We start from the raw sequence: 72,089 nt of genomic DNA, 5'->3' as shown, positions 1-72,089 counted from the left end.
ATTTTACTGACCTGAGTAAGAAAGATGCTGCGTCAAACTAAATGCCGAAGCTACACCTTGTCCCAAAAGCCAACAATACTAGCAAACTATTTCTACCGTCTGATGAGAGTAAGTATACAGCGGATTTGTTACACACTATAGCTTTTTCTGAACTGTGGAAAAAAAAACCCAAAAAAACAAACAAACGTGAATCCCTAAACCAGTGGTACGCATTTCCAGAACTGTTCCACTTAATTTCATATGGGTTACTTTGTGACGTCAGTCAGCCATGGCACGACCACTTGCATGTTCAACTGAATGGACTATACTGCAACAGCTATTTTTGGACAAGCTGTCTGCTTGGAGTTGCTTAGCATATTTTTGTACTAGGCCTCTGAATGATATGACAGTATATTAAAGATTATGTTAGTGTAAAGAAAAACTGAATACATCTTTCAAATCTAGTTATTGCATGTTTTATAGACTTCTACGCTTGGACTACTATAAAACTTAATACGTCTTTCAAATCTAGTTATTGCATGTTTTACAGACTTCAACGCGTGGACTACTATAAATAGACGCACAGTAGGCAAAGGTCAGAGTTGTCTTCCTTCGTGCATGCAGAACGCGACGTGATGAAACTGAGATTGTGCTTGGAAAATCGACATTGTTTGTTTGTATGCTTGTTGGGGACATTTATGCAGTAATTTTTTTGAATGTGCAAATCTCTCTTTGAATAAAACTTAGCTGGCTTCTTCGTCTCGTGTATAGACCTTGTTCGTTAGAAAAAAAATTAGAGTAATTTGCCCTTGATTAAGCCGGAAAGAGAATTCGTGGGACGTCTCTAAAAGGGAAAGTTGCGAGTTCGTCGATTGTACTTGTGTAAATGTTTCACAATCGGTCTGGGGGAACACGGGAGGAACGAAGTACCGTGTGTGCTGTTCGAACTTAAAAGGAAAAAAGATATCGCAACGAAAACCAGCCACAAACCGATTGCAAAGAGCGTGGCGATCTCAGAATCACTTCGTGAACTAGCTGAAGCCAAGGACCGAACCCTCAGTGGCGATGATATTCCTTTACTTTTTACGAACAAGGTCTTCAAAACAAGCATGGTATGTGACATTTTGAATCGAATATTCATTTTTATGTTTCAAAATATATTTGTTTCAATTCAACAGCCAAGCTTAAGAATGTTTCAGGTCTGATTTCTCAAAGAGGGATGATTATACTGTCTTCATTTCTCACACACACACACACACACACACACACACACACACACACACACTTATCTGCCTAATGTTTGAATCCAAAAGCACAATTTCACCTTTAAAACGGAGAATTACAGTACACCAGCTGGCCAGTCTTTTTCAACTTCCAGTCACCAATATTGTATCATTCAACTGGATTTGTGTGTGTGTGTGTGTGTGTGTGTGCGCGTGAGTGTGTGTGTGTGTGTGTGTGGTCACATTCTTAGCTGTGATTTTTATTCAGCACAGATATATGCATCTCTGACACATAGTACAAAACTGACTAGTGTACTCCTGAAACAAACACTACAAAGCATTTGCACTATACAACATTTGTCAGCGCATACTTCTTTCAAGTGGAGATGCTTGCACATTTTCAGAAAGTGTTGTAACAGTGATACTGAGACAGTGAGATCCTTGCTACTTCCACAGGCAATGTGAATGTTTACACACACACACACACACACACACACACACACACACACACAGAGAGATAGATAGATAAGGCATAGTTATTTTTGCAAATTTAAACAACTCACTGGCTTGAGATTCTGCACACGCATAACGCATAACGCAGTGAATAGATCTGACACATTTTGTGGGTTGTATGCAGTTTGACTGAAAGTGTGTAACTAAAACAAATGTCATAACATTCAAGCTATAATTATATATTCTTTTCCTTTTTTTTGTCACAGCTGTCAGATGTGCAAGTCCAAGAAGACATCACTGCTACTTCTGCATCAGCAGTGGAAACCAATGCTGCAGACAGTAAATTGAGTAATTTTACTAAATTTAACAAATTTAGAAGTGAAAGTATGTAATGATCTGACAGCTTTGTTTCCCCCTTTTCACCAATTTGACACTGATGACACAGTGAAAGATGACTTATTAGGGTCTTGAAGACTTTTGTCATAAAATTTAGACTGAAGGGGGCTTACAGTAGTGGGTGTCAATTTGTAGTGGGTGTGTGTGTGTGTTAGTTGAGAGCACATTGATTCAGAAGGATCATTGGTATTGACAAATTGTGTAACACAGTCAGATTATCATCTGTGTATGAAGAGTTGTTTTTTTTATAGCTTTCTTATTGGGAATTGTGGAGTTTGAATGGTCCTGATATTTTTTTTTCATACTGATGTGAATTGTAGCTGTGATTTTTCTTCTCTTTTTTTCTTCTTCTCTTTGAGGGAGAAAGGTGGGGAGGTGCAGTATGCTTTAAACCAGCTGAGATAACACTGATCATGGATAAAAAAAAAAATCAAAACTTTGTAAATATAGACACTGCACTTCAATACAGATGTAGCTCACACACACACACACACACACACACACACACACACACACACACACAAAACATCCAAAACTAAATGGTGCTCACATTATAAATAAATCAGATTGTTTAAACAATTGTTTATTATTTAGCATTTAGGTATGAATGAATGAAACCAAAAAAAAATAAAAGAAAATATCTTACTGAAGTGATTTTCTTCAAGTCTGTGTTTGACTCAGACCTGTTTACACTGCATTTTGTAAACAGTCCAAATTTGATTAGCAATAAACAAATGAAATATATATTTATGATTTAAGGAAAATGACAAATTTACAGGAAATGAAAAATGGGAGGTGGGGTATGCATATGTAAATAAATGCAAATATTTACTCAAAGAATTTACAGCACTACCAGTTTCTAAAAAATGGCAGGAAAGAGAAATCTGGTATGTATGTGTTAATCTTTTGGCCAGTTGTTAGATATAATGAACTTACAGGTTTCCATAAAAGAAATACATATTTTAACCTGGTGAAAGTACAGACATATCCATTTTGGGTAAACAGGTCAGCTGATTGTACCAGACTGGTGTGTCTGAATGTCTGGGAGTCTTAAGAAGACTTATCAATGCATGTCACTTGCAATGATGTATGAGTGAGTACTGTATGCACACATGCATGTGTGCTGCACCATAAGATGAAATCATTCTTTACTTACAGTTAATCATCAGTGCAACTGTGATGAAACACACATGAATCAGTCTTGATGATTATCATCTTTAATCAAATTCCATGCACAGCTCCACCACCCTTCTCCCCACAATTTCCATGCTAAACTGCACCACTCATTTCCCCACAGATTTCCATGTTCAACTCCAACACTCTCATCCCCACAATACACACACACACACACACACACACACACCACTGAACACTCACACAAACACTACTGAACACACACACACACACTACTGAGTACTTAAACAAATACTACTGAACACACACACACACACACACACACACACACACACACACACAGTCATTCCTTCATTTACTCCTTCATCCACATGCTCACTGTGTAGACACTGAGAGCACATAAATAACAATAGACATAAAAATACATGGATATGTAAAATCAAATATTTGAGTTCTGCAATTTTGACATTTCACTGATCCTGAAGTAATGTGCTGGGATAACCAACAAATCAACTGAAACAAATATTGATTGCAACCATAACTTTTTTTTCTTTTCTTTTTACTGGAGTGCTATTTTACCAATATTGATTACAAATGTTGGTTGCAACTTAAATTGAATGTTTGTAAACAGTCAGAATACAAACATCATGCTGGCAGCAGCTAAGTGTGACTATTTCCCCATGAAATCACAAATATAAGCATGAAATTATGATCAAATATTGGTGAACTACTGATTTTAGACAGCATGTTAACTTTCTTATCAATCATAATTATGATTTATTTTTATATCATTCTAACATAGCTGTTTATATCTATATTAGTTAATGTGCATGGCTGACCAGATATTACAATATTACAATATATCCCCTACAGCAATCAGTTGTTTGTAAGCAGGCATACAGTATATGTTAAGCTGAGTAAAACAGAGTGTGAGATATATACATGTGGTAAACTGACTGCAGGTTAGTGTGATTTTCAGTTTATATTCCCCCAAGTGAAACAAATACTGAATGCAGCATTATTTATTATGTGGAGCTATTTTCTCAATACTATTTACAAATGTTGGCAGAAACCTAAATAAAATGTTTGTAAGCGAACAGAATACAAATATGGGATTTATGCCGACTGTAGCTAAGTGTGACTATTTTCTCATACAAATAACAAATATTAACAGTATGATTAGTGTTTGGTAAGCAACAGATTTCAGATAGCATTTTAACTTCACTTCCTGTCATAGTTCTAATTTGATTGTCTTTTGACATAGCTTATCATCCATCATAGGTCTGAGTGCAATCAAAGACTTATCTGCCTGATTTCACCTTCGGCCGCCTACCTTCACCTGAAATAAACATTTCCCAGCAGTTTGTTCTTACAGTGTTTGCCAAATGACTTGTTCAGGACAACAATATGTCACCCGCAACAGCAGTTTCTTCAAAAAATCTCCCAGACACCGCACTGTTGTAGAGACAGAACCTGATCCGCCAGTGGAACTGAATGAAGATGAACCTGCACATTCCCAATCATCACATGCATATGCTACACCTAACAGTTACTCACACCACAATCAGACCCCTGTGACCGTGTCTGTGAAGAGTAGGCCAACACGCAACGTGAAATTGCCAAAACGCTTTGATGACTTTGTCATGACTTAAAAAGTCACCAACACAAAATTCAAGACTAGCTCACAAACTGTACACCTAAGTTTATACTCCTTTCTGAGTATAATTCGTTACAATTCACATGTTTGCTAGCTATACTGAAAGGAAGAAAATCAAATTTCATATCTAACACACCAACATGACTTTAAAAGTTTGAAACAAACAAAAAAAACAACAAAAACAGCAGCAAAATAATAATATTAATTTGATTCATTTTTAGTATTTTAAATTATCTTGTTTTAATGTTGATCTTAAAGTTTACTTAAAACTTGCATGTTATAGTAGTAAGAGAGAAGGACAGAACATTTTATTAGAATGTGTTCCATTCAAGTTAATATTTTAATTTTATCACACTGGAGCAGATGGAGAATGAGACTTTTGTGTGGAAAACACTTGACTGTTCAGTGGGTGAACTACTTTTTACATTGTTATAGAGACACATTGAGTATTTGACCTTCTGTGGATAGTTTTGAATATTTAAAAAAAAATTTTAAAATATAAAAAATCCAAGCGTTTGAAGTTTTTTGGTTTTTTTATCCGAGGGAAGGGGTGATGTAATGTATCTAAAGTATTAGTCCAAGAAAAGTGACTTCTACTAATACTACCTAATTTATTATCATTAAGAATAACTGCCCTTGCATGAGGGCTTGATCTCTGTAGCCTTGAACGCCAACGGTGGTTTCTAAGTAAAGTTAAGAAGTTTTCATCTGTCTTCGCTCATGTCTTCAATTGTGTGTGAATCCACAGCATCATCAAACATTTGCAGAACATCTTTAAGCTTTTCCACTTTTCCATCTTACAAACATTACAGTGTCAACTAAGTATTTCCAGAGAAAATGACGTTAAAGTTTACCACACACACGCACACACAGACACACTCACAGAACCGATCACCAGGTTATTACATAGACTCACATTGTTTACACAAGGGAGTCAAAAAAGACACATCTTTCTATATTGTTTATCACTTGCCGTATTTAACAGTATAACAGGGAAAAGACATGCAGCGACTCCATTCTGAGCTACTGCCATTTTAATGTACAATTTCTGTCTTTTTTCCCCTCTAGATCTAGACTTCGAAGATCGTACGAAATATGGTTTTCCTGCTGTAGCCTAGAGTTCGTGAGAAGATCGACTTGAAAAGCACCGCGTGTGAGATCTCTGAAGACAGATGAGAGCTGCTGTGCTCCTCGCATCCTTGGTTCGCAAGGGACGACGACGTTGATCTACTTGGTCTTGTCAACATTCAGTAAGTATAGTTATCAATTTTATCGACGTAATCTCCGACGTCTAGGTAGCCGAAAGGACATTTTCTTGGTTGACTTCCTGTTTGGAGTCAGTGACGGAATGTCAGACATTACAAAGGATATTGCTCATTTTGTTTTGATTTAAACCCCGCAATGAATAAGAAACATGATGGACTGCGTCTTTTCGTTCGCTGACGTTTTATGTTAGAGCTAGAAATTGATATTCAGATAATGCACCATAGGGCCCAATGCAGTTATCCAGATCAGGGGCACAGTGTTCACTGGCTGATTTCCCGAAGTTATGAAACAGGGAGCTAAATGTTAGGATAATTTGTCATGAACTTCTTTTTTTTTTCTTTTTTTTTACAGTCCTGATATGGCTGGACTGTAAGCAACAATAATAAATCACTGCCCACAAATCAAAACTGTTTCATAACTTTTTTACATTTATTTTGTCTGTGTTTAAGAATTAGTCTGCATATTCTTCTCACCATTCTGCGAAAACTGCTTTCTTTCTTTCTTTCCTTTTTTTCTTTTTCTTTAAGAGGAGTTGGAGGGACGGTGATGAAGACAAATCTTCTACCAGTCAGAAAACGTGGTTGTTTTCCGTCTGTGACTCTGGTTCTTTCTGGTTTAACAGACGATCAAAGTTAGCCGTTTTGGACAAGAGAGTGCTCGGTCTCTGTGTCCGCCACAGATATTGGCACATCGTCAATCCCAACTTTGGTGGTCGGCTTTTCCTGGCACAAATCACATCGCGTAAAATGAAGGAATTTGTGTTGGCCACCATCATGTCCGGATTTCTTACTGTCATATCTTCTATCAGGAGGGAAGACCTTGCCTCTTTGGTTGCAGGGTAGATACTCCACAAGCCGTGAATGAGCTGGGCACACACAGTTGATCCCCCCCTGAACACCCGTGGGAATGCCTTTTGACTTAATGAATGAAGACTGGACCTAAGTTTCACCTATCGACATATTTCCAGATTAGATTACTTCAATTCGTTACGGATAGGTTTGCCTGCTTTTGTCATAGAACCTTTACAGAAAGTCCAAAACCCAGCTGCTCGTCTGATCTTGAAAGCATCATGTAGACAACCATGCACCCCTCTTCAGTATAAGTTACAGTGGCTTCTAATACCTGAAATAATCAAATTCAAAATAGCTTGTATATGTTTCGATTCATTGAACCTTTCTGACCTAGTCAAGATTTACAGTCCACCCCGCCCTGGCTTGCGTTCTTCGTCCGACACATGCATGTTCGAAACCCCGCGTTACAGATTCAAATCCCATCGTTTCATAACATTTACACACTATGAAAACAGCTCAGCAGATTCGGCCTGTGTGGGAGCGCTGGAAAAAAACAACAAACCACGTGACTGATCGGTACGCCAGTCGCTCAGTGAATCCTTCCGATCGCTCCAAGTCCGTTTCCTCACTCTGCTAGACCTTGGAGCCGCATTTGATACCATTGATAATGGCAAACATATGCGTTGTCTCAGAAACGTGTTCAGCATTCACGGTCTTGCCTTTACATTCTTACAATCGTCTCTCTCTCTTTCAGAACACAGACCCTGCATATCTCTGGCTTCCAATCTGAGCTTGCATTCTTGCAGCTTCAGGTCCCAAAAGGTTCCTTTTTAGGTCCTTTGCGTGTTATACTGTTTTACTTTGAAAACACACACACACGCGCGCGCGCGCGCGCGCACACACACACACACACACAGAGTGTGTCTGTGCGCGCCGGTTTCTATAATACACCTCGTATAGTAGCAACCACTCAGCTTGTTTGTTCCTTAATCCCAGGTCGCATTGACTACTGCAGTTCACTGCTTGTTGGTATGCCTTCAGATTTGATATCACGCCATCAGATGATTTTGAACAGTGCTTCAAGAATCATTTTTAGAAATTTAAAAAAAAAAAAAAAAAAAAAAAGGATCCCGTTACCTCATTCTTACGTCAGTTTTATTTGTTATCCATCCTGTACAGAATTTGGTACACAATTGCCATATTGGCGTATCACACTTTGAAGGACCTCTCCCATCTAACTTATCTTCTGTCCTTTATACTTGCACCCCTTCCCGTTCTCTCAGGTCTTCTGTTGAAAAGTTCCTTAAAGTCCCCCAAACCTCTTCAAACACATTTGGCCAAAGAGACTTTCAGTATCAAGCATACCCTTGTATTCTCTTTCTCTAGATTTCCGTCAGTTACCAACACTGTCCTCTTTCAAAACAAATTTGAATACCCACCTGTTCAAACAGGCCTTTGGGTGTGATGAAGCATCGCTAATTGTCTGCATTCTTCCTCTTCCTGCCCACCACAGTTTACCCTCTACTGAAATCATGCAGTGCATGGGTGGGTGTTTCTGTTTGCGCGAGCGTGTGTGTGCGTGCGTAGGCCGCATTTTGTGTGTGTGTGTGTGTGTGTGCCTGCATTTTGTAATATTGTCTTGTGTATAGATACACAAGGATGTGTTGTTTTTCCATGTGTAGAGGTATGTTATTTTGCACAGTTGTATTACGGAGAGGAAGGCGATTACAGCAACGCACTGTGGAGTGCAGAGAGCAAGATGAGACACCGAAAGGATATCTTGGTCATCCACTGCATCCGTGCTCATCCTCCAGTCGTCTCGACTTAGTCTTGCCACTGGAAATTGGTGGACCCGGACGAGAGAGTGAGGTCGACGTTGCGCAACTCCTCTTCACTTTAAACAAACTCATCGCGCAAGTCATCAGTCATCCATCATCCATCCATGTACTGTTGCATGTGAGGCGCATAGGACCCATTATATGGGGAGTTTGTGAGTTTGCGCTATAGTACTATCTAGTAGTTGTAGTAGTAGTCTATGTGACCATAAAGTGGGCACCTTCCAGAGAGAGAGTTCTGTTCAGTTGCTCAAGGATGCGTCACTGCGTTCGGACAAATCTATATACGCTACACTACATCTGCAAAGCAGAAGCTTGACCCAGTAGCGTAACCCAACGCGCTTAGGCCTTGGGGGAAAAATAAAGTGAAATTAATAAGTAGATAGATAGACAGATAAATAGACAGACAGATAAATAGATATATAAAATGAAAATAGAAATAAAGATAGACAAATAAATTAGAACTTAGAGAATGAACGAACGAATTTCATTGCTACTATAGTGTTCAGCCCATTCGCGATGCGACACGTCACGGCGAACAACAGCAAGCGTGACGCGATGTCACAGACATGAAAACCACGGCAATATTTTGTTGTTGTTGTTTTTATGTTTTGTGTTTCCTTCAGTGCACAGTCAACATGGAACAGTCCATACAACTGACCACTGAGAATCGATTCGGTCGGCATGGCGAGACACAGCAGCAAACGCTGTTGCGGTATGAATTGTCGCCCCTACATGGATTGTCGCAGGCGACAATACGTGTAGACTCTTGCTGCATACATTGTCGCCAGTTGTTAGAGTAAAAAAAAAAAAAATTCAATGTAGAAATCATGATTATGATAGTATCATGATGATCACTGTGATAAATATTATAGTGGGTGCGTATGAGAGAGAGAGAGAGACTGAGAGAGAGAGAAGATGATTTTTATTTCTGAGGGATATAGGGTAAGCAGACAATTACAGCCCTCAAAAAAGAAAATGTCGAAAAGAAACGCTGTTGAGAAAGACCACAAGAAATGAGCGTTTGGTAACACACAAAATCATGAAAAGATGTGATGTGGTTATTTTATTGCGCAGTCCACCCCCATTCTTCCCAGTCTCTCTGTTGTTTCTGATTCTCTGTCTCTCGCTCCAGTTTCCTTCTCTTTCTTTCTTATATATATGAAGGTTATTTTTTAAGTTTTATTCATAAAAAAGGCAGTTTTTTCATGGAATCCGTCTGTCTGTCTGTCTGTTCTCTCTCTCATGCACAGTTTGAGTGGGCGAGCACGTGTGTGTGTGTGGGTGTGTGTGCTATCTTATCTACAAGGACACAGTGACGGTAGCCAAACCTGACCAGTTCACACCCCACCCACTCTTAACTTTTACAATCGACTCCAGCTCCCCAACAAACTGGGTGAGGAGTTGTGACGCAACTTTTACGACCCAGCGAAGCGTCGTTGATCTGAAGGGCTTTGCCCTCGCAGATAAGATCACACACACACACACACACACACACACACACACACACACACACACACATTCGCACGCACAGATACGCAAACATGCACGGCACGCACACACACACATACACACACACACGACACACACATGATTTTACTAGGGACAACCCTTTTGTTGCCGTGGGTTCTTTTACGTGCGCTAACTGCATGCTGCGCAAGGTACCTCAGTTTATCGTCTCATCCGAATGACTAGCATCCAAATCACCACTCGAGGTCTAGTGGAGAATGAGAAAATACTGGCGACTGTGTGGGGATTCGAACCAATGCGCTCAGATTCTCTCTATTCTTCCAAGGCGGACGCGTTACCACTCGGCCAACACTCCACATCACCAGGCCAAGTGCACTCCGACGGTGCAGTTCATTTTTGATGGTGACCCTCCTTGCATAAATATATTGCAAAGGGGTGACAGTATGTGCAGCAAGGGTCCGTGCACGTATTGTTGCGCCGGCGACAGTATGTGCAGAAGGACGGTAATGATAATGTGCAGTGAGGGTCTGCAGACACATAGCTGAATTGAATTCGCGCGCGCACACACACACACATACACACACACACTCTTTGAAAAAAAATCACATGAAAGCACTCACTACACATACTCTGTTTGTTTTTTGGTTTTGTTTTTATCTTATCCCTCTCTCCTTCACACTCAGTTGCACATGTGCACACATATGAGCGCTCACACAATCACACAGAGCTTTAATAATACCCACATGCGCGCGTACACTCACACACGTCACACACACTCTCTCTTTCTCGAACACACACACACACACGCACACACACACACACACATACACACATGGAGATTAAAAACACACCCACACACGTGACAGATAATTGTATTAAAAGCAATGCACTTATTTGTCCGAACGCAGTGACGCCTCCTCAAGTTGAGCTACTGAAACTGAAACTGCACACATGCAAACTTGCACTTTTTCCTCCCACCTTCCCCCCTCTCTCTCTGTCTCTTTATCTGTCCCTATCTCCCTCTTTGTCTCTCCCTCTCTCTCAGTCTCTCTTTCTTGCATATACACACAGAGTTAGAGTGAAAACACACACACACGGCACGCGCGCGCACGCGCGCGGAGAGAGAGATCTGTTGAATCTGAAAGCAGTGCATACACATGCGCAAATACAACTCAGTTGTGTTCTTTCCACCCACCATGTTCCCTCTTTTTCTCTCTGTCTGCCACCCCCCCTCTCTCTTGTTTACACCCAGTTGAATTGAAATCACACATGCAAGTGTGTGCGCACTCATGATCGCTTATTCTTTCTCTCTCTCTCTTTCTTCCTCGCACACAGTTTAGTTGAACATACACACAGTGAGGAGGGGGGTGGGGGGATAAAACTACTGTCAATGACTGTGGCAACTTAGACATTGAGCCAAGACACTGACCACAATGCCAGCTGAGAATCCTTGACTGCTGAAAGTGATATAACCAGTCACAGACCCACCCCCTCCTCCCTCCAGTCATTCCACTCCCTCCTTTCTTTCCTCAACCAACACACATGCCTGTCAGTGGAACAGAGACTACAGCTGAAGAGACCTAGATGGTCAGTTATATTGGTACAGTGCAAACTTGTGTGCTGAAAACATTTTCCTTGAAAACACCACACACACACACACACACACACACACACACACACAAGAAAGGCCCCCAAAAATCACTAGTTTCGTTTTTGGCCATTGGGCATTGCCACCCTGGACCCTGGACTCTCCTGGACAATTCTCCAGCCTCACACACACACACACACACACGCACACGCACACACACACACATACTCACTCACTCACTCGCACAAAGAGTTTAATACACACAGAGTTGTATTCCAAGCAGTGCACATACATGCACACACAAGAACTAACTCTTTCCTCCCATATCAGTCCCGCCCGACCCCCGTTCTCAATCTCTTTGCCTGCCTGTCAGTCTCTCTTTCTCACATACACACAGAGAGTTGCATTGAAAACGCGCGCGCGCGCGCGCACACACACACACACACACACACATGAGACAAAATTTTGAAAATCATGTCCCCAAGGCTGACTTTTACAGTTTATGAAGAACTGGACTGATTTTTTGTCTTCTGTGGGTTGGAATACCTCAGCAGTATTGGTGGCCTGCAAGTGCAGATTTTATGGTTTGAAATTGAGAAAAACCTTCAGCTTCAGGGGTTTCGCCCCACTGGGGGCCTTCTGCAGCCCCCAGACCCCCACCTTTCAGACTCAATCACAATTTCCCCGGCAGTCTCATGCCTGATCATTGAGTCACAGGCTGTCATTGTGTCACCTTGCTGAGAGGTGTCGCAGTCAGGTGAACAAGAAAGTTCCAAGTTGGAGAGAGAGAGAGAGATGGGGAGGGGGGGGGGTTAATGAAAAAAGCATTATCGCCGCTCTTTCATTTCCGGCCCTCTGGGCGAAACCAATAAACACAATGAAAAATACACAGAGGCCTGCCGTCTGTCAGCAAGCATACTGCGCGAGAAACAAATCTAACCTCAGTGCACTGATTGGTGTACATCCGTCCCGTGCAGTGCGGTAAGTTGAGCTCGTGACGGATGTGCACGTGTTCACATAACTCAAGGCCCGGGAAAAACAAACAAACAACGCCTCGAACGACCGTAGTGAATAACACACACACGGTTGTCGCACGAAACCAGTGGTATCACACTGAGAGTGTGTATGTGTGTCAGTCCACGGCGGTTAGTGTGTGTGTGTGTGTGTGTGTGTGTGTGTGTGTTTGCAGCTGTAACTGCGGATATTTATAGCTGAGTCATCACGGCCAGGTCCGTGTATGCGGTGTCAGTCAGTTATTACACTGTTATATAAACAGCCAAAACACACACACACACACACACACACACTGACACACGCACACAGAGTGTCTGTATGTGTGTGTTTGTGTAAATGTTTGCGAAGTCAGTACAAGTTCACCCCCCAGTGAAATTTACTCCAGAGTGTCAGACTATACGTGTGTGCTTGTGTAACTTGAAATGCTGTGTTTGCGAATCAATACGGACAAGTTCGCCCCCCAGTGAAATTTACTTTCGTCAAGGCAAAGAGACACGTGACCGAGCAAGCTGATGTACTGACGAACGCTGTAATCGTGTCTTCACTGCCGGCAGACTTAGATCCGCCGTGATGGGTCAGCTTAGAGATAAATGTTCACTTTGAGATAACAAACAGCCCGCCGCTGTCTGTTTGTCTGTATGCTGTGTTTGAACGACCTGAATCGTGCCCCAGAATTTTCGCTAACCATAAGTCCTTCCCTTTCGAGTTCAGTCGGTCCAACCAACGACTGTGACCTGATTCCTGACAGTGCACAACAACATGACAGACAAGTTTCCCATCCACACAATTCGCAGTCACACCGAGTCGAACTGATTCAAGGCAACGGCTTGCCGCGCTGCCGACAGACGGACCCCGTGACAGTTCCAGCCGAACACTGAGCTCTCGGTGTCATTATATATTATATATTACATATGGCAGCAATAACACACGGATGCAGCAGTGTGTAACCGGTGTGTCAGGTGTGGCGTGTCAAATAACCAACCAATTAAACGCCCCAGACAGCGAAACATTGGAAGGAAAGACGGACAGGGCCCATATAACAGACTTTCCTAGACAGCAAACGTCAGTGCCGGCGTCAGTGCAAAGCCCCGAGATCAGCTTCTGAACTAACAATACCAAAGCCTTGACTCGACCACAACACCCTTCGCGGAGAAAGACCAAGGCTAAACCGCTTGACCCTAAGGGCAGATTGCCAAATAGGTCGTTAAACTCACTACTTCGACTACTGAAGTACTTGCAGGATAACTAATCCTGAATCCAAGTCCTGATAACTTGAACAAAGGGCGGTAAGCGAATGGGTCAACTCCACCACAGTTTACGATGCTTTCTGTTCCTCTCTCGGCAGAGCCACAATGTGTGCGTGTGATACACGGACGGAGGTGATACGGTTCGCAGTCGGTTGATTTAGCGGGAGAGAGTCCACCGGTGTCGGCTCGTTATTTTGGGGGAGTGACATGATATCAGCTCTGTGGTACTTTTCTCAGTCGTTAACCTGTGGTTCGATATCGGAGTCAATAATAAAGTGTAAGACATTCTGTGTTGAAGCTATTGACTGATTTTACACTATATATTTTAAGCACTGCAAATTCGAAAAAAAAATTCTCAGCTGAAACGCTTTCACTCAGTTGAGAAGTTTACACTTCGGCTTCTAAGGGAGAAAGCATGAACCGCAAAGCTTCACGTGCTCCAAAATACCCCAGCCTCGTTCAGCTGATGACGCGGGGTACGTTCTATGACGTAGGGTATAACGTGGGCCTGCAGTTCAGTGACCGCATCAAACTGTTCTTCGCGGAATCTGACAACATCCAGGACAAACTACTTCCGTTCTACGACTCGCACATGGGCAGGGACTACTACGAGAAGAGCCTGAAGATCTGCCAGGGTTGTTTCCCGCAGTATGTTCGTGAGGTGCGCGGTATCGCGGACGGCGCAGGGCTTTCTTTCGAGCACGTCTTCATGGCCAATGTTTCCAAAGAAGTGTACAACGTTCTCTTCGACAGATGGAAGGGCGCCTCAGACGATGAACAGAAAAAGGAGTTTCGCCCTACCAATCCGGAAAAGGCCAAGGACCATGCCTCGTCCACGCGGCCATTCCAGGAGAACTATGGATGCAGTGATGTTTTCATCAACCGCCCAGGTTACCAGTACGTGGTCCACAACGAAGACTGTGACCCAATGATCAAGCCGTACGGGTATCTCCTGAGTGCTCAGATCGAGGAGGACGACTTGAAGGAGCAGTTCACCTCGTTCTGCTACCCGGGTTTCCTGCCAGGCTGTGCCTTTGGCTTCAACGTGCACGGCTTGACGCTCGCCATGAACGGCCTCTACCCTGACCACGTCATAGAAGTAAGTATTCCAATAGAGCCATTATAACTATCTTGAATATATATCTCGCAGGTGAAGGGTATATTCCCACTATATACAGTGTTCATCAGATTTTTATCATGATGGGTTTACATATGCATACATGTTCATTTTATGTAAGCAGTAATGTGCATGTGTACAAATTTGGACATCTCTCTCTCTCTCTCTTCTATGAGCTTATATATATATATATATACATATATACATATATATGAAAGATGTTGACACATGAGTCCCCACACCTTCCCACTCCTATTGTCCCAGGCAGAAAACACCTAATCAATACCCCATTGAGTTCTCTCTCTCTCTCTCTCTCTCTCTCTCTCTCTCTCTCTTGATACACGAAACCAAAACAGAAAAATTAAAACTTCAAAATTATTTTACAGTCACTCATGTTGTGTTTGCTCCAGTTGTCTGGTGAGTATCACCATAAAAATACAGGATGAATGGCTTACTGCTGCAGCACAGCTTTTGGCAAACCATGTTCACTGTTTTATGTGAACTGTGAGCATAAAACAACTGAACGACAGCTTTGCTTTGTCCTTAATCTCCTTTATCTATTGTGTGATGCCCATATCAATGCGGTATATGGTTGCAGAGTGATGAAACCCTCTTTTGTTTCAGAGTGTATACACACACACACACACACACAAACACACACACAGAAAGAGAGAGAGAGAGAGCTTATATGTAAAAAAAAAAAAAAAAAAAAAATTATATGTATTGGTACATGAATATATATCATTTATATAAGAATGTGTGTGTGTGTGTGTGTGTGTGTGTGTGTGTGTTATATGTATGTGTGTGTGTGTGTGTGTGTGTGTGTGTGTGTGTGTATACATAATCTCTTGTAGGAGCAAAAAGAAAATTGTATTCCGTATGTCACAGTAACAAGATCACAACACAAGAACAGCTACCACAAAAAGAGTACTGCACACAACAACAACCAAGCAAACAAACACTCTTAATGACATCATTCAGGTCTAGAGACTGGTCCAGAAACCCTAACTACTCCTCCTTGATCATCTCTTAATGACATCATTCAGGTCTAGAGACTGGTCCAGAAACCCTAACTACTCCTCCTTGATCATCTCTTAATGACATCATTCAGGTCTAGAGACTGGTCCGGAAACCCTAACTAGTCCTCCTTGATCATCTCTTAATGACATCATTCAGGTCTAGAGACTGGTCCAGAAACCCTAACTACTCCTCCTTGATCATCTCTTAATGACATCATTCAGGTCTAGAGACTGGTCCAGAAACCCTAACTACTCCTCCTTGATCATCTCTTAATGACATCATTCAGGTCTAGAGACTGGTCCGGAAACCCTAACTACTCCTCCTTGATCATCTCTTAATGACATCATTCAGGTCTAGAGACTGGTCCGGAAACCCTAACTACTCCTCCTTGATCATCTCTTAATGACATCATTCAGGTCTAGAGACTGGTCCGGAAACCCTAACTACTCCTCCTTGATCATCTCTTAATGACATCATTCAGGTCTAGAGACTGGTCCGGAAACCCTAACTAGTCCTCCTTGATCATCTCTTAATGACATCATTCAGGTCTAGAGACTGGTCCGGAAACCCTAACTACTCCTCCTTGATCATCTCTTAATGACATCATTCAGGTCTAGAGACTGGTCCAGAAACCCTAACTACTCCTCCTTGATCATCTCTTAATGACATCATTCAGGTCTAGAGACTGGTCCAGAAACCCTAACTACTCCTCCTTGATCATCTCTTAATGACATCATTCAGGTCTAGAGACTGGTCCAGAAACCCTAACTACTCCTCCTTGATCATCTCTTAATGACATCATTCAGGTCTAGAGACTGGTCCAGAAACCCTAACTACTCCTCCTTGATCATCTCTTAATGACATCATTCAGGTCTAGAGACTGGTCCGGAAACCCTAACTAGTCCTCCTTGATCATCTCTTAATGACATCATTCAGGTCTAGAGACTGGTCCGGAAACCCTAACTAGTCCTCCTTGATCATCTCTTAATGACATCATTCAGGTCTAGAGACTGGTCCGGAAACCCTAACTACTCCTCCTTGATCATCTCTTAATGACATCATTCAGGTCTGGAGACTGGTCCAGAATCCCTAACTACTCCTCCTTGATCATCTCTTAATGACATCATTCAGGTCTGGAGACTGGTCCAGAAACCCTAACTAGTCCTCCTTGATCATCTCTTAATGACATCATTCAGGTCTAGAGACTGGTCCAGAAACCCTAACTACTCCTCCATGATCATCTCACAACCCGTGTCCCAGGGGGCCCCCAGCAGACACTTTGTCAACCGGTCGCTGCTGGCAGCTCGGGACGTGGAGGAAGTCGTCAGACTGGCCAGGAACGAACCGCATGGCGTGGCCTATGGGTTCTGCGTGAACGTCAGCACCAAGGAGGGGTTGATGACCTCGGTGGAGGTGGGGCCAGGCAAGCCAGGGGGCCTGGTGCATGTCCAGGGTGTGGGGCAGGAGGGGGAGCCCGGGGCCCAGTGTCACTACTACCACTTCAACTCTTACAGGCATCTGACAGAGGTGTGTGTGGGGGGCGGGGGTGGGGGGGGGCGGATGTTGGACTTACTGTGTGTGTGCTTCGCTGAAATTGTGTTGCCGTGCATGCACTACACGCATGCATGCACGCACGCACGCACGCACGCACGCACACACACACACACGCACGCACGCACGCACGCACACACTAACATACATATGTGTATGCAGACACTCACACACACACTTATAAATGTACTCGCACACATGCCCCACCCCCTCCACACATGCACACACATACGCACACATGCCAGCATACATGTGTGCATACAAACACTCATTTATAAATGCATTTGCATACATGCACACACACACACACACACACACTGTCTACACTGTTTCATCACTCATGGTAAAAAGTCAAAATCCAAATTCTTAGGACAACATGCACTCACACACACACACACACACACACACACATGTATACAAAGTAGTATGACCAATGCTCAGTTTATGTCACAGATTGACGTAAGCTTACAGTTGGGCCAACAGCAAAGTGAGAGCTGTATGATCAGTGGTTTCTCCATTGCAGTGGAAAGTTACTCACAGCTCTCCCTTAAAGGGAGCTCAAAGCGCTTTACAATATACATTGAATATGTACACGCACACGCAATAACTTACAAAAGGAAGGGAAAAAATGTTTGAACGCATAAAACAGATTCAAAGACTACGCCTTTTGCATTACCTAATTACACACACACACACACACACACACACCAGGGTCTGCATAGCTCACGACTGAATGTCATTGGAATTGGATAAACTATAGGAACTATCCCAATGCCAACTGTCCTAAAACCCTCTTGTCCGAGAGAGTGGAGATGTAACTTGATCAAGACACTCTCCACTCTGCTGCTGTTCAGATGATCATAGGTGGACATACTGACCATCATACATGACCATTGTGCCAACTGATTTTAAAGGTAGTGTACTCTAGCATGCATTTGTGTGTGTATGAGAGAGAGAGAGAGAGAATGAACGAACGTTTTCTTCAGATAAAGCCAGAGCCCCTTACTGAAGGGGGATTCATTGATAAATGATAATGATAAAATGACATGACACAGTAAATCGACAATTCAGATTAACCTTTTATTCAGCTTATGGTTGACATATTTTTGTTGTTTTTTCATGGTGTTTGGATTACTACATGGAGCATTGCCATCTCTTTACATCCACCCAGTCTATATATATTTATATATCCAAGTTTATTTGGAAAAACATTCCAGTTGTGGTCTTTTTTTTTGTTGTTGTTTTTTGTTGTTGATTTTTTACTGCACACATACCAGTTATCTTATATCTTCTCAGGAGACTACAGAGGTGAAAGTTACTTTGTGATCACCTCATGCTGTCTCTTTTCTTCCCTTCTTCTTGAGTCTCATTTCCCTCTTTTCTTTTGTCTTCCTTTTTCTTTTCTTTTTTTTCTTTTTTTTTTTAATCTCCCATTTTCATATTATCTTCTTCACCTTTTTTTTTCATTTGCTGCTGGTATATATATATATATATATATATATATATATATATATATATATATATATGTGTATAATGTATGTTCCTCTTTGATTTATTGTATATATCTGCACTGACTTTTATTATATCTTTCTTGACTTCACATTCATTTACATCTTTTCTTAGAGTTTTTCATTCACTGCTGATATATATGTATCTTCCTGACATTTGTCTGCCCTGGCGTCTATATCTTCTCTACATTTTTACACTCACTGCTAATGCAGTTTTGTATTACTTTTTGTCACAAAGATTTCCTTGTGTGTGAAATTTGGGATGTTCTTCCCCGGCAGGGAGAGCATGTCTCAACAGTGCAGCACCACTCCTTTGTTTTTTCTGTTTGTGAGTGTATTTCTTTTACTGCCCGAGTGGATTGTTCTGCAGAATTTTACCACACACAACCCTTTTGTTGCCTTACGTTATATTTCATGCACGTTAAATGAATGCTGCACATGGGACCTTGGTTTGTTGTCTCATCCGAATGACTAGAAGATGTCTCTTTTTTTGCTAGTCAGTGTACCAGGGTCCAGTACCCCCCCTGAAAGGTCTTGTGGGAGTAAAACCCTGATCCGTTTATGGGCCTCGAACACTTGCTTCCTGGTCAGGCACTTTACCACAAGGCCACTGCTTCTCCTGCATATGTAATGCATGTACCTCCCTGGTGTGTGTGTGTGTGTGTGTGTGTGTACCTGACTTATATTTGTATTTGTATTTCTTTTTATCACAGCAGATTTCTCTGTGTGAAATTCGGGCTTCTCTCCCCAGGGAGAGCACATCGCTATACTACAGCGTCACCCTTTTTTTTTCTTTTTTTTTTTTTCCTGTGTGCAGTTTTATTTGCTTTGGATTTTTCTTCAGAATTTTGCCAGGAACGACACTTTTATTGCCGTGGGTTCTTTTACGTGCGCTAAGTGCATGCTACAAACGGGACCTCGGTTTATTGTCTCATCCGAATAACAAGTGCCCAGATCACCACTCAAGGTCTAGTAAAGGGGGAGAAAATATCGGCAACTGAGCTGTGATTCGAACCAGTGCACTCAGATTCCCTCGCTTCCTAGGCCATCATATGACACATTCTTCACATCCATTTCATTCACTGCTACCAACATATCTGCCCATCACCAGGTGTCTGAAATCAAGGGCCTGCAGAGTTCTACCTTGCGGGGGAAACGAGCCAAGGAACTCCCTCCACCCTGCACCCTCCAACAAGCACTGGAGGTCATGGCGGACACCCATGACCCGCTGGGCCCCATCTTCCGCACTCCCCGGCCCACTGACCTGGGTGAGACGGTGTGCACCGCTGCCTTTGATGTCACCGCCAGACAGGTGCACCTGTACCAAGGGAGGGAGGACCTGCTGACTAATACGCCGTTTGCTAAACTGCCCATGTATCAGTGAGGACATCTCTGGAGGAGGTGTTTTTCTTACATACATATGTGTGTGTGTGTGTGTGTGTGTGTGTTGTTTTTTTTAGCCCTTGGTGCTTAAATCATTGAAGGGATGGGGTGAAAAGAGTCAGAGAAGAATGGACCAAGACCATTATTAGTCATTTTTTTTTTATAAAAAGACAATCCTTGACCATGTTGTTGTTCGTATGTTGCTGCTGCTGTTTTGCTGCTTTTCTTTTCTTTCGTTTTTGTTTTCCCCCATCTTCTACTGTTTCAGGAGCCAGTTGCATTGCTTGGACAGAAGAGCCTAGTATGGTCGTAACCCGCTACTAATTGTGTGTAGTATGGAACTGACCAATGGTGTAGTTCGGTCAACGTAGGCATAAGATAAGATAAGATAAGATAAGACTAACTTTATTATCTCCAACTGAAGAAGTTTGGTCAGGTGCATTATCACAACATAGACAAGTAAATACCATGGGGACCATAACTGTAAAAGCCAACAACAGCCCCTACAAATATTACGAAGATACAAATGTAAAAAATATCACATACATCGTTTCATACATATATCCACACACTGCAGGTAATAACTAGTATTCTTAATGTAAAAACAGAAAGAATTAAGAAACATTATTTGAATATAATTATAAACATAGCCTACTATACTGCACATTGATTATGATAGATAGATAAGAATAAAGATGAATTGCGGAAAACCACAACCAGATAATCAGCACACACCCACACCCCACCCCACCCCCACCCCCACCCCACACACGCGGATAACTTGATTAAACAAGAGTAATAAACATATGTTCTCAAATAAAAGTATTTCACATATTCGCTTTTAAAAACATTGCAATTAGTCACGAGTAGCTGTCAAAAAGTCAGAACCAAGCAATGCAACTGGCTCCTGGAGTATTCCAGTTCACTGCCAGACTCTCAGGTTCCTTCAGGGTTGGAGAAGTAATGGCAAAAATTCAGTGCATTAAAAAAATATATATATTAATTTTTTTTTTTTTTTTTTTTAATCTAGTGATAAATGATTACTATATGATATACAAAGACTATGGGAAGAAAATACAAATCCTTATGCACGGTATGATGCCAACATTTTTAATTATCCTACAATGTTATATTTTAAAAGTATGAACTTGAAATGTAAAATTTTGTTTTTTTTCTCAGATAAGTTTTAAGCATCTGATTTGAACGTGTATATCGTTAATACTTTTTCATTGATTGTATAAGATATTGCCCATATGAATGTCTCTCTGCCTCTGTCACTGACTCTGTCTCTGTCTCTCTCTCTCTCTCTCTCTCTGTGTTGTTTTTGCTATAATTGTCTCACTGTCTTTCCAGTACATTAGAAATTGACACAAAACATTTTTGTGATGTGTAATGAACATTATTGACATTTTATGTAAGTAAAAATGATGAACATTTTGTCATGCAGTGAACTCAAGAGTCTAAAATCAGCACTGCACCCAACTGCCACATCTATCTTTTTTTTCTTTTTCTTTTCTTTTTTTTTTAATTCCAGGAGCATTTACAGAAGTATTCTTCCAGCTCTTCAAGACATGCATGTATGTCCATATAATGTGAAGCTTTTAAAGTGTAGCAATACATGTTTGCTTTATAGGAACCTTTGAACTGATTTCATAGATGAACATGTTTTGCCTAAATTTTTCATTTTACTCATTGACTGAATTTCCATTTAGCACAAGTGGTTGTGTTTCTTTTTCTTTCTTCCTCCATTCCAGGTATTAAAAAGTAATGTGATTTCCATTATATTTAATTTTTTTTAAATTTATGGCCTCAGTGCTGCAACCACGATACAGGATTAAAACTACTTTTGCACTTTATGTGCGCTCATGTGTGTGCATGCATTTGTGAAATAGCATTGCACTCTCTCATACAAGCAAATGATAAACGTTTTCATTGTTATGAAACTCTCTCTCTCTCTCTCTTTGTTTTCTTTTTTTCCCTGTGGATTAATCTTCTGCAACTTTTGACACAATAACAATTACAGCACTAACTGCCACACATTTTATACATTATCATAGCATATCTACTTACATGTTTGTATTCAGGATCTCAATCAGTAAAATTCAGTAAGTAGAATTACAGCTATCACCATGAACAATAGTATTTGCACAAATAGGAACTTGTAGCAGTTGGTTTTGTCACTGCTGTTCTAAATTAGTATTGACAAAAACATATTGGTAGTCTATTAGAATTAAAAGATATGACTGTAATTGTTTATTCACTGATAGTATTCAAAACTCAGGTCCCCCTAAAGTAACAGATATTCAGATGGTACAGTTCGACTGGCTTTAACTTCTTAATAGGTTTTGAATAGTGTGTGTCAGCATTTCCCCCCCTTTTTTAGTTGTTGTTGAGTTTATTTCAGTACAAGATAGTCCCTAGATCACACACATCTTATTTTGCATGTGCTGCTTTTGCAGTAGGTAGTTTCATTTTGTGTGTCTGTGCATGTACTTGGAGTTTTAGTTTTGATTGAGATTCGTTGAGTCATTATGAGATTGTGAATGAATTGTAAGGTAAATCACTCATGTGCTACTTGTTTATCACGGTCAAGTCTGTATTAAAGAGTAATAATTATGCTACTAGTAACTTCTTTTTATGAAAAAAAAAAATCCCCCGATTTTCATTTCTTAATTCATTCGCGCTTCTTCCTGCCTGCCTCTAAGATTTCACTGGAAGTTTCATTTACCAAGAGTTAGACATGCTACCACAAACCCTACACTGTTATTTACACCGTCTCATCAATTGAAAAGTTTTGCTGTAATCACCGAAGTCGATTCCCTTCACGGGAATCGCCGAAGTTGTGTCCCTTTATTTCGACTGCAGCGCGCGAACAAGCGCGAGAGAAAAACAAGCTCGGTATCATGTTATAGCATGTCCTTTCAATAATCAAGAGATATTTCGTTTTCACTGATAAAGATGTTAGTCAATCAGCAACCGAAATGCTCTCATATCCAGTCTAAACTGAATCCCAAACGGTGGCTGCAGCTGGTACTCCGTACAGTAAAAAATTTTAGACATTCCTTTTCGACTAGGGCCGGCAAAACAAGTCATTATTCCCCCACTAATCCGTCAGTAGATTAGAGTACAATAAAGAAGTCACAGTCACAAGATTATGCGGACAGGTAATGCACCACCAACAATAAACAAATTTTCAGCAAATTCATCAAGAAACCCCCAACCCCAAAAAGTCCATATCCCAATCCCAAGAATTGTCTTCTTCAACCACTCGGTCTAGTTTACTCAGGCGCCACCCAATGGAATGTGTTTCTTTCCGATGCATTTTACTAACACCATGCTTGTGCCTTTGTGTGTGTGTGTGTGTGTGTGTGTGTGTGTGTGTGTGTGTGTGTGTGTTCAAGTGTTGTTGTTGTTAGTTGTTTTTCAATGTGTGTGGGTTGTTTTTTTTTAATTGTTTACATGTTTTCCCCTCTGTTATCACTGTATTTCTACTGACTGTCATGTATTTCTACTGATTTACACTATCTTAATTTTTACTATTCAGTATTGTGTAATGTAGACCAGGCCCAGCCTTATCAGGACGCCGGGGGACTGGATGTAAAAAAACGCATGGCACCAGTGCTTATCTATTATCAGCCGAAATAAAGAATTTTGTCTTGTCTTGTCTTGTCTTGTCAGTCTCATCTCAAAACGAGTCTATTTCCGCGGAGTACCAACACTCGGCTTATATCACAGATTGACTAAGTTTACATTTGGGCCAACAGCAAAGTGAGAGCTGTATCAGTATCAATGGTTTCTCCCTGAGTCAATGGAAACCATTTAAAGCTTAGTCTTTTGTGAAGGACTATATGACTCTCAAACTTGGAGGCAGAATTGCACTGGCTCCTCTTGCTGCAGCCTTGTGGGCTAGATGGCCTTTGGGAACCATCCAAACAACGACTGTCCTAAAACCCTCTTGGCCGAGAGACTGAGTGGGGATGTACTTGAAGACACTCTCCACTATAATCAAATTCTAGCCCAAAATAGTCGGAACAGCAGTTGCCTCCGCTGCTGTTCTGATGGTCACAGTCGGACACGACTGACTATGCCGCCGCCTTCAGTTTGATTGGCGTCTGGCCACCGCGTCTCAGCCTGATCAGTTGTTTGTCTGTCTTTCTGTCAGCCTCTCTGTCTCTGTCTCTCTCTCTCCAGTTGCACACACACACACACACACACACACACACACACACACACACACACACGTCGTCAGTAACACATACTGCGGACACACTGACACACAGCGACACTGACACACCGGGACTGACACACACACACGCACTGGCAGCACACACACACACACACACACACACATTGACACACACCGCGCACACACGACACACACACACACACACACCAATAACACTGCACACACACACACACACGCACACACACACACACACACACACGCACACACTGCTGTTCTGAGTTGGTCTTGCGCAGTGGTTCAATGTAAATTATATGACAAATTGAAGAAATTGTCTTTCATTGAAGACTATATTTTCAGCAACACAGTGTAGTTTCCCTCAGGCTGACTAGCTATAATAGGATTCAATCTGAATACAGATTACTTTTATTCAGTTGTGCTGTAAAACGCACTGAGTAGGTATACACGAATATCCGTCAATCGATTATTCAGCTGAGTGTGCACATAAAAGACAAAAAATGCTTCGATGTCAACCAGCAGGAAACCACATATACAATGATTACACTGAGCAGACAGTAACCCAACAACTGTGACAAACAGAACAACTGACAAAACACCACACAAAAAAACAACCTTAAAAGGTAACTTAAGAGTAAATCACACACATCAGTAATCAGTCACTACATAGGCCCTACACGTGCAATACTGTAATCACAGTTAGAAGATAAAATAGCATTATCACACACACATCATCATCATTCACAGACATGCACGTACAATGTAATCACAGTTAAAAGATAGAATAGCATTTTGAAATTAAACATAGACCTTTTACGATATCTGCCTCAGAGACAACAGTATTTTGAATTAAGATGTCCATTTCACTTCGGCGCACTCTGGCATACACTCAAGTACACGTCAGTTTTATGTCGTCACATGTTGCATTATCAATTTGCTGTTCAGTGTCAAATAGCTGAGTAGACTGACTGGGCCGGAATGGATTCAATCTGCATGTTGTTCTGTTCGCAGTTTCTAATTTTGGAATACTGAAACGCCGGCCGGTTTGCCTGAAGGCAGGACTGAGTCAGTTCAAGTTCAGAATGCCTGAGCCTATGGCCGTTGTCACTAAAAAAGCGCCGTTTCAGTGGCTTCAAATTCAAGTTCTATCGTTCTTTGACATGTCATAACCTACTTCACTAAACCGTTGAGCTGTCTTGTCTCACACGGCACTCACAACTTGAACCTTGCCGGCCAGTGCACACATGTATATTCACCGCGATCTTGTTACAACATGAGACTCCCATGAGCAACACGTAAAAGAGAAAATTAAAAGGGATTCAGTAAAGCACCCTAGCCCTTGAAGTTCTTCAGAATCAATCTGAAGTTTCCGAAATTAGGTCAGTCCTCCGCCCGTGTAGCTTATTATCAGTTCTTAAGCTCTGCTGGCTGTCACCTCCAGCTGATCATCCTGTGGCGGTGTGGATCGATCTATTGTCATCTACAGACACTGTGGCTGGCAGAACATGGTCATTCGAAAACAACAGGGAGTCATTAGTTAAACAGTGCAACCATACTTCACTAAAGAGCTGTTCTCGATTGACTTTCACTGACCATCATTTGTCACAGATAGCTATGCTTAGTGACAATGAGGCCAACATGAGCAACCGGCCAAGCTTTCCCATGATTGACCACTGCTGTTCTAATAATGGCTACTAAATAAATTCGATCCGGCCAGAAACTGGAAGCGTCAGCTCCATTTGACGCTAATGACCCATAGCTTACGAGTTTCCAGAATAACTTGAGGAATTAGTTTGTTCTTGCCAGTGTATTTTAAAAGACTATAGTATGTACTGTTGCAACTCCGAATCTCTTCCTGCATGCTCACGGTCCATCAGTAAATTAACTCACCAAACCACTCCAATAAGGAGGATGAAGGGAGGTGGCAGAATGGCCGTTAAGACATCACTGAGCCAAAATAGTGTGCATTGCTATAGGACCTGGGCTCCGATTTCCGCTCTCAGTCACGGAGTCGCCCTGTATCCTTAGTTCAGTCGACCGGGAATCAGTTGATAACTGAGCGTCTAGTTATTTGGATGAGACGACAGGATAAACCGAGGTCCGACTATGATCTGCAACACACACTAGTACTAAGAAATTAACCCATGACAACAAAATTGTCCCAGGCTCTGGTAAAAATTTCTGCGGAAGAAATGCACACTGGTAGGTATACTGACAAATGAGTATATATATCTACTCTTCGGCTCAGTGGCGTGTGTGTGTGTCCGTTCCTGTATCATGTGTTTTCAGTTCGGCGGCTGATTTCACGATACTGACCCGGCAAACCGGCTCACGGTGAAGAAGGCTGACTGACGCAGCCGTGCATGGCAGCACTTTGGCGGGCGTCGAGTCTGCAATGGTCAGCCGGTTGATGTACGCCAGTGCACTTCATGTCCACATCAGTGATACATTCCATTAAGTCTACCTGCGGTGATGCCTTGTATCAAAATAGGTGACACTATTTTCTGAATATTTTGAACTAGTTAAAGGTGATATCATTGTAATCAATTCTCAGTTGGTACTGACACCTGCGCACCGCAGCCACGACCGACTAAAACTATTCTCTCTCTCTCTCAGTGGTTCTCCGCTCTCAATCTCTCCGAGCAGTCTGTCTCTCTCGGTCACACACTGACACACAAACACACGTGACACTGACCGCCGCGCGCACACACACACACACGCGCGCGCGCGCACACACACACTGACACACACACACACACTGACACACACGCATACATCAGTTCCCGGAGTCAGTGACAGTCCGAGGCCGGCGTTACGTCAGTCGCGGGGTAATAGTATGAATCAGAACCACATCCATCTTATGCTTTTACTGATGCAGTCAAAACGCCGGGTAAGAAAGAGAGAAGGGGACACGTAACAGACATTTAATGTGATATTGAAATGATCAAACTTTCTCATTATTTCTGATATGTTTCATGTTAAATCCTGGATGACATTCAAAAACCCCAAGTTGAACTTGATGATGACAAAACTGAACTTCAACGAAGCTATGATTATTTCCTCTGCACGAATGTCCACATCTACTTCTTTATCTGCCTCTATTGTGGTTGGTCACGGTGCTGCCACAATTCAGTTTTCTAAATCAGCAAGGAACCTTGGAGTCATTCTTGACTCAAACCTTAGCATGCATGCTCAGGTAGTAAATCTCATACGCATAATCAATCAGTTGTGAACTTCGTCGCATCAACTCTATATATCCGTCAGTACCTTTCTGTTGAAACTTAGACTAAAACTTTTATTTTTGCTTTTGTGCTGCCACGAATTGACTACTGATTCTCTCCTCATAGGCTGTCCACATAATATTCTTCAGCGAATTCAAAAACTTCAAATTAATGCTGTCCGTCCGTCTGACTCTCAGAGTCCCACGTACAGATCACATATTTTCTCCTCACCTCCGCACTTTACATTGGCTCCTCATTGAAGCGAGAATTAAATACAAAGTTGCGTGTCTCTGCTATTCTGCTTTCCACTCTGCAGGTCCTACATATCTTTCTGATTTTATCAGTGTTTACACTCCCGCAAGAAATCTCCGTTCTACCTCTTCCTCGTGTCAACACAAGAACCTATGGCGAATGTTCTTTCTTCTTTCAAAAGTTGCTGCTCCTCACATATGGAACAACCTTCCTTATCATATCCATGCATCTGATTCTATTTCTGCTTTTCGCTCATCACTAAAAACTCGTCTTTTTTAAAACCTACCCACGAGCACTGGCACTCTCAGCTTCTTTGTTCTCCAACACCACCCATGTCAGCTCACTTTAGATGTATGTAGAGTGGGAGGGGGAGAGTATGTGTGGGAGTGGAGGGGGAAGGTTTGAGAAAGAGTGCTCATGAATGTTTTATGTAACTTGTAATGTCTTCCTATCATGCAAAGTGCCCTGAGCTATTAGAGAGAAAGGGCGCTGTGTAAATGTACATTATTATTATTATTTTGGTGAGTGGGTGGGTGGAACAGTCCGATAAAAGGGAACAACTAGAAATCCAATCCACTATTTCGGTGCGTCGCTCATTTCCATAAAGCAATTATCTTAATATAGCAGTACAAATAATTTCAAATAAATGTTATCATTCATATCGGCAGAAAAAAATACGAAGCATTCTTGTATACTATTAAATAAATATGAATGTTTGCATCTAAATCTGGTCTGAAATGTACCCAACGGAAATAGCCGATCCTGTGACGAAACAGACCGCCATTTTGAAGAAGGCAAGAGCTACAGATTGACGGTTCGATTTGCCATCTCATAAACGTAAATTGAGGCCAAGTTCTTCAAATTATGGAAGGGTAAGTATCTTTTTTATATTGAATTGATTGCAATCCATGCATTTTATCGCAGTATTTTTACGTATCCTCTTGCAACGTTTTTTTAAAAGAAGAATGCGTCATGCCAGTTCTTTGTTCGACGATGGCTGTGCATGAATTTGAAATGAACATAATTTGCTTCTGTCCGTGATTTAGGACACGCTGATATACGAATGTTACGCTTTTGGTTATTTTATGAATTTTACTAAATGCAGTTTATGAACTTTCGTCATTTGTGTTCTTTAATAATGAAATAAACAGTTTTCTGAGGAAATAGTCTGAAACACGTGACGGAAACTTCCACTTAATATGGCGCTTGATCATGGCGGCACGCTGACCCTGCTTGCACGCATCAGTGCCAGTTCGGGTTTGATTGATCGGCTGCCACTATTTCGCTTCTTCTGGCCGCTGTACTTTGAATGAACACCGTTTTTTGGTTTGTCAAAATCAACACTCCATCATCAAGCCTGGCGTTAAAACCTACTTTCCAAGTTGCCCTCCCCCCTACCCCGTCCTTTGTCTACAATTTTTCTCTTAAAAAAGAAAAAAGAAAAAGAAAGCTTATTATTATGCATTAACTGGACCAAAGAGCTTTTGTTATTATGTATTTTGTGTGTGTTATCACTGTGCTGTTTATATGTATGGGTCAGTCTCCAGAACTGGGGTCAGGTTATGTGACATGAAGTCAGAAAAATCAAACTGAATCTTATCATTTACTGTGGATGATAGTGGTTTTTCTTCTTCATTGTTTGTGGGCTGCAACTCACACACTCATATCAACATGAGTGGGTTTTTGGTGTCATATACTATACCATGTCAAACTGATGCAAACTAGGCCTATCGGTTTGCTTCTGCTTGGCCAAATTTCACGCAGCTAACAGTGAAGAGATGACCCATCTTGCCCTGTCCATAAAACTTTATACATAACATGGAAACCTTTCCCCACCATAGATGATTTTTTTTCTCTCCAGAATCACTGTAGGCATTCAGACTCATTTCCGTAATGATTCACTCCAATGTTTTATTTAAAATACTACTGTTCATTTTATTATGGATTGGTTTTTATTATGAAATGGGAACAGTATGATTTTTAGCACTTGACAGCAGTAATCCTTTATCTGATGAATTGTGATAAAAACACTGGACTCTCTGTATCTATTTATTCAGTCAGTGAACAGAAAACTGATTAGCTTTATCCTCACTGTTCAGATCAGTAATATTACAGTAAATCAAAATGTATTTAAAGTATTAAAACTGTGAAAGAAAACACGACAGAAAACAAAACAAGAACCCACACACCCAAATCCACCACCACTCGAATTAAAGAAGAAAAAAAAGGGGGGGAGGGGGGTGGGGGGGGGGGGGGGGAGCAGTATCAGACACAAAGTTAGGAAAACAAACTGAAATGTGCACATGAACATTCTAACAAACTGCAACACCAGCCCTGAAATAACAAACATAAGCACCATGACCAAAGGAACGAAGTAGCAATGTTGTTTCCAGCTGAAGTCTGTTCCTGAGCATCTGTAAAGATATTGAAATGGCAAAATAAAACGAAAAACAAAACGAAACAACAAACAAATTTCCGAAATTGCACAGTTGTGAGCTTTTGAATTGAAGAAGCAGTGGAAAACAAACCTTGGCCATGGTTTTGCACCAGTTTATATCTTAACAAAATTCCTAATTATTATTATATTTTTTTAAATCATAGTAAAGCAGAATGGAACACTTGACGTCATAGATCTTAAGCACTTCTGACCATGAAATGCATTAAAGTTAATTTTATGATCAGTTCCAAGTTGTTTTTTTCAGAACTTGTGAGATGAAAACATGGCTGTTCAATTTAAATAAAAAAAAATGATAATCTTGTAGAGACAGATATATCTAAGCTGCAACAATTTTTTCATTCCACACTTCATCTGTCACGTGAACTGATAAACTATTTAATGACAAAAAAATTCACCAGACAGCTCAAGCTAGCATCAAGATAATTAAAAGGAGTGATTTTCTACTTTGAACATTGTTGTTTGGAACTTTTGATGCAACAAGTCTTCAACTGAAAGTAGTCTTACGGTTACTGAACAACATGAGTTGACTTGTTTCGAAATGTTATGCCTGTATCCGAATATCACAGCATCTTGCCGTTTATCAGAAACGATGATTGTGTCTAAACTTAATCGGATAAGAGAAAAAAGGATTTATAAACAAACCATAACAACAATGAAAATAACATACACAGTTATATTTTCGAACAAAATATCAACCATTGGATGGAAATCAAAACATCAGAGATTTCTGATTACCAGATGTGCATTTCAAATGCTGTTGGAAACGACACTTTCTCCACCTTCCCTGACGCAGTGTTCAAACATACGAATGAAGGGTGTTTATCGAACCAATTTATGCTTTCCAGCGTGAATCCACACAATTTATGTGAAAATAGTTATGATTTTATTTATTTGTATATTTTTATTGGGAAGTTTACATGTACAGACGTAACAGAAAAGCGGAACCCAAAAGTAATGTGCAACTTTGATTCCATTTATTTTGTTGAACGCCGCTTTTACCTGGAAATTAGTTTATGTGCTGTCATAGATGTGGTGATCACATTTTACAAGTGAAGAATGTGTAGAGTATTCATGTGCTTGCCTTTGAATGAAATACTACTGTTGTGTACATCTGTCATGTGGGTCTTTTGGGTGATATTTCAAACTTAATATACCATTTTTATTGATGATACTTATTGATAAATGTTTTATTAGAACAAGACAGATACAGATCATATCTATATGGACATGATCTTGATAAGGTGTGTACTTTTTTGTTTCTAACTCCTTCGTTTTTAGACACATTGCCATGTCACAAAATGGTGCCAAAATTTTGGATGTTTTTTTTTTTTACTTTCATTACCTAAAATAAAGACACAAGAACAAAACATTCACTCAAAATTGTTACAGATATTTCTTTATGCAGTTACAATCCTTGTAACTTTCAAAAGATTTTAATGATAATATAAACACATGTGTATATTGAATCACAATTCAAAATGTTTTGTTTGCAACAAGAAGCTTATTCATGCCACTAACTTGACTAAAGCTGGGTTGATTAAATTGTTTGCCATTTTGAAAGCATCTGAATGTCTGAGATGAGTAGATGTTATCCTGGAATGATCATATCAAACCATGTCAGGTCTTGATTAGCCTAGGTTCCCATTTTGCTCCTCATGAATAGTTAAAGCAGATATATCAACTGATCAAGCTTTCCAGTTGGTATGTATTGAAAAACCATAATCTAATTTAGATAGTAATAATAGAGGTAGGAAAATTCCTGCCATGACAAGCACAGATATATTTGTTGTTGGGCACTTTCAGTTTGGTTCCTGAAGTCAAGATTGGATGGAAAGTTCTGTTATGGGGCACTGAAGAGGTTAAGAAATCAGCAGGAATCAAGAGTCATGAATTTGATAAGTTTTGCCTCTTGAATTTTTCCTCTTTTTTGTTTGTTTGTAACATTAGTGTGGAAACCAAGAGTAAATGTATATGTATGGATGTTGTTTTTTCCTTTGTTTCAGAGACTACTTTGGTGCTGGAACAAAGGTATGTAATTTACATTTATCAGATGTGTGAAAGGTGTTACACTATTCTGCTATTTACAAAGAAGAAAAAGTATCTTGCCAAATCTGCGTAAGCAGTGATGTCGGTGTCTTCTTGAGCCTTTCAACAAGACATTAACTTGGTGGTGGTTTCACATGGAAGAAGGCTTGCAGCCAGCCAACCATATACCAAGCAGCTTTTGCATCACATGATCAGATGATGCAAGATGGGAATGGCATGGAATCTGGATGTAACATACCTGCTTATCGACGGAATTTTGGCATTTTTTTTCACTATGGTTTTCGTTCATATGATCAAATGTAACTGTGATAAAGAAAAAGAAAAAAAAAAGAAAAGAAAAAAAAGTGGTCATATTTCCCGTTTTCAATATTCCAAACTTTGCTATTTTGGTTATGTGAGAGAGGTAGCTGATAACAGCTACAAAGAATTGAAAGATCTCAAACATCTAACTTTGATCCCAGCTGCAAAATCAAACGAGACATGAAAACTACTAATGTAATGGCACATTCTGGGATGTGCAACATGGAAAGATACCATGTGGCATGGACAGAAAAAAGACGAAACTCAGGGGAAGCATGAACAAAGAATGATTGCAAGTTAATCATATTCATAATGTATGACTGCAAGTTAATCATGTGTGGCAATCACCAGTTTTATGTCATTTGGCTGCTGCATTTCACACTTTCACATGCTGAGCAGATGATGGCAAGAGCAAAGGCAGTGTTTGTAGAACTGATTGTCAAGGTGAATTTATGTCACCATGTGATGGTGTGGGCAATCTTTTACCAGGATGCTTAAAAGTGGGACAGTGAATAGTGGGGAAGCTTAAATAAGAAAGTGAAATACTAAAACTGTAAAAGCATAGCAGGTGAGGGTCTGGAGTACATTAATTTGGAAATGGACTGTGCATAGGGTAGTCTTCTAGTGGTACCGTACACATTTTATTTTTTGTTGTTTTGGAACTGGGGTTCAGATTTTGTGGGAGGCAGGTCTGGTGTAGCAACTAACAATTTGAATGGCTAGGGTCAAGAGGAAAATTAAAATGTAGGCTTGACTTGAAGCTTGTCACAGCTAAAACTGCAGCAGTGAAAGTTAATTTTTAAAAAATCAATTTAATGACTAAGTCTTTGGGTTAGAATTATATATATATATATATATATATAATTTTTTTTTTTTTTTTTTTATTTTTTTTTTTTACATGATGAGTGATATGTTGTGATACTAAAACAATGGTTCATCAGAATAATGAGACCAAATTTTCTGTTGTATGTTTCACTTAGGAAAAACAAATAAAACTGCACGCATGAAAAAAATACCAAAAAATGGGTGGCGCTGTAGTGTAGCGACACGCTCTCCCTGGGGAGAGCAGCCCGAATTTCACACAGGGAAATCTGTTGTGATAAAAAGAGAAATACAAATACTTTCATAGTTAAAGTATTTTAATCAGTTAATGTATGCATGGTATCTTAATCAGTTAATGTATGCATGGGCACAAGCATAGCTTTGTGAATACAAAAACATTAATGCATTTTAATGTTTGATGCATTTAATGCATGAGTGTTTTGAAAATGTTGTTAAATGTATTTAACCATTGCTTTCACTTTTTTGTTGTTTGTTACTCCCTGTAAGTTTTAAAATAAATCTCTTGAATTATTCTGTGTTCAGATTTATTTGCTTTAAAGCTGGATGAATTGTTGAACTTCAAAAATAAGACTATCTATGTTCAGACTTTTTTGTGTTAGATTTATTTGCCCCAAAGCTGGATGAATTGTGGAACTTCAAAAGTAAGACAAATCGTGTCTAACTGATTGTGACAATGTAGCCTGTATTGAATGAAATTTGAATATTAATTGGAGAAAGTGGTTGAGTTAATACTTTTTCTGTTGTGGAGGAGTGTGTGTCTGATTTTGTTAGTTCATTGACAAAACAGCAACATCAACAACAAAATGGAAAGAAAAACCCTTTCAAGAACAAAGGTGTCTTCCAGTTCAGCTTGTAGAGAACTGAGAAGACAGCCTTTTCTTTAAATGATGTGCTCTCTGGTAATGGCCAAAGTGCTTTAATCATAGAGAATGGCTTGCTATAGAAATGGCAAAGGTTCTGTCAGCTTACAAAGCAGAAGGTATCAGCAGTGTTTGCTGACATTCTCCTTTAAATTTGGTACTTTGTGCTGTGCCATCATGATTGATCAAATAAATTGCTTTGGATCAGAACTGAATGGTTGCAGCAACGTTTCAATGGAATGTTAAAAAAAAAAAAATGACAACTGCATTTCTTCTTGAAATGAACTGAATACCATTATTTTCTAGTTTCTATAGATTTAAACATTTTTTCTTGCAAAGCTGTGTTCTCAGATTTTTCGTTATATTTTATGTAAAATCTGTTTTTGTGTTTTTAATATGTGTAATTTTTACTGTAAATGAGACTATTGAGAGCTTTAAAAGCTTTTAAATGGGATCACTTTCATTGAGAAAGTGTAGAGCTTTCTGTAAATGTAACTGCAAGCTTGTAAGATTAAGATTTGACATGGGCTTTTCACAATTGGATTAATATTTAGTTGTGTGGAATTTTCAGTGCTTTTCGTTTGCTGATAGTAATACTTTGTCGAAAGATGGGAGTATAGAATAATCACAAGGTCACAACTCATGACTAGTGCTTGATTTATTCAGTCACAAATACAGCTGTGGAAATTTTAATCTGTAGCACTGTGAGGGAATTTATGATAAATGGCTTGTACAGAGTAAAAAGTGTTCTTTAGGTCCTAAGTTCTTTTACAGCTGATGTCAACTAAATTATATATTTAACCACTTGTACTCACTGCTGCAGTTAAAGGGGAGAGTTAGAATTTCAAATTAATCTAAAGCAAGCCATGTCAACCACATAGATGCCACTTTGCCAGCCACTGACTGAGATACTGTGTATGTTCAGCTAGCAGTAGCACACAGAAAGCCCAACTCTAAGAAGAATAGTGGACATGGGTTTGTTACATTGTGTCAAGACAACAAGAACAACTGAACTATGAGACCCACACCAAGTGGAATGTGGTAGACATCTTTGTGTGAAAACATTGGCAGGTAGTGGAAAAAGTGCAGTCTATGGTCAGAGTCTTGGGAAGATGGTGGTGGGGCAAGTCTAGTTCAGTAGTTGGCTACCACCTGAACTATGTGAGGAATGCGGTGTGCCACATTACATTCCTTGCTGCTTGAGTGCCTTCACATAGATTGCCGGCCTTCACCAGTCAGCTTCTGGTAACTTGCTCTGTGCTTCAGCACAACTTCTGTTTGTTGGGATTCATGTATTCTCAGCACTGATAGTACAACAGTTGAACTGTTGTGTGGGGAACTAAAAGCTGTATGGAATTTGTGTCTTACGGGACCTAACATCTGCTTGGATTAAATCTCATTTGGATGTGTATTGTTTTTTTGTGTGGCCACTTGCATCCATAACTGGTCAGGCTGTTAAGGTGAGTTGTGCTTGTGTAGCATTGGTGTAGCTTAAGTATATTTGGAAAAGGAAGCAGTATTTTTTAGTGTTTGATAGTCATTAACAAGGTACTGATATTTTATAAAGCATGAGGAATATGGATGGCAGTGCGGGAGTGACTAATCAGTAAAAATTACTATAAAATATATTTATCATAGTGAATACTAGAGTATTCATGTAGTGATATCATTTTTCATCTGTTGTAATATTATTGATTGTTAAAGCAGCCCCTTCTCTAACTTGTCAAGCATAACTAAAAGGCTGAAAATAACTAAAAGGCTGGAAATAAATTGATTTGATAATGAGTTCATGAATGATTATTGCTTTAGATTCCTCATCTGCTAATTTTATGCCCTCCAGCCATTCCAGCAAATGCCACAATGATTACAACTTAATTTTGCAAATAAGATAGAGCATGAAGTAAGTTAACATGCACTATCACTGAATCAGTTGTGTTTTTTACTTAAAAAACAAAAACAAAAAAAAACATGCCTTGTGGTTTTATTCCACAAGATTTCACTGGAAACCTGTCCAGCGTAGCTTGCTAGACGAATTACAAGACTGATTTTTAGCTTCTCTAAGAACCTTAATTAGTGTGAATTAGTGTCTGTTGAGCTTATTTGATCCAGTAAACTTTAATTCCCTTTCCGCCGGCTTCTTGTGTTGGAAGCTGTTAACACATTTACCCTCTCGCTTGAGACGGATATATATATTTTCCACATCTCTCTCCCTCTCCTCCTCCCCCCCTTCTCTCCCACATCTTGTTTTGGTCTTGTCATGCACTGGAATATTCTGAAAACACATTGAATGCTACTTTGACAATTAAATCACTTAGCAGACTTCATTTCTACACTGGCAAGACACTAGCTCTTAAAAACAAACAGCTGGAGGGAAAAAATCAATACTGCATGCCCTGATTGCAGTTGAGACTGCAGCAACTGAGAAGCTAGCTAGCTGGCTGGCTTGCTGGCAGTCTTGGCAAGCATCTGCCTGTCAACAGGTGAATGGGTTGGTTTTTGCTTCCATCCCATTTCCCAGTTGTTATGGTGATAATAGTGAATGCCTGTGTGTCAAAGAATGATAGGTTTGTTGAGATCTGGATAGATAGCAGTATGGGATATGTTGAGTGTACAAGGCGTGCGTGCGTGTGCACTCATTTGAGTGAGCATGTATGTGTGCATATGCAATCTGCTTCGAAAGAAAAAAAATCTTTGTTTCTGAGTGACACCACAACAGTATAAACTGTACATTTGTGCTGCTCTGCAGCATTTCATCTGACCAGGGCGTGAAAGTTGTTTCCTGCCATTTGAAATAGACGTTTTTTTTTTCCTCCATCAGAATCAGCAGTGTTGAGCAGTTACAAGCATTGTCTTAAAGACTTCCCTTAGGCTGAATAAAGATAGTTCTTGCACACACCCAAAGGCAGATCTTGTGTCACATGATGTGAGCATTCCGCTGTAGATGTTGGAGAGATTGTGTCCACATTTTCTGTTCAGAGATGATTTGTGTGTATTTTCTCCCAGTCTAAGATTTTTTCATGAGGGGGTTGGTTTCTGTAGCCACACTTACAGTTGTTATTTTTAGTTTAGTGTTCAAATTTATATGTGTCATACTGCAGTCAGTTGGCATACTGCCATTGCTTGTTTGAATTGTATTTATTCCTGGTTTATTTTGGTCTGAACTGTTGGCAGAGTTTTTGTTCTATTCAGCAATATTCTTTTTGTTAATCAGTGTTTGAAAGTATCTTGTGAACATAATGGAAACATGCCTGAGTACATGCTTTTAATTACAGTGATGCATGAACTTCCTTGCACACGGTGACCACTCTTTCAATTGTCATCTCTCTCTCTCTCTCACGCTCTCTCACACACACACACACACATACACACTGAGTTCCACTTTTTTTTATTTCCCCTCCCTCTTTGTAGGTCAGTTGGGCTATGAACCACACACACACACACACACACACACACAAAGGTGGTGGTGAGGGAGAAGATTACAGCAGATTGTATGTTGAATGATAAAAACTGAGCATGGGCTGTTCATACAGTGGAAGAGATCCCTGATAGTGCTTAGGTATTGATAGTTTTTATTTTATTTTATTAAATTTTTTTTTTTTTTTACCAACAATAGTAGAAAAGTTTTGTTCACTATCTTTTAATCTTTACCTCGCTGGCTGATGTTGGACAAGAGAAAACTATTGATTATCTGGTTGGGCCTCACCAGCTTGCTTTGTAACCTGTATGTGATCGAGGTTGTAGCATACACAGTAGGTAGACACAAGTGTCAGCATGTCACACAACACAGGAATGTGTCACCAGGCCTGTTTGACAACTTTCTGAGTACTTTCATGCTCTGCTCAGCCAGCCAGCTTAGCTGTTAGAATCCACTAGAGGCAAAAACAACACACCACCTTGTGGTACTAGTAGTACATTGGGAAAACTAAAAGCTCAGGTTTGCCAGTCTGCGTTTCTTCCTGTATACGCCTGGTTGATTTGTTGCTTCTGGCCAGCTTGCTGCTGTGTGCTTTTGAAAGAGAGTAGGGTGAGATTTTTCTTTCTCTCTACAAAGGTGAAAAGAGGTAAAAGAGGGTTTTTCTTTTGTTGCAATTGTAGGTCTGTGCGAGTTAGTGAGTTGTGTTGCAGTTGCATTTATACTTACTGATTTGTTACCATCAGCTTTGTTACTTCATTTCACTCAATTTGGTATTGTGCAAGTTCCGACAACTTTATAGGTTTATAATCTTCATGTCATTAGGCGAGTGTATGAGAGGACATTGGGAAGAACTTTGTTTGATAGCTTTCTGCTTGTGTGGTCCATGATAAAGCGATGACACAGCCCTTCTGGTTCATATATGTGTCTCTTTCAACAGTTGCTTGATACAATTGATTGTCTGTTTTTGATTCTGCTGCTTTTTGTCTACTAAAGGATTTGATTGTGGTGCTTTCTTATTGGGTTTTGTTAGAGAGAGGGGGGAGGTTAGGGGTGGGATGGGGTTAAAAGAGATTGATATGTTTCCTGAATTGATAACTTAACATCTTAAAATGAAAGTCAGTACTGACTTGTCTTTTTGCACTATCTGAATATGTAATTTTGACATTCCCCTTTGCACTCCTCTACGCTCTGCACTACTCTTCTACCCTCTGCAAAAGTTCTTAGACTTTTTTTTAGAGTAATGATTTGATTTTACTTTGTATAATTTGTATTGTAAAATCATAAATGATAAATAAATGTGAAATAAGTCTGCTGTGGACAGTATCTCTGTTGGCAGTAAGGAATGCCTTGCATGATGTATCAGGCAACTGAGGTACTGTGATTTTTCACATTGTATTGATTTTGTTGACACTGTGCATGTTTAGTTTTCCATGTTCTGGGTTACTGCCTTAATATTTATGTAAAGCTGTACTTTTTGCGCAAGGTAGAATGATCTTTAGAGAGAAAGAACATGAAGGAAAATGTGTGTGTAAATATCAATAATACTTGTTACTACTGTTAATAGGGTTCAGTGTCAGATCAAGTTTGAACATAGACCAGTAACAGTGTAAGTATTGTAATTAGTTATTCTGTTACTGTGCACCTAGGAATATAATCTTTCTTTCCACTAATTCCAGACTGAGTTTGGTTGTTATTGTTTGCTTTGCCTTTTTGAATTTCATAGGGTTTTTTTTTGGTTTTTTTAAATTATCATTATGGAATGTTTCCTTCTCTCTCTTTATTTATTATTCATTTATAATAAAATATATATACTGTAAATGTATTTTTACATCAAAATTCTCCATGCTAACTTATGTCGGGACTGCACATGCTTTGTGGCAAAGCGTGGTAGAAATCCGAGTTAGAATATAAAACAAAAAACTGATATCCTTAAGAAAAGATCATTATCATACTCTGACTCTTTTTGATATTTTGAATTGTAATATGCAGGCAACAACAACAACATCAACAACAACAAAAATGCAAAAGAAAAATGTAAAAGCAGACTGTACATAAAGGTGTGCATGTATTGCATAATACATAGTCATGTACATTGATGCAGTTTTTGATACATTTGATGCTCAGGCTTAATTTTTCCTGCAGTATCATCAGTGGTCAAAACTTGGATATTTGCAGCTGTTTATTGCATTTAACCAGAAGAGGAAATCAAATACTGAAGTGCAAAAAAGTAAACTCCACAATATGGAATGAGTTATCATTAAACCAGCTTGGCTTTCTTTTCGCAATGTTGTTTTCCACAGTGCATTATCATGTAAAAAGAAAAATTCTGTTACAGCGTGGATCTGACGAGCTGATGTCAAGGGTCACCAACGGAACAGGGATCGGCCAGCTTCAGGGTGAAATGAATGATGCAAAAAAAGTAAGTATCATCATGTTTGATCTGATCAAGAAGGATGATGATATTCTTGCTGGTGTAATTCGGAATTTTTATTGCAAAATTCTTTTAAGTGCTGTACAGAGGTAAGACTAGTGTAGTGGGAATTCATTTTATACAAACTGCTACAACTTATTTACCATGGCATGGTAAAGAAACTATGTTATTAATGGTTAGAATGAATGCAGAGTGGAACTGATTTATAAAATATAGAGATGCTTTTTGTGTTTTTCTTTTCTTATTTCTTTATTAATTGCAGTCCTGCAGTTGCTTTGTAAGAGATGAAGATTATTATCATTTAAAAAAAAAAAAAAAAAAAAGAAAGAAAGAAAGAAAAAAAGTTGTCTTATTTCTTTTGAAGAAAAGTTATGAAATGCTAGCATATGAGTGAAGTACTCTACAAGGATAGTGGGTGGGGGGGGTCGTGAAAGGTTGTTTTTTTGTTGTTTTTTTATAATAATTTTTCTGTATAATTAATTACAGACACAGATGTACACACCTACCTTTGCTCACAAACTCCCCCCCCCCCCCCGCTCCCCACCACCACCACAACCACACTTTTTGTTTTTTGTTTATTTTCTAACCTTTATTTTTATTTTTACTACAGGTCAAGCTTGATGGGGGTGCCAACCCACCATCTCGTGTTGTTCACATCCGCAGTCTGCCCCATGAGGTTGCTGAGACGGATGTTGTCCAGCTGGGGATGCCTTTTGGCAAGATGACAAATGTCCTTGTTTTGAAACAGAAAAACCAGGTTGGTTTGGATTTTACCGTGTCTGTATGAGACCTATATTTTAGGATACATATTCCCTGTGAGGGATGTGGGTATAAAGGCTGAGTGTATTGTGTACTGGACTTATCCTGAGACTGTAATGTCCATTGTTGATATGTAGGGTTGGGATTTTTTCACTCTCTGGCAAAGGAATACAAACATACCAAGATTGAAGGGAGAGTCCGTGCAGATGGTTTTGTGTGACCAGCATAAAGACCAAAAGCAGATTTAAATATTTTGATACTGGTCTCATGATTGTGTTATTTATGCGCTTTCCTTGTTCTGTTTACTCTTACAGTATGCCATGTTGATGTGATTAAAGCCTGAATGACTGTACTTTAATGACCTGTGACAGAACATAGCCTGTTGTCATGTGAGCCACCTTAAAATGCAATATTTACACTAAATTCCAACCACAGTAATAGAAAGCGACTCAGACAGTGACAGATATAATAGTTGCAGAGCTCTGTTAGTGGCTTTTTCAGATGGAATATTTGAGGGGGAAAAACATTTACTTTTATGTTTGGTTATTTCAGGCTTTCCTGGAGTTTGCTGAAGAAAGTGCTGCTGTAAATATGGTGTCCTACTACTCATCCAACTTGGCTCAGGTTCGCCTCAAGACTTGCTACGTGCAGTTTTCTAACCACAAGGAGCTCAAGACAGACTCCTCACACTCTTTCCAGGTAAGCCTTCTTTGTTTTTCAAAAAATGCTTAGTTCTCTGTATGTGAGCTGGTGTGAAGTCCTGCTTTTTCAATATTTGAGAAATGTGTGAGTGTGAAAGGCTAGTCCAGAACTTGAAGGAGCAAAGGCATACACTGAATTGGCTTCACAACTGGGATGGGTTTTTGCTTGTTGAGTTTTATTATTTTCAGCAGAAAGAAAGAAAAAAATGGAATAGGGCATGGGTGAACTGAAGAAAGAAATGAGGAACTTTCAGTAGTGCACAACTTAGTGTATTTGAAATTGTTCCATTGCATTTTTAAAGAAAGAAAAAGAGGTGTGTATGTTTATTTCTGCAAGCAGCATAGATTGACAACAATGACACTTTCAGAAAGTCAGTTGTGGAAGTTCATGAAGAATCTGATTTTGGAGACTGACTGTACAGTCATTGATTTTATGATGGACAAAGTCAGAAGACTAAGTTGAGATTTTTCTTTCTCTGGAAATATCTTCACCTGTGTTTCTTTGCTTATGTATGTGTTTTTGTTTGTCTTTTGTGTGTGTGTGTATTTAGTTGAGTTGTATTTATCCAAAGAACTGTGATTGTGCATGTATTACACTATGGCATACTTTTAAGTCTGTGTATCCAGATCAAGAGTTAGATCTTCATATTGTTTGATTGGCATTAAAAACAGGCAAGTAAACCTCAGTATAAGATCTGATAAGCTTAGTGTATGGTAATGCACTCTGTTGGAATTTACCCTAGGTCTTTCGGCAAATATCAGCGATAATAGCAAGGGCATACTTTGTCTCCATTTGTGATGGGGGGATGGGTTGAAATTGTTAAGACAACGAAAACAAATTATTACAAAATATTTAGTTGATCAGGGGGACCAGATCATTGAAACAGTCCAGAGGTGCCAACCGTTACAGATCTACACTAGATATTCTTATGTAAAGAATTATATTTTAAAAAAAAAAAAGAAAAAAAAAAAAGAAGAAGAAGAATAAAAAAGAAGCTTTAATGAAAAATAGTTTAGAGGAGGTGTTTTTCAATGATAATTCTTCATATGTCAATTATAGATGAGGAGCAATGATTTTTTTGTTTTTTTTTCTTCTTCTTCTTCTTCTTAGTGTCGGGCAAAGCCACTAAATGTGGTTTGATTCCAAGGGAATGTAACCAACACAACTATGTCAGTTCTAAGAAAACTGTTGAGTTGATGTATTTCTGTGAAAAGCGATATCAAAGAAATTCAGTCATCTTTGATAGAAATATTGTAACTTTAAAAGTGCAAAGTTCAGAAGCATTGTCAAAGTATGAAAAGTGTACCACAACTAATTTTGACTTCATCGATATTGGAGGATTCACAATTTTTACTGGCTTTCTTTTTATATTTATTTAATTTTTCATTTGAAGAAAAGTTATGCAAAAGGGCATGTTGATTACTGCAAAATTCATAAACCAGTACTTTATAAATACTTAACAGTTATATATTGTAGGCTGCTTTTCAATAGTATAAAGACAAACCAAGCTTTGTGAAGAATGCAGAGAAGGGAAAAAGACAATACTGGACATAGGAATATCGATACTTCGGGTTGGCATCTCTGAGAATCTAGCATCAGGACTCTTCTTGGGTCGAGTAATCTACATTCTCAAGTTAGTCAGTTTCGCAACAGAGTACCAATGCTCAAGCTGCACTTCAGGCTGCCACTGTGGTACAGGGAGGCAGCTCTGATGACCAGCAGCAGAATACCATCCTGCGGGTGATTGTGGACAATGTGGGCTACCCTGTGACGCTGGAGGTCTTGCACCAGGTGAGTTCTTTTTTTCAGGTTGTTCGAAAGTTTTCAGTGAGTTTCACGCCTAAAAGAAACAACAACAAAAAACAAAAGAAAAAACAAGGTGTAATCTAAATGGTTGGAGATCTGTGTATTGTAGATAGGCAGTGCTGTAGCAAAGTGAAATACATCATACTGCCACATAATGACAGTTCAGTTGCTAAAAAAAAAATATTGCTTTTGGAAAAATGTACTTGGGGGGGGGAGGGGGGGGGGGGGAGAACCTGCAGAGTTCTCATTAGTAATTGTACCTGTCCACATGCCCAGAGAAACGGTGTACAAAAAAAACAAAAAACAGTGGAACTGCCTCGAAGTATTGTATCAGTTAATTTGAGAAGTTTTTTTAATCACCAAATGGAGAGGACAGAACTGTCAGGATCTGCTGCTTTTAATGGTTGAGTCTTTCCTTAGTGTGAAACCAGAGACTAAAACTCGGATGATTATTTCAAGAATGAAAGCAGTACTGATTGTTTTGGTTATAGACATTGTAATCTTCCGTGTGGATGACATGCAGAAAAGCTGAGCACTCATTCCAGTTTTGTTTTGGCCTTTTATTGTATTTTTGTTTTCTTCCAGACTTTTTCCTTTTCAATAACTGGTCCACTTTAATTCCAAATTCAGCTAGCTAAAAAAAGAAAAAAACTGGTTGGGGGTGGGGGGTGGGGGTGAATCTGTTGCTAGTGAAGTGTGTCAGAGATGTTTTATTTCCTTGTATTTGGCAGTGTTAAGAAATGGCTTCCTTTTTCTGATCACAGAAAGGATGTTCCATGTCCATTCATATACCTTTATGAGATATGTACACACAGCATCAGAAATGGAAGACTTCCAAACCTAAAAAGCATTCGTTCAGGAGTGGATAATACCTCTCATTCCAGAACATGATGCAAATAGAACAGACAAAACAAAGCAAGTGTACTTGTGGTATATTTCATGATCAGTATTGTTTTGTTTTGCTTGGATGCATGTTTTGTTTGCTTTTGTTTTCTTCCTAGGGGTTGGGTATCAACATTCAAAATTAATCCTTGAAGTATGGCAGATAAATAAGAGAGCTTAAGATGAGTGCATGTTTTGTGGTTTGGTGCTTCTGAAGCAGATGATGATGGCAAAACATGGATCATCTAAGTCTGATAAAGTTCCTGAAGACAATTGTTTTGTCTGATGCTTCTTTCTTCCTCCTGCCACCCCTGAGAAAAATCATTTCACAAGGCATTTATGTCAGTTACCTTTTTGAATGAATATTCCACAGGCAGAAAATAAAACTTGAACTCAGAATCACCCACTGCTGCCCCTCCTTGTGATTCAGGAATATGGAAACTTAATTTTTTTAATTCTGGTGCTCTTTTTTTTTTGTGTGTGTGTGTGCTTTGTACTTGTTTTCAGATGTCCCAAGATGAGTGGTATTCAAGGTGATGTCTGTTTTTTTGTTGTTTTTTTGTGAAAAGAGTAGTGAAAGAGATATGTATATACAGAGTTGTGGAAGGTATCACAAGTTTCATAATTTCATTACAAAAGTAGGGATGTGGGAGTGGTATTGATGTTTTCAATTATGTCCTGAAAATAGAAACTTTACACCCTCATTCATTATTAACATAGTTTACCAAGCTGGTGTTTTGTAAAGAATGCGTATATATTTTAAAAGGGGGAAGAGGGGTAGGGGGGTGACTCTACCTTCTCAGCCATCACAACCATTGAAATATTAGAAAGTTGCAGATTTTTTTCTGTAAATTTTTCAGACCAAGAGCGAACACTGTGTGTGTGTGTGTGTTTGTGTTTGTTTGATGCCTGTAAATAGTTCTGTAACTGTAGGTAGGTAGTATGATTGTTCTCAGCTTGACCAATTTGTTTCATATTAGCATAGATCATTAACTCAATGAACACAGTGCCCGAGCAATGCAAGGGCATGGAGAATCGTTTAAGTAAAACGGTTTCCATGTTCCTACATACACACAATCAAAAGGAAATGGAAATAACTTCTACAGTATATCGGACAAGTGTGGATGAAGAACGGATGTAAGTATATTTTCTTGTTTCTTGTGATATCCTCGGTGTCCCTTGTTAGGGATATGCACCGTATGAATCAATTGTTGTAAGCTGCATGGAGTGTCTGAAATTTTATTTTTTATTGATGACATTGTTTCTTTCAGCTCTTCACCAGATATGGAAAAGTCCTCAAGATCATCACTTTCACTAAAAACAGTGAGTACAGTTTTACCTGGTTTGGTTTTAGATGTATGCATTGGGTTATGATTGCTGAATGAGAGAATGTATGAAAAAATAGTTGTTTTTTTTACTGAAGGAAAGAAAGATTCATGTTTGGAGAGAAATTGAATTACCATATTGAATTTTTCAGGGAGTTTACATATATATATTTTAAATTAAAAAAAAGATTTTTTATGAAGAATTCTTAACTGAAGGAAAGAAAGATTTGTGTTTCGTTGAAAGAAATTAAAGTACCGTAAAGTTCGGTCTATTGAGCACACTGGCATATAAGCCGCACCCACTGAATTTTGGAAAAAATTGAACTTAATACATACATAAGCCGCACCGGTTTATAAGCCGCACTTATTTCCGGTACCGGAACACATACTGATACTACAGAAAATCTGTCGATAATGTAGGTTATGAAATAAACACAAGCGGGAACAACATAAAGAAAAGCAAGCGAAAATACTACTAGTGCCACAAAAATAATGATAAATAAACACAACGAAAGTAAGATCCATAATTTAGGGATAGTCACATTTATTCAACGTCGTCCTGCTCACTGAATCCACTAAAATCTTCGTCTTCAGTGTCCAAGTTGAAGAGAACCAGCACAGCTTCCTCCACCATCTTGTCACTGACTTCAGCCTTGCTTTCACTTCATGAACATGAAGGTGTAGGTCGCTGCTGGTTCATCGCTTGCACTGTCGTCTGCTAGGTTGATCGCCTTCAATTTGAAGGCTGCATCATAGGCATAACGTCGCGTTTTTGACATGATGAGGGTGTACGCTTGAGCAGAGTAGAACTGAATGCTGATCTGAAGGCTTTAATGTGTGCGGATTTGATTTATATAACGCGAACAGTTTGCACACTATCCTGAAGCTCATCCAAAAATTCATGGACAGAAATCGTGATTTTGGTGAGTTGAAGGACAGCTAAGAATAGAAGAGAACGTGACACTCCCGAGATCGTTAAAATATGCAAATATGCCGCATTATTGTATAAGCCGCAGAGGTTGAAGCTGGGGTAAAAAGTCGCGGCTTATAGACCGAAATTTATGGTACCTTATTTCAGATGTTCAGGGAGTTGACTGATTTAATGTAATTTAAAAAGAGAGAATTGATTTTTTTTTTGTGGCACTTGTTGATTCTTTAAAAAAAAAAAAGAAGAAGAAGAAGAAAAAAGAAAAAAATCAGTAAGAAAATGAATCAAGTAAAGCAAGGTTAGCATTTATTTTTGACATTGTGATAAAGGTTTTCATAGCTATTTGAAGTTAAGATTTTCTGCAATAGTTGTTGACACATTGATTGGCAGATTCCAAATTTTGCCTGCTGTTGATCTCTAAGATTTATACATGGATGCATGAACATGAGTATTTCTTTCTGCAGACACTTTCCAAGCTCTCATCCAGTTTGCTGACACAGTGACTGCAACGACTGCAAAAGTGGTAAGGATGAATTGTTTCATTCTTCTTCAGTATATGGAGTGCACAGGTTTCATACAGGTTTCAAAGGTTTTAAGACTTAAATAACAAATATTAAAAATAAAAAAAAATATTGATATGCCTTTTTTGTTTTTAAGTCCTTGAAAGTCTGTAAAAATGACAGTGTTGTTACAGTTTAAAAAAAGAAAGAAAGAAAAGGTCTCTTTGGTCCCAAGACATGGATAAGATTAAAATTGATAAAAGCATAGGTAAAGTCCTATCAAGATTTTGCTCTGTATTTATCCTACAACAAAATCAGACGTTGGTCTACTTTTAATTTGGGGGGGGAAAAAATCCCTCCAAAAAGTCCCCCCAAAAAACCTATAAGAGGGTGGTGGGTATATTTAACACTTCCAGTTTGTCACTGCTGTTATAACTTTGTGTGTTATGTGTCATTTCACCTATTCACTTACGGAACTATTTGTGATTTTTGCAAAATAATCACCAACCTCTTTAAAAAGAACAACATTAAAGTTAAAAGTATGCTTAATAGTATGTAAAAGTATATCCTTGAAAGATAATGGAGAGTATGATTATCATAAGTTCATTGTTGACAGGATGAGATAACTTTCAATCAGGGGAAGATAAGTCAAGATTAAAAAAAAAGAAAAACAAACCAACCCACTACCACAAAATTGGGAGGGGGTGGGGATTCAAGTCTATTTTATGGGTGGGAAATGGTGCTAAAATATTAACAGATGTATTAGACACAACAACCAAGTGCAAGTATGTTGTTTTCACCAGTATCATGTTGTTTGAAACATAAAAAAAATAAGTTGATAGACTGTAGATAATGCAGTAACCTTGCACAGCGAATATATCTGCTGTCAGAAGTGAAAGGTTGAATGTAGTTGAGACAGCTATGTTCTGCAATTTGATATGGCTTTATGTTTCCACAGTCTCTGGACAACCAGAACATCTACAATGGGTGCAACACTCTGAAGATCGACTACTCCAAACTGACCAACCTCAATGTCAAGTACAACAATGACAAAAGTCGTGATTTCACACGCCCTGACTTGCCATCTGGAGATCCTAGTCTGGACCAGGCTATGATGGGAGGTGGGTGATTTTCACGGTCTTGTTTTTCTTGTTGGTTCCATATTTGTTGTCTCTTCCTTTTCCCTCCCACCTGTTCACTTCCTCCATTCCCATGGTGAGTGGAAAGGTATGTGAGGTACATTTTTTGTGAATAATAAGCCCTTGGATCAGATGTTTCCATCCCCAGTCTGATCACTGGCCCCGATGTGCAAGTCCTTGGTTCCCCTTTCTTGCTGTGCACAGTGCCATTTGATGTTAAAGGAAATGATCTTTTTATTATGAACAGGTTGATACATGTGCTCGATGCAAAGAATGAATTTGGACTTAACCTGAGGGCATTGAGATCTATTTTGTCAGTATTTTAATTATGTGACCAGATTTTTTTAAGAGCAGTGAAGAAAGATAAGACAGTTATTGATTTACTCTCATTACTCTTAATCTCTATTGGGGTAGGTGGTAAAGGATTGTTGAATGTGCCATTACAAATAAAAGCAGAAAAATTGATAGCTGCAAGACAACATTTGATGGCATCATCATCATAGAAAGGATGGTTTCAGTTGACTTATGTAATTCCATGCCTTCAGCCAATGCCTTTATCCCAAGACCATGTTCATAGATGCTGCTTCTACAGTCCTAACATTAAAAAGATCTTCTTTCTCCAGATCTTGGGGATTATACTTGCCTTTGACAGTGCAACAAAATGATAAAATAATGCATATATAAGTTTCTGTTTATTTTTTTTATTCCCAAATGTGAAATGAAAGTATAATACCATCAGCTGAACATTTTATTCTTGTTATAGTTTCTGCATTCTATATTTTGCACTAATATTCCCATCATAGTAACTGGAAACGTTTCAGAACAGTGTCACAGGTAATTGATACACTGCTGTTGACTTCAGTTGCATTAAACTGCAGGAAGTCTTTTGAAAGAATACAATGTGCACAATCCTGACAATGCTTCTATTTTCCCTGCAGCACCTGGCTTTGGATTGGCAGGTGAGTTCTGCCACTGCACGAGGGAGGGGACTGTCTCTTTGCCACTGTATAACCTGAAGTCTTTCCTTTTCAACAGTTGTCTTGTACTTAGCAACATTCGCTGTTGATCACAGACCTGTGCCGCGGAAGAAAAGAAATTACTGGTGAATCGTATTGGCCTGCATTCAAAATTAAAAATTGAGAAAAATATCAGTGTGGTGAAAAAGGATAAGTTACTCCAAGTTGGCATCAGGATGGATTTACTTGGTAGAGGTGCCAACCAGTACAGATCTGCTTATTAAGATTTGATGAACTGGATGAAAAAATACACTGTGAAAAATTTGTGGCAAAAAGATTGATTTCATCACTGTTTTGACTATTGTACTGATGGGTAAGATATCAGTCCTGGTTGAATTCAAGAACATGAGACTTGATGGGTAATTACCAGGATTAGTCGTAAGACTTAATATATGTACAGGTTCTGCTCTACTATAAGTCTTAGCTATCTTTCTAATTGAATTGACAGCTACAAAGTAACCTTCATGGAAAATAAGCAGTTTTCCTTCCTTTCACCCCCCCAACCTCCCTCTTGTTGTTTTTTTCATCACATTGTTAGAACATTAATGAATTTTGGGGTTGGCACCTCTGGGTATGTCATTTTGCTTTTAATATGTTCTGTTGCTGGTAACACACACACACACACACACAAAATGAAGAAAAGTTTGAGAATTGGCTGATATCTTCCCAGGAAATGGTCCATTGTGATTGTTGCTGTGTACGCCTTTCTTGTGTTGCACTGTTAATCTTATCTTTGCTTTGTTCTGATCTCATCTCTTACAGTTTCTGTCTTGCAGAAACTCTGCTTGTATCTGATGTTGACATCAGGCCTGTTGTCTTTCATGTAGCCTTCTTCATCTTTTTGTCATCTCTCTCAGACATGGCTGGATTCTTATGCTGGTGATTCATATATTGACAAATTTTCATCCACAGTGGGTTCTGAGCAGGAATTGTGCAAGCCTTGATAGATGCTCTTCTCTCCCTTCGATACCCCCCACCCCTTCTCTTTGTTTCACTATTCATATCATTACATGTCCATGATGATGGAACTGTTATTTTCACATGATTTTCTTGATTATCTGCATGGTCTGCAAAGTGTAAAAAGACTTTAACTGTATGGAGACATAGTTAAATAGTGCATGTAGTTTTACTGTGACAGGCAAATATGGACATATTTCAAAAATTCAACACACTTTCAGAGACAGACATACAAATTATATATCACTAGAAAGTTTACCATCTCTTCTTTTAACATTTTAAAACAGTTTTCTCATTAAATGCTGATATATATTTTTTTAATATTTTAAATTATGTCACTAGATACTGAAAAACAAAAAAAAATTGAAAAATAGGTATACTGTACCCACCAGGCATGTCATACCCATCAGCTAATCCACAAGGCAGCATAAGATGATTTTCTCACACAATAAGGTTCCCTGATTATCATGAATCAGTTTGAAGTCAAATGTTGCACAACAAACTGTTTATTAAAAAAATTAAAAAAAGAAAAGAAAAAAAAAGATCACAACACTGGTTGGTGATGTAAAGATCTCACCCAGTCCAGAAAAGTCTAGAAAAAAGCCTTTCATGCAGTTAACGGTCAAGGGGAAATAACTCATTTTTTCCTAGACGGATATGTCAAGACAGCATGATTAGCTTACCTTTAATTGAACACTGCTGAGTGTAATGAAAAAATTCCGCGATCCGCCGAATCCTACACTAAGGCACGTCATTCTGAACGGGCAGAGCGCTGGCGCCGAAGTGCTGGCACATCTCCAAAGAGTTAAAGGGATGAGGGGAGCAGCTTGATAAGGTCTTGCTGATGAATGTTCACATTGTCTTTATTCCAGAAAGTGGAACACTTTGCATATTTCATAAAATAAATCAAATAGATTTGTTTGAATAAGAAAGCTTTAACAGTGCACAGGGAAGTGTGTACAGGGGCAGAAATTGAAAAATGATATTTATCCTGCATGTTGAATGATGTACTTAAGTCTTTTCTTTAGTTCCTCTTGTAGCCATGGAACCTATCTGGGGTGGGTCTGGTGGTGATTCAGGTAGGGAGTTATTAAATGTTGCCATCTACTTTATTGCATGCTGTACTTCACCTCTAACATTTTTTTAAAAATATTTTGTTTAACCCTATTCCAGTTTCACTTCTCATTAACACATTTTGGGCTTGCTTGAAAGTAGGAAATACCACTGTAGGTGTTGAAGATAGAGGTTTACCACTACTCCCCCCCCCCCCCCCCCCCCCCCCTGTTCTCTTTCCAGTGACAAATCATAATCTGAACAGACTGAATGATGATGGGCAAACAAAATGGAAGTTTTTTACAAGGTTTTGCACAGTATCTTCTGTATTAGAGAAGTAGGTTGATAATGATCAGCAAGGAGCCAAGAACTTACCATGAGTTTGGCCTGGAATTGTTCCTGTTGCTAGAGTTAAGGCCTTGGGTTGTGAAAACGGTTGGTCTTTTTTCTCAAGTTGGCCATACATGCAGTGCTTTTTACTAGGAAGGGAGATCCTGGGAATGATGAATTAATGCTTCAAGACATGGGGCTTGACACTGGAGATTACTGAAAGCAACACTCAGCTTATAGGTGTTTCATTACCCACTCTAGTGGCAAAAGTTCCCATCAGATAAGTATGTTCGTGGTAAAAGTAGCAGTGATGGAAGGCTTTTCTTTTCCATATGTGAGGGGGATAGACTGGATAATGTTAAAAATTTTGACCAGTTGTTACATTGATGCTTGTTCGCCTTTTGGTGTAGTAATTGCTATGTAGTTTTCGTCTTGATCATTTTTCTTAATGTTTGTATCTCTGTTTATTCAGCTGTGAATTCTTTTGTGAAACTTGATCCTTGTATTCTGTATGATTTTGAAAAAAATGATGAAACTGTCAGTGGTACTATGGAAACTGTAAGTAAATTATGACGTTAAATATCTCATCTCGGTCACTGTTAATGTCATGACCTTTCATTATACAATCTGTGAACTTATTTGATAGGAATTTATTGGAGGAATATGGCCTGATTTAATTTGTTAGCATTTTAACTCCATTCTCTCTTGCACTGATGGGTTTGTTGACAGTGGAAGTATCAAGGTGGCCGATTTGGTTTCTTCATTGTAAATTATTCATTTATCTTTTGCAGGTAGGTGTTATATATGTTTAGGATGTGGGAGAAACATTTACACATTAATTTTAACTACACCAAGTCCCAGAGTCAAACACATAACATAAAACAAGCAAGCAAACCAACACCAGAATTACCATGGGAAGAAATGAGGGAAATGAACAATATTTGTTGAATTGTTAGATGTTAAAATAAGAGTCCTAAAAATGCATAGTTGTCAGTGAATGATTTGCTTAGGTACCTATTTAATATGAACTCTGCATTCTTCAGAGGAAACTTGAGCACATTTATCAGCTTCTTATCAGAACTTTTGAAAAGCAGTTAAGTCTGTCAAATAAAGTCTTGCATGCTATAAGGTTTGAAGTTGGTGAGGCAGCCATGTGCAGTCTGTTTCTTACAATACAGATAAAGTATCCTTTCAAGATAAGAGGTCATTATTTTTTTTATGTACAAAATTATGTTCATGCAGATGAAAAACTAAAAAGTTCTGATAATGTATGGAATAGAACATTTGCACAGCCTAACTCTACTAACTCTTTATTATAGCACAAGTTACAGATTGTTCTCTGCACTTGCCATTGACGATACAGCACAAATTGTGAAGTGGCTTACTTGTTAGCCATTAGCACCACCCCTTCGCCCATGCAGTTAGGGATTTTTTTTTTTCTGTTTGTTTTTTGGTGGTGGTGGGTTTTTTGTTTTTTTTGTTTTTGTTTTTGTTTTTGTTTTTTTGTTGTTGTTGTTTTTTGTTGTTGTTGTTGTTAAGCATGAATCAGAATTGATACTTTGAACCCTTTGACTTCAAGAACTGAAAGTGATTATTGCAAAATAATCAGCAACCTCTTGCGAAAAAAAAAAGTGCTCAAAAGTTTGGAAAAGATTTTTTTCTTCATGGAAAATGAATGGAGAATATAATTATAAGTGTGGTATTGACAGAATGAGATAACTCCCAATCAGGGGAAGAGAATTCAGATTTTTAGAAGAGGGAAAAAAAACACACAAAACATTTTCGGGAAAAAAGGAAGAAAATTTAAGCCTGTTTATTTTAAAGGTGGGAAATAGTGCTTAAATATTAGCAAACATATTTGACACAACAGTCAAGTGCAATTATGTTATATTCCTCCACTATCATGTTGTTTTGAGCATAAACACTAAATATAAACGCCAACATACACCCTCCCACCCAAACACCCACAAACAATATCTCACAATATGTCAGTACAAAAGCTGACTGTGAATGATATTCTGGCTCGAAGCTTTCATCTGGAGGGTTTCATAGTAAAAGAAAACCGAAAAATGAAGGTTTCCAGCTGAATTATTTAGGTATTTTTCTACTCCCACTTCTAACAGTCCCAACCCCTTCTTATTGATGTACTTTGTAGCATGTAATCATCTTCAGTTGATCAACAACATTTCGTGTGTTTTCTGCCACATTTTTATTGTTGCTATTGTTGACATGCGGAAAATATCACTTTCCCAGGCTTTTTAGAACCAGAACTGTTGAGCCTGGAATAGATGGATTCCTGAAATTTGCAGGTGATAATGATGAATCAGTAAGTTCTGAAACATGACAGTAAGACTGGAAAGACAATTCAGTTTTACATTATTTGAAGATTTTTCCCTTTACTAAGTGATTATAAGAAATCAAGGATTGGGTTTGAAGGGAGGGGGGTGGTAAGCTCAACAGCAAGCAGAGTTTAAGGATATTCTTCTCTTTTTTTTCAGATTATTATTATTATTTATTTATTATTATTATTTTGTGTGTGTTATTTTTAAAGACCAGCCATATGGAAGGAAACAAAGAAAACGGTTAAATTGTTTGACTGGGCGACACATGTTGCACCCTGAATGAGGGCTGCTGTGTGCATTTAATAACACAGTGATGAAATCTGGTCATTACATATCATTGTTTGACACCCTCCATGTGGTCATCACAGATGTGCCGTCCTTTCTGAGAGCAGACATTTCACATGGAGATATCTTGTGGTTGGAAAGTAGTACAGGTGAGGCAGTGTATATAAGTGGACCCCCAATCGCCTGTTTTGATAATTTCATGGGACCCTGTGTAGAATCTGTAAACTTGGCTTTACCTCAGCCTACAGCAGCCATTCACATCACAGATTGAAAGAGCTATAAATTCAGCCTTGAATGTGCAAAGACTGGAGAAAATAGTACAAATGTAATGCAGATTAATATGATCATACCACAGAAAGTGGTGATGGTGCTGTCGAAAGGGAGTGGACCAGAGAGCAGCCTGACATCAATGAATTACCAAGGAAAAGCTGACCCTGTGGTAAATCTTCTCCTCATCTTTTTCAGGAGGCATGCCAGGCATGGCTGGTTTTGGAATGGGCAGTCCCGGAGCATTTGGTGCAGCCAGAATGGGGATGCAAGTTCCGGCTCAGGCTGGGAGCTGTGTTGTCCTTGTCTCCAACTTGGATGAAGACGTATGTACCACCAGCTGCATATTCCTGTAATCCCATCCCACATTAAAACCTGGTGCTGTGCATTATCATGTTCACCCTGCAGACATTGCTTTGTGCTTGCGCAGAACACTAGGTGCACAATAGATAGATGCTCTGACAGTTTCACATTGCTTCACTTGAAAGGAGGCCTGTTTTTTTTGTTGTTGTTTTTTCTTCACCTGCAGTCAGGTTGGTTTTTTTTTGTTTGTTATTTTGTTGTTGTTGTTGTTTTTTTGGCTTCCTTTATTTTTCAGGCAGTTTTCAAGAACATTTAACTCTCTCCGGACGAAGGAATGCTCACGCATTCCTACACAAAACGTATTCAGATTTGGATGAAGGAATGGAATAGCATTCTCTGAAAGTAAAATTCCATCATGCGCTGTACACATGATTTTGTGATTAGCCAAGCAGAGTGCGCTATTCTGGGTCACTCCACAATCGAACAGTATGACTGGTCAGTCTGGGATGTGTGGCCCGTCTCGCACACACGCTGACAAAGTCACTGACCGGTCGTCTGCTCGCGTGCCAGCCTGTTAGCAAAGCGGGCTCTTCTCAGAATGTTGTGAAGCGAGCAAGGCAGTGACAACGTTTTAGGGTTGCCGAAGTACTTGAAATGCTACAAACTGAAGGGTCGGACATTGAAGAGGTGGATGATGACGAAGAAGAAAGCAAATTTAATGCAGAAAGCGAGCCTGGGTATGGTGATTCGGGGTGAAAAATTGGCAGTATTTTCTACATATGGCAAAACTGTAAAAATAAGATGAGAAATTTGATTTTTTTTTTTTTATTTTTTTTTTTTAATACATGTAATAGCTCAACACGTAATAAACCAGTTCTGAAAGTTTCATTTTCTTACACAGTATTTTGTATTTTTTTGTAATTTTTTTCCAAACCCTTACAATGGGCCGTCTGTGGGGAAAAGCAAGGGAGAAAACTTGTCGTCCCGAGTGAGTTAATGGTTCATACTTGTAAGAAAAAGGCCTCTGCGCCTCCTATATTTCATTGTAGAGATAATCAGTATAGATGTAGGCTTCAAACTGGCGTCAGAATGATTCACTTGGGTCACAGAGGCATTAACACTGTCCTCCCCCCCACCTGAACCCAGCTTTGCCATTCATTCCATGTATGTAACCAGTGTCCTCTTTTCCTGAAATGAATTAAATTCAGCCACACAGTACTTTCCCACACTCAACTTCATTTTCATGTTTTCATCTCGGGGGGGGAGGGGGGGGGACTCTTTTTCTTTTTTTTTTAATCATTTTATTTTATTAAAAAAATTTTTTTTTTTTAAGACGTTCACCTTGCGCTTCATTTAAATCAAAGCAGGATTATGTAGCGTTTGCATGACGGTTCTCCATTTTCTGCTGGCCAGATTCTCAGGTAGAAGACGGCACAAAGATGGCATGCTTTGCTTCTGGCACAGCAGTAGTATTTGTGCTTACTATGTACAGTCATCAAAAGAGATATTCTACTTGTCTTGGTGGTTGCATGCTGGTTAATGTATATATTTTTGTACCACTGATTTTTACATTTGAAGTGAGTACTGAGGCCTTTTATTTCAAAGAAGTTTGTTCAGACTTTAAGCTTTAAAGACAAACACACTCCATCCCAGTTGATCAAAGCATCATGGTGGGCTTTGTACAGCATTTCATTTCTTTTTGCGAATGATTTTCCAAAAAGTACAGAGAAACTCCCCCACCTATATCAGGTTCCAGGCTTTTTTCTTTTTTTTTTCTTTTTTTTCAGTTTTATGATTCTTTTTGTGGCAGTGTCTTCAGCTTTTAAATGCATTTTTGACAATGGATTCATCAGTACTCATTGAGAAGAGCTCAGTGGTTTACTTTTTCGTAATGGGGTGATATGGTTTTATCAAGAAAACGGCCTCTGAGATGAGGCAAAATTTCCCAAAACAAAAAAGCATGAAGAGCATGTTAGACCAGAAGAAAAAAACCCAACAAAGCATGAAATTTGACCAGAGCTTTTTCTTTCTTTCTTTCTTTCTTTATTTTTTTTATATATATATATTAACGGTATGCTTCTGGTCATTTTGTTGTGCTTTTAGAAGGCCGGTAAGGTCATTGTGATTGTTGTTATCCTCTTGGTGGGGAATTTTAAATTGCAGGTGGTGGTGTTTTGTCACATCCCTGTGAATGCCTTCATTATATCACATATGTTATGCAGTAGGATTAGGGTTGGTCATATATTATTGGCTGTCTCCCTTTAGTTCATTGATGAGAGAATTAGTTCAGTTGCAGGAAGTCTGCTGGCCTGAAGGATGAAAGGTTCTGGATTCATATCACATGAAATTGTGTCCAAATTTTCAGTTATTTGACCTTTATCATTGCATACTGATAGCTATTACATAGCTAGCAGTCTTCTGATTGTGGTTTCTCTTTGCTGACTGAAGATGTTCTGAAGAAACAAATCTTTCAGAATCCTAATTCTACTGCATGAAACAGAATGGGAGCCAGGAAATAGCAGTCAGCTGTTGCATGGGGTTATTGGGCACAAATATCTGTGTTGTGGTTGTCTCAGAAAGTAAAACACGTCCCCTGCACTCCACACATCCATCCCTTTCTGCCTTCCCTTTTCTTTCCCTTTCCTTAACTCCTTTAGGGTTCTGTGCACCCACCCCCTCTCCGTCTATGCTCTAAGTTTATTTGAATTATAAAACTGAAAATGAATATTTCTGGATTTTTACTTTGTGTTTGTGGATTTGTGCAGTCTCACAACATTACCCTGCATATTTTAGAGACGTTCTTCGTTAATGAGAAAGCCATGAACTGTTCGTGTTTGATATTGATTTTATGATGTGACATTGTGTTATGTATCATTGTAATGTGGATTGTGTGACATGCCATTTTGAGCTGGAGGTGTGTTGTGGGAAAAGGGTGAGCGTAGCTAATGAGGATGTATTTTCTCTCTCTCTCGCTCTCCCTGCCCACCCACTCATCCTGGTGCCCCCACGTGGAATCTCTCTCGCTCGGACTGACCTTGACCTTGCTCTTCTTGCTCTGCCTTTCATGCTGTTGCTCTACTGTAGAACGTCTCGACAGACGCTCTCTTTAACCTGTTTGGTATGTGTACATGCACTTTTCTTCATTTAGGATGCTCTACAAAATACTCTTCTCCCAGCAGTTGTGAATTAAATAATTTATTATTTGATAGCTTGTCAGTCATTGCACATCATCATCCTATGTAATGCAAATGTGAATAGCATGTAACAAAAGAAGCAGACTTGTGTTTGTATCTTGCATTGCATTTTACATACACAGGCATTCTGTTTTGTTTGTTTCTACTATTATTTGATAGTATTTGATTAAAATTAAAATAAAAGAGAAGAAACCAGATTTCATAGAGATAGGTGTAAAAGTCGTCATTACAATGTGTCAGTTATCAGTATACTGCTGTCCATATTAAATGTTCTTTGAGTGTGTAGATTGTAGTAGGATTTGCAACATTGTAAATAATATATATTTATATATATGTCTCTCTGTTGAATAAATTTGATACCGTAATTTTGGGAGCATTTGCATTGTTTCATATATCATTGTTTAGGAAACAAAAACACTTATTTTGTGCATAATGTTTAAATTGGCATGTTGTGTCTTAGTGTTCCTCGTGTGACTTTTGATTAGAAATTTCTTAGCTCTGTGTTTAAACGGTAGCAGCTTGAGTGTTTATGTTCAACTTTGTGTGTCGTTTGATGTAGAAGTAGCTTAAATACCAACGTGATATGCACACAGAGAAAGTGGAGCTGTCAGACCCTGTTATCTAATACTTTATGATGCATGACCAGGCGTGTATGGTGATGTGCACCGTGTGAAAATCCTGTTCAACAAGAAGGACAACGCCTTGGTGCAGTTTGCTGATCCCCAGCAGGCCCAGATGGGTAAGATTTCTGTCTACATTTTTTTTTTTTTTTATTAGATTAAGAACTGATTGGGTATTTTTATTTCCTTTGTCATCAGTCCTTTTCTGAAAGTGCAAGTGACATAAATGGGAGTGAGTATGAATAGGGCAGTTTGATGAGAGAGGAAATAAACAGAAAGCTGGTTTATTGAAATTGAACCTTTGCTCACAGATGGTTTCTTGTGAATTGCGAAAGTTGTTGTCCATGTCACAAATTTTGTTACATTATTTTCTTTGGTTACATAACTTACCAGTAAATTCTGTTACATCTGGTGTAGCCAGGAGGAAGGAACAGAATTAGTTATGTGCATCTTTAGGAATTCTCATTGGTGTGTGTTTAAAAGCTTTCAAGTTCTTGCCTGCTAGAGATTAAAATTTTTTTGACCAAGGAAAATGTGATAGTGGAATGTAATTTGCTTATCAGTTACAACTGTTTAGTGTTATTTTGACAAAAGTTCACCTGTCCGCATTAAAGATATCAACATGTCAGTGTGCAAAAGAGCAAAATATTGATTTCAGGCATGAGATTTTTCCAACTATAGTCGGATTTCCAACCAAAAATTGGCTCCAGAGGCCACTTTTGAGATTCGCGTAAATCTGTTGAGAAAATCGGGGGGTGGGGGGTGGGGGGGGTCAGGTTTTTTTCTGACCCACAAAGGTTGCATGAACGTTGTCCGACTGGTCGATCGACAAGACAGACCCACAGCGTTTGCTAAAATACCCCGTGTTAGGATAAGCTAACCAATTGAGAATAAGTGTTCCGTTGCTCCTCTGTCATCATTCAGCATATTCGTATTCGGTCGGGATTACAAAACTCGCTCGCGGGCTTCATGACTTGGAAAGATACCTGATTTCGTCGATCGTCTTCAGTCATTGACAAAATGAGAAAACTCACAAAGGATTAGAGGATTTTTGCAGCAGAGATCGATAAAGAAGTGAATAATAAGTGGAACTGGTGTCTGGCCAAGATGAGATCGTGAAAATAGAAGTGAAGAACAAAAAAATAGCTTTACGGGTAGGCGATGCCATTCACAAAGTTGACACCGCGGGCAAGGCCAAGTGTGATTGGTGTCAGATTGTACGGGTGTAACTCTTCAGTCTAGGCATGTAAATCTGTTTACAGATTTGCATTAAAAATGGAGCATCCGTTTTCTAGAAGAAAGAAAAAGCCAATGGGCCCTTCTTTTTCGTTTACCGATCTGTCAAAAACGAAAACGGAATGCTCTTCCGAAAGCGTCAGTTGTTGACCCCTTGAGAGGCGATCCAGTAACTTGTCAGAGCACCAAAATCGAAGTCAGAAAGTTTCTTATCGGTCGATTGAAGTTGTCAAAATGCCGATAACGAAAGGCGATCCCTACATGGCACGCATGTTGATATCACTGTGAAAAGCACACACGCACACACATGCGGTCGATCACACACACACACACACACACACACACAGACATGAGAGTGTGCGCGTGCGCGCGCACACACACACCAACACCAAAAAAAAAAAAAACCCACCAAAAAAACTTAACTTCCACGCACAGATACACATAAATGCCAGTGCACGCAATCTCCATCAGTTCCTGTCAGGCCACAAGGGCTGTGGGTACGCGCGCACGTACGCACGCTCGCTCGCTCACTCACTCACACAAAGGGTTTAACACAGAGTTGTATTTAAAGCACATAAATGAACTTTAACTCTTTCCTCCCATGTCCTGCCCGACCCCTGTTCTCAATCTCTTTGTCTATCTCTCTTTCTCACATACACACACAGCGTTGCATTGAAACCACACATACGCACGTGCGCATGAGACAGTTTTGAAAATCATGCCCCCAAGGCTGACTTTACAGGTTTGGAAGCAAAAACACTAGTTTTGGAAGAATTGGACTGATTTTTTGTCTTCTGTGGGTTGGAATACCTCAGCAGCATTGGTGGCCCACAAGTGCAGATTTTAAGGTTTGAAATTGAGAAAAACCTTCAGCTTCAGGGGGCTTCGCCCCCAGACCCCCACCAGAGGCGTTGCCCCATGGACCCCCCCCCCCCACTGGCCCCCCACCTTTCAGACTCAATCACAATTTCCCAATCTCATGCCAGCAGTTAACTGATCCAAGTTTTAGTTTGAATTGTTTTACAGTAAATCGCTTTGAGATGAGTTATGAGGAGAACAGAATGGATAAAAGAGATATGTTGCTTAGTGCATTGATACTTGTGTGCAGCCATCACATACTTGGACAAAGTGAGAGTGTGGAGCAAGAACATCCGCGTGGCTCAGTCTCGTCACAATGTTGTCCAGATGCCAAAGGAGGGACAAACTGTGAGTTCACTTTTGTCATGAACATAAAATATGTCACAGACACTGCCTAAAATTATATGCATATACACACTCCCTCTTTACGCCTCATTCTGACTGATTTACAGGTCCTGCTTGACTCCACAGATGTGTTGCAGTACTAAAGTAGCAATGACGTCCCTGGGGGTTGAAATAAAATTTGTCTTTCAGAGCCATCATTTGAGGAAGGTTGAGATGAAGTTATTTGGATACATAATGTTTACTGTGTCTAAATGTTTGTAACTTGATGAAGTTAAGTGTCAAAGAGTTCGGTACTGGTCTTTTTTTGACAAGAAGGGGGAGTACAGTTCGTAATTTGTTGCATAAAGCTGTATTTATTATCATTATATTCATTTGTCACAACGGATATCTCTGTGTGAAATTCAGGCGGCTCTCCCCAGGGAGAGTATGTCACTTCAGTGAGAGCACCACCCTTTTTTTTTTCTTCTTTTTTTGGGGGGGTGTGGGGGGGTAATTGTTTCTGCCTGCTAGTGTTTTTTGCTATCAACATGGATTTTTCTACAGTTAGGGACAACCCTTATGTGTAAGGAAGAGAGAATCTTTGCAGTACAGAACTGAAACTGCCATAAGTTGTTCATATCTCTTTCTCATGCCCCCTCACACCCTCTCTGTATCTCTCTCTCTCCCGCCTATCCCCTCCCATCCCATCTTAGTTTATTTTATTTTATTTATTTATTTATTTTAATATTTACTAACAGGATGCTGGTCTGACCAAGGACTATGTCAACTCTCCGCTGCACAGATTCAAGCGTCCAGGATCCAAGAATTGTCAGAATATTTTCCCTCCCTCAACTGTCCTGCATTTGTCCAACATTCCGTAAGTAACCCTTTGATGTGTAAACATGAGGGCAAATGCTTGCAGTGATGCAAGTGCATCTGGATATTCCTTAAATTTGGTTTTCAAGTGTGTATGTGTTCTAGATTATTGCTGTATTTAATGTTGTTTGTGTTCAAATGTTTTATTTGGTTTGCAAAGTCAGTTTGGTGAATAGATACTAAAGGTCATGAGATCATGTCTAGATTACACTGTCTACACTGTTGATATCTTCACTGCATGTGAACAAGTAATTTTTGTGGTTTAAGATAAGAGTTCAAATAAACTTGAATAATTATTCATGTAAATAACAATTTCCAGATCTGTGCTATTTAAAATCTCGTCATATTATTTGTGTTGTGAGACTTACAGAACCATTTGCAGGTTCCAAGTGGAACATTTGTGATAAAGACAAGAATACATTTGGGAGAAAAAGATTTACAACTTAGATTTGAATTGATGCTGGCTGCCTTCGATGGAAACATTCGCATTCCAGCACAAAACTTTCACTGATAAAAACGCATTCTAAGTGTTAGCAAATTAAGAAATGAAACTCGTACGATACGATCCATATGATTTTTATGGTAAACTGTTAGTGAATGACTGTTATATGACTGTACTGTACCTGTCCCATCCCCTTTCCCTCATCATTTTTCATGTGAAAAAGCCCTGTTGAAGTTGAAAACGCACAGATTATTTATTCACCTTAAATTTGTGTCACTTGTACCTGCCTGCATGTTTTAGTGAAAACTGGTGTTCTGCAGATATTTTGTCTGCTCTTGTTATTGTGTTGTTAGTATTATGATTTCCATCTTTTGTTCTATCTCAGTATACTACACTGTAAATAACAGGTGCGGGTTTTAAAAGGCTTGACTATTGTAAAAAAAAAAAAAAAAAAAAAAATTGTGCTAGGATAGCTGACAGTTTGGTCAGCGAAAAGTTGGTGGGCATTTATTGAGCTTCAGGCGCTGTGCAGTTGTGTAGTAAGTATAGTTGATACGGTGTCACCACCAGAAGTTAAAAGATGCTTTAACGCTTCCTATCACCAGGGATGCTAATTTTCTGATTTGAAAAATTATTTTTTTAAATGTACTTAATAGATTAGATGGAAAGGTGGGGACCTGTTCCTGTGTGTGTTTTTGTGTGTTGGAGGGAGAGGGATTGAAGAATATGTACTTGAGGTTGTTTAGAATCATTGGGTTTTGGGGGGTTGTTTTTTTATGTGCTTTTTCAGTTTCAAGATTAATGTTCTGTTTTTGTATTGTGACAGAGCATCAGTGACTGAAGATCAGATCCAGAACTGGTTCTCGGATTACGGCACTGTCAAGGGCTTCAAATTTTTCCAGTAAGTCTCTCTCTCTCCTCTCACTCTCTGTTTCTCTGCCTCCATCTTCTTTCTTGATAGGTTTTAGATATTGCCATATGACAACTGATTATAACTAGACATCTTCCAGTCACCATCTTTTAGGATTGACATTCCAGTTCAAACGGATGTATCTAGTCTGAATGACTGTGCATATAGATATGCAACAGCATGTAAACATGAATACATGTTTTATGTAACGAGTGTGATTTGTGTATACCCTTTTTGCTCTTTAAAAAGAAAAGTATATATTTAAAATGAACAGAGTGGTGCAGTTGTTGGAAGAACTTTACAGTGAGAGGATCGTGTTTCACAATCTGACCTGTATGGTCTTGTCTCACAAAACGAGTTAACATCGACCAGTGAACATGCTCATCTGCATCAGCCATTACTGGAGCATTATGGTGTCACCTAAAGTAATGTGTGGAAGAAATGGACATGTTTGTTTTCTGTTGGAAGCCATGCAGTTATGTCATTTTTAATTTTCATATGGTTCTCTTTTCTGGTCCATTTTAAGGAACAGGTACTTGGCTGTAGACCTGTATCTAAACTGTAATTTATATTTTGACTTACAGGAAGGATCGCAAGATGGCACTGATTCAGATGGACAACGTTGACGAGGCTGTTCACGCTCTGATTGTAAGTGTGTGTGTGTAGAAAAGAGAGGGCAGAATTATGTTGGTCTTTTATGAATGGCCAGTCTTCCCACGCAGGTTGAACCATGGCTTGTATGACTAAATGTATTGCCCCCCACTCTGACTTTTTTATTGGTCTCCAAGGAAGCTGTCTCATTTGGTTCTGAGAACTCTGCCAGCAGCACCCATATGGTCCTTTATTTTTATTGTTAATTCTTTTTGATAAAAACCAATCAGTTCTAAAAGTGATGAGTGCAATCCCTGAAACAGCTTCTTCAGTTTTCTGACCCAAGTTGATGAAAGTTCATCCTTATAGAAGGCTGGAAATATGTCTCATTGGTTTTATTGGTATTGAGAAAAAATGGCACAAATGCTTTAACTGCTTATTTGCCTTTAATCAGATGTGTGGGTTATTTTTTGTTTGTTTGGATAATGTTTTTTTGTTTTAGTTTGTTTTTAATATATAGTTTCTCATTTGATATGCATTCAGCAAAAATCGAACCGAGATGGAAACAGAAGTCTATGGTCTGTGATGGATCATAATGACTCTCTCACACAGATGCATATATGTATATGAAAACATGGATTGAATGATAGTGGTACACTTAAAGTATGGCAAATTTCATTGCAGGGGATGCACAACACTCAGCTTGGGGAGAACAGTCATCTGAGGGTCTCCTTCTCCAAGTCAACCATTTAAACAGCGCCGCCCAAGCAGCCCAGAAAAGTGCAGACATTTGTCATTTGTCATCTACAGCATAGCATTGATACAAAGACTTTAAAGCCCAGGGAATCTAAAACTGAACAGTTGATCTGAGCTCATTTAGTTTTTACCAAGGCACAGAAAACATGGCCTTCCACATGGCAAGAGTAGCATCCCCAGTTTTAATTGTGGCACCTTCAGCAGCCAGGCTGATTTGTTCTTTTCTCAGCAATGTTGGAGTTTTAAGTGCCTTGTTTTCTTTTTTTCTGGGTTTTTTTCTTCTCTCTCCCCTTTAGATTAATAACTTTGTTAGGATCATTATTTTGCCATGTGCAGCAGAAACCTTGCCATGAATATGAATGGTTCACCTCCCTTTAGAATACCATGACTGCCTGCATAATGGGAACATGCTCCAGCAGGACTTAAATCTGAGGCAGTATGACCTGTGGTTTTCTTGGTGATTTCTTCCCTCATTGTTTGTCAGGAATACTGCAATATTCTTGTGGTAGCCAAAAAACAGTCGGGGATTTTGATGATTCATTTTCTTTTCAGAATTTAAAAACCAACCTACCAAACAAAAACAAAATGTCAAAAAGAAATATAAAATGGAATTCACAATGAGATGAAACATTTCCAAAAATACCTTGTGCAAACACACTTCTGATCCACTTTGTATTGTCTGGAAATGTTTCATTTTGTACCTAATGAACATATTTGCATAAATCATATCTTCATTTCTTCCCTCAGTTTTGAAGAGCACCAGTGGGGATGTGCAGTAAAGTGCAGACCAAAATGTTTCATTGTATTTTCTGAGGTGACCACATATTTTTTCTGTATTCTTTCCTTTTCTTTAACTTTTTTTTTAAATATAATTTTTAAGTTCCTGTTTGAAAAGAAAAGTGTGTGTGGATGTGTGTTTCAAGGCAGCAACAGCACATTTAATTACTGAAAATTTTGGTTTGTGTATTACAGTTGAAGGGTTTTGAGGGTTTTATCAGAAAGACACTTTTGTTGTGTTATGGGGTTTTAAAATCCAGTGATTTTTTTTCCCCTAGGTCTTCTTAATTCTGTGGGAACTAAATGTTTCAATGTTATGTTTAAGGGAAACTTTGTGATGTAAAATTATTTGTGTAGTAAAGGATGTGATGTCAAATTATTTGTGTAGTAAAGGATCTTTGAATTAACAATGCCTCAAAATGATGGAAAGGGTGGCCCAGTCAAAAGTTTTGGGTTTTTTTATTTTTTTATTTTTTTTTAAAATTATTATAAATGTACTGAAGTTGTTTTGACAGAGAGTGAGATACATGTTTGTTTCCTGGCACTAGAAATATAGATGACAGAAGTTCTTAGAATTTCCCTGTCACGCAGATTGCTCTTGTTTATTCCATCTATCTCTCCATTTTTTGTGACCATAAATTTCTGCAACAATCAATTTGGAAATCCTTTCGGTGACCCCTTCACACCAACCTCTTGTATGCAGATTCACCTCCAAATGAAACAGATTATGGAAGAGATGAAGCAAATAGGCAGTTAGCAGTCAGGCTCTGCTTTAGTAGTGTGAGCTGGAAAAAGGGGGAAAAATTAACGGTCCAATTTTTATCCAACTTTTGTGGCTGTTAGGCCTAGGATGAAGAATGTATAGTGATTGGGAACAGAAAAACCCATGGAGCAAGGGGTGGTTGGATATTGGCTGAAGTTTGATGTTATGTTGATATGTGTTTATCACCTGTAAAATCATCCATTCATGAGTTACCAATAATATCAGTAGAACAGTTGTGTTTTTGATTGGGTTTTTCACCCCTTTCCCTTTTATTTCTCAACAGTTAAGTTCATTATGTGTGACTTACTGTATATATGTAATCCAATTCCCACACTTTTCATCTTGGCTCTAAGAAACTCTCCAGACAGAAGGTTTAAAGATCAGGGTGTTAAATGTGCGAATAACACAGTGTGTAACTTCTTGTTCACTCGTATTTGTCTTTAGTGTGAAGAAAGTGGCAGTCTTTTTATGATAGCAATGGTTGACATCTCTGCTTTCTGTTGAGACTTCTGTCTTATCCCAGCATTTGCAGTACACGCTTCCATTCTCAACTTGGACAAAATAGATCAGTACATTGCCACTCTGTACACTTGGCATTCCATTGCTACCTTTTTTTTCTTCTTTTCGATAGATTTTTTTTCTTAACACAGCGCATCAACTGAGAGGAATATTTTTCATCCTCATTGATTAGATGTGTGTGCATCTGACATGCATGCATATTTACTCAACCATGCAGTAGTACATTTTCATTTGCTTCCCAAATCTGTTCTTTTCTCATTCTGAGCAAAGGGCAAACTTCTTTGCCTTTGCCTTTATGGGCGTGGTCCTTGAACATCCTCGCCACTCTATGTGTGTTGTGTATTTTTCTTCTTGGTCTTTTGTGGGTTTCTTTCCTGCTGCTGCTGTTTCTTGTTCTTTAGCTATTGTTATTTTCTATTGATTTCTTCTATGTAACTTTTGAATAAAAATATGTTTGTGGCTAGTTTTGAAACTTTTCAGTCAGGTATGGTTGGTTGATCAGCATCTGAATTGACCAGCTGTGCATATTCTGACTTTGTGGACTGAATGTCTTTTGCAACCATTTGATACGCTCTGAGCATTATGAAGCTCAGAGAGAAATGTTAGCATGTGCCACTTTTGGTTTTTTTCCTTTTCCTTTTTGTGACAGTGTTACAGATAATTATTATCTGGGTGTTCGTGTGTTTTATAGACTTCAACACAGTGTAGAGTGTCTAGTTTTTTTTTGTCCTTTTTTTTTTTTCTTTTTGCCTTTCTGTGTCATCAGAATTCATGTATATGGTTATTGCCTGGAGAGATTTGATTGGGTAATGATGGCTCATGTCCAAGATATAACTTTTTTTTCTCTTTTGCACACAAGATCAAGTTCTGGAAATGGGAAAACATTTGCAATTACCTGTTTTCAGATATATACACACACAAAAACAATCTATAGATTTATTTGTTAACCTTACCCCATCACTGGTCAAGTTATATCCCATGCCAGTACTTAAGCTTGCACATAAACTACCTTTTTTTTTTTTTTTTTTTTTTTTTGGCATTGTGACCAGCTTGTGAACAGTTTGACCTGAAGGCCAAATGGCAGTATACTGTTTGCATGAAAAATGGATCCTGCAACTACTGTTATGTTTTTCATGTATGACATTTGATTTATGCATGTGGATACAGGAAAAACAAGAGAAAGATAGTTTCCTTTATTGATAGTGTAATGGTCATACCGAATTCATGTGCAAGCTACAAATTGTGTAGTATGAATAACAGTTGCCAAGACCACTGTTTGGCGTACAGGTTTAAACCTGGCCAGGCTCATGTAATTTTTTTTTTTTTAATTAATTTTTTTATTTATTCATTGTATGTGCCTATCCAAGGGATCAAATTTCATCTGCAGGAAATATTTTTGTACCCTTTGTGTTTTTCAGAGATCATTTCTGTTAATGCAAATTGTAAACATTATCAGATTTTACGAGGACATTGCAGCCTTACATGAAGACATGCCTCACAGTTTGAACCCAGGTTGTAAAATAACCACTTGAGGGAGAATAATTTAAAATTGACGTTGTTTATTGCAGTCATTTTGATATTATGGTTTTGTAATAAAACTTTCAGACCTAACGTGTGATGTCTAAAGTGAACTTTTTTTCCAAGCTCTGTCCACTGTTACTATTCTACTTGAGTTCTCAGCTATCACTGTTCTTCAGAATCTAATCTTGGCTATTCTCTGGGCTATATTTGCTGTATATATTTATATATGTTTACACCTTTTTTCCCCCTTCTGCTTAGCATTCACTTTTTCTCTGTATTTGTTAATTGATACTTTGTGTTATCTTGTTCCTTTGATGACTCAACGTTGAACGGTTGAATATTTGTTTTGCCACCTTGTATTCCTCAAGGAACTCCCTCCTCCACCCACCCCCCTTTATGGCTGTCTAGCTTGGCTCTGTGTAGTGACTAATACTATCTACTGTGTGTTGTGTATGTTTAGCTTTAGCCACCATCTTTCTCATGCTTCATGAACTTGTCTGGCCATGGGTCAATAAACTTTCTGTTCTGCACTCTTCTCCTCTTTCCTGACTCTTCTCTGATCAGATTCATACACCACTGACTTGGTTTAATATAGTTTACAATCACAATAGTAGTACCACAAAAAAGAAAGGATACCAGAGGTGAAGACGGAATTGTTTCCTAACTGTTCAGTCACACATTTCCCAAACATTGTGTTCTGTCACACAAACTGTACATGCACATGTCTTTCACATTACCTGGTTATCTTAGTAGATCCTGGTAATGAACGGGCCTTACCACTTTAAAAATTGTATTTCACCCACACAATATTGCCTAACTAAATTACCTTAACACCAATAACATGGCTTGAACTGTGGAATCTTTAACCCTTTTGCTGCCAGGAAAATAAGATTTAAGTGAAATCTGTTTGCCAGGGTTTTTACACAAAAAACGGGTATAAATTTTCAAAAAATTCTGTGCTCTTTGTTATTGGAGAAAGACCCATAAAAGTATATTTTTTCTGAAAGATAAATGAATAAAGAACACAAAAACACATGATGTTTTCCCATTTTATGTATTTTTAGTAGACATGCTGTTGTTTTGAAATCAGCATTTTGTTTTTTGTCACATTTTCAACTTGTTCATTACTAACATTAGTCAGGTATTTTGCACTGAAATATATTTTCTGGACAAATGGATATCTGCATACACAAAATCATACTAGAACCACAAAAAAAAAAAAAAATGCATTGTGACTTCTCCAAGTGATAATGTGGATGAGAGGCCACGCTCGCTCAGTCTCCACCCCCCCCCCCCCACCCCCCCTCCTCTTCACCCCTCTCACACGGTCACTTTATCCAGTTCTCATCAGATCGCGTTGACTGAGTGCCAAGAAAATTGCTCACACTGTGCTGCTAATAATTCACTCACTTTCTGTCTGCTAAGGTTTGCACAGCCGGCATCAGTCACTGATAGTCGTATCTTGGCTACTCTCTTGATTGCTCCCTTTATTTTCTATCAAATCATCCTATAAATGTTCATCACTGTCTTCTTCGAGTTTACGCTTCAATTCTTTCTGAGCATCAGCAAAAGAAAGCAATCTTGGTTGATTTAGTTCGCTACGATCGCATGTCTTGAGCACGGCGTCAGTCTGACATTTTGTTGAGTGAGCGAGGAGAGGAGCCAGGCAAACACTGGGACAGTAACCCAACCAAAACGTTCAAATAAACAACTGCCTCATGACGTAGATGGGGTTTCTAGCTATGAATAGAATCCACAATGATTCCCCAAGCTAAAGCTACCAGTATTTTTGTCAACGAACTGAACGCAAAGCAGGGAAAAGTCCGAATATTTCGATGAGTTATCTCCTCATTGTGGCAGTGAAGCGTACATGCTTGCCATGACGAGTTATCTCGTCATATAGGCAGCCTAGGGGTTAAGAACGTTTGTTAACCAATAGCTGTATTGCTTATGTGGATAGGGGATGGGGGAGCTTCTTATTTTGAAGAGGAATGCTTTCAGATCTGCAGGTGTTTATTTAATTGCAGAGTTTGGAGGATTTTGCTATCAGTCAGCCAGTTATGACAGTCCAGTCCCATCAAGTACAAACTGAAGTCAAGTAGAAGAGAAAAAAAAAAGGAAGAAAAAAAAAGCTAATAATTATTAGAATTGAAGGATGTCAGGATTTTTTTTTTCCACTTTGTTTTGTTGCACGAGGTGTTGGCTTTTAACAGTACTAGTGCTGGAAAAGAGCTGCTGTATAGTAGGATCGAGGTAGAAGCTTTTGATTAGGCATCACATGATAGACATTTTGTGATTCTGTTCAGATTGCTGTGTATAACACCACTAACAGGCATATGACCCAATTACATGTGAACTCTTTCAATACAATGTTCTGCATGCATTCTCTGATTGATGACAACATGAACATTTTTTTGGGGGAAAAAATCATAAATGAAACATCAAAAGAAAGTGATAAATTTCATTGTGGTTTATCCATCAGGCCTGCACCTACAGTAATGCAGTAACATCAATTATGTCACCAATGTGGACCCCTCTTTTGGAAACTTCTTTCTTTAAATATTTTGTGTCTTCCCACTTTAACAGGTTTAGGACATAGGCAAGAGGTGCTGGAGTTCATGTTTTCCAAGTAAATGATTACATTGTCACACAAGATCTCACTCCACATGTGCTTGCAGGCACACACATACACAAGATAATACTTGTACGTGATAGTGAAAATTCTCTAGAACGGTATTAACACTTCAGGGACTTAATTATTCAATAGATAAGCATAACAGTTAATGTTTTAAAAATGTATTGTGAACAGAGCATTAGTGAGGAGACTAGGACCCAGCATTGGACATGCATACCTTCATCTGCAAATAAATTCTTGTCCGAAAGACACAGCAGCAGGCATGTGCATCACTACTTCACCCGTTCCCTCCCAACCACACCATATTTGACTAGTGTGACTGATACTGCATGCCATGTTACTCCAAGTGCATCACCCACGTTCAAAAAGACTGATTTTGATCTGAAGCATTCATTCGACAATGATTATGAGTGTGTATTCAAGAAACTAAGAAATCGGGAGGATGCATGTACACACACCTTATATTGTGTAGCTTTTGCTCATACAAACATCAAGTGTTCAGAAGAAAGACTTGGGATTTTCATCTGAATCACACATTTGTCAATGTGTGAGTATATTCAAGAGATTATCAAATCAGCAGAATGCCCTATCTTGTGTGGCATTTGCACATACACACAAACATAAAACACCATGCAGGTTATTGCCCAGTCTCACCTGGCCTGTGCTGCCAGCTTCAGGATCATGTACCATCTGACACATTCACCATGGTTTCAGTGTGAAAAAAAGAGATCTGGTCAATCATCAGTCTGGACAGGAAAACCAACCCAATTTTGGACTTCTCAAAGGCTTCTCTAGAAAGCTTAACAATTTTTAG

At 39.0% G+C, this 72,089-nt stretch overlaps 2 protein-coding genes across 5 annotated transcripts; both read left to right on the top strand.

The window, feature by feature from the left end:
* Positions 1-12,738: 12,738 nt before the first annotated feature.
* LOC143279776 (beta-alanyl-dopamine/carcinine hydrolase-like) lies at positions 12,739-24,259 on the top strand. The gene is made up of 3 exons (XM_076583922.1): positions 12,739-15,152; positions 17,451-17,717; positions 20,361-24,259. The coding sequence occupies exons 1-3, from the start codon at positions 14,469-14,471 to the stop codon at positions 20,631-20,633; spliced, it is 1,224 nt and encodes a 407-aa protein (XP_076440037.1). The 5' UTR covers positions 12,739-14,468; the 3' UTR covers positions 20,634-24,259.
* A 4,813-nt stretch (positions 24,260-29,072) lies between these two features.
* LOC143279773 (polypyrimidine tract-binding protein 1-like) lies at positions 29,073-68,730 on the top strand. 4 transcript variants are annotated; one of them, XM_076583916.1, is made up of 18 exons: positions 29,073-29,178; positions 32,768-32,792; positions 40,564-40,647; positions 41,270-41,416; positions 41,971-42,117; positions 43,819-43,911; positions 46,080-46,131; positions 47,526-47,584; positions 48,520-48,682; positions 49,639-49,659; positions 55,149-55,276; positions 58,338-58,371; positions 59,094-59,186; positions 61,412-61,509; positions 62,244-62,362; positions 63,630-63,704; positions 64,298-64,361; positions 64,989-68,730. In XM_076583916.1, the coding sequence occupies exons 1-18, from the start codon at positions 29,171-29,173 to the stop codon at positions 65,055-65,057; spliced, it is 1,479 nt and encodes a 492-aa protein (XP_076440031.1). In that variant the 5' UTR covers positions 29,073-29,170; the 3' UTR covers positions 65,058-68,730. The 4 variants fall into 4 exon arrangements, with proteins under 4 accessions (XP_076440031.1, XP_076440030.1, XP_076440028.1 ...); XM_076583915.1 differs by having other exon boundaries at positions 43,801-43,911; XM_076583913.1 differs by having other exon boundaries at positions 43,774-43,911.
* The last annotated feature ends 3,359 nt before the right edge of the window (positions 68,731-72,089 follow it).

Source organism: Babylonia areolata, chromosome 3 (genome assembly GCF_041734735.1).
Source record: "Babylonia areolata isolate BAREFJ2019XMU chromosome 3, ASM4173473v1, whole genome shotgun sequence".
In the NCBI taxonomy this organism is placed as follows: Eukaryota; Metazoa; Mollusca; class Gastropoda; order Neogastropoda; family Buccinidae; genus Babylonia; species Babylonia areolata.
The sequence above is the reverse complement of the archived record's forward strand: the minus strand, read 5'-3'. Positions and strand labels throughout refer to the sequence as shown.

Coding starts and splice junctions, on each gene's coding strand:
- LOC143279776 (XM_076583922.1), top strand. CDS start 14,469: ATGAACCGCAAAGCTTCACGTGCTCCAAAATACCCCAGCCTCGTTCAG. Junction 15,153..17,450: donor ACCCTGACCACGTCATAGAA/GTAAGTATTCCA, acceptor CCCGTGTCCCAG/GGGGCCCCCAGCAGACACTT. Junction 17,718..20,360: donor CTTACAGGCATCTGACAGAG/GTGTGTGTGGGG, acceptor GCCCATCACCAG/GTGTCTGAAATCAAGGGCCT.
- LOC143279773 (XM_076583913.1), top strand. Junction 40,648..41,269: donor AAATGAATGATGCAAAAAAA/GTAAGTATCATC, acceptor TTTTTACTACAG/GTCAAGCTTGATGGGGGTGC. Junction 55,277..58,337: donor TCTCCAACTTGGATGAAGAC/GTATGTACCACC, acceptor GCTCTACTGTAG/AACGTCTCGACAGACGCTCT.